Source organism: Fundulus heteroclitus, chromosome 11, assembly GCF_011125445.2.
Source record: "Fundulus heteroclitus isolate FHET01 chromosome 11, MU-UCD_Fhet_4.1, whole genome shotgun sequence".
Taxonomy (NCBI): domain Eukaryota; kingdom Metazoa; phylum Chordata; class Actinopteri; order Cyprinodontiformes; family Fundulidae; genus Fundulus; species Fundulus heteroclitus.
The window spans coordinates 36,417,067-36,489,155 of NC_046371.1; the positions used below are offsets into that span (position 1 = coordinate 36,417,067).

Genomic DNA, 72,089 nt, shown 5'->3' on the forward strand with positions numbered 1-72,089 from the left:
GGATCAGAACAAAGCAGAGTTCCCTTCTGCCTGAAGTAACCCAGGTTTCTTCAGTTCTGCAGTTTTCCTGCTTAGTTCTGCTCCTTGTGCTGCTAGCTGTCGTAGCTAACCCTCCTAGCGTGAATGTTTACTTCAGTGTTGACTTCAGTGCTGACGTTTCAAACAGAAACTAATAGCGCTGCTTCCAGCTCGCTCCAGTTTGCTTCGTTGTTACTTGTTAGGTAATCAGACCGAATATCCATCCTGCACTACCGACAGTGACCACAGCCGAGCCACGGCGTCTCTGAAGGCTGAATGTATGACTCAGCGACCCGCCCCTCTCCATCTGTGATTGGCTAGCAGGTTGCCTTCAGTCGTTGATTTGATTGGTTGAATTGTATGATTGCAAATCAAAGAAAATACTAATATAACGATGGCCACTCCGAGGTAAAAAAAAAAAAGACAGCTTCCTGTCTAGGGCGGGCACGGCTGGTCAGCGGGTGGGCACGGCCCCCCAATGCCCGCCCATGCCGCCGGGTCTGAAATATGGTTAGTTTGCAAGTAAATGTTTTTCCAAAACAGCTCAACAGCATAACACATTCTTTATATTGCAAAATATTGCAGCTGATTTTAAAAGGCTGTTTCATCAAGTGTCTCTATGGGCCGACATTTTACCTTCAGCTGCGACACTTGAAGCATGCAGGGGTTGGTTCACGCTGTGTCTTTTCGCATGATCCAGCTGCTGATTTTCCCTCTTCTCAGCTTCATGCACTTCTAGACTTATGGTTAATAACCTTTGTCATCACCTTTCACGGCGACAAGTTTATCAATTCAGTCTCCACCCTGACCAGAACGCCCGCCGACAAGGGGGGACAAACAGGTCAGTTGTCCCGGGCCCAGGACAGAGGGGGGGCCCAAAACTGACACTGTGACTGACCATTACAATGGTCAGAGTTGACTGCTGCTGCACACGCTGCAGTCAACTCTGACACGCAGTGTGCAACAGCAGTGTGTCACGGCACTTTGCTGCTCTGCCTCCCCTCTCGTACATGGCTCAGTGGCGCCAGCCAATCAGCATGCAGGCTCAGCTGGCCCGCCCACTCAGCTCTCTCTCACAAACAACTGCGCTGCTGCTGATCAGACTCGAAGAGAGAGAGACTGTAGGAGCGGAAGAACATGAAGAGGGAAAGAAGCTCCATTTGGCTCTATTTTAATACCGTAAGTGAAATCAAGCTGTATGTTTTGTAAAAACACGTTCAGTGGAAACACAACAAATTTATATAAGTACATGAAAAACCATGAGCAAGAAAACGTCAAGCGACAGAAACGGAGAGAGGAGACGAAACTTCTTCCCAGACCCACAGACTGACATCACTGACTGAGGCGTTTCAGTCCTCCAGAGAACATCCAGGTAGATCAGAGTGGTCATCTTCAGCAGCAGTTCATGTTAACTTTCAAAGTAGATATTATCTATCATATGTTACTGGAGCCCACACAGAAAATGTAATTAAGACCTTGAAAGAACCCAGTACATATATCCTATTAAAAAGTGTTATTCAAGATAAGATAACATTAGCTAATCCTTAATTTATCTCACGATGGGGAAAATTATAGGATTAAAGCAACAGACAGGTGCACACAACACAGACAAAATTAGATAAGGATTAAAATATATAAGAGGTACATTGGGGAAAAAAACACTATGAACATAACATTATTATTATTATTATTATTATTTAATTGTAATAATAAAATAAAAATCACAAAACCCGAAAGGTCAACAGTTACATGATACATAAAGCTTAGGGACTGGCTAATATACAGCAGGTCAAAAAAGGCCTAATTTTGGCTGCAGTGCTTGCTGTTCTCTTATGAAGATTTAGTGCAATAGATGAGTTGAAAATATCCAGTATAAAATACAAAGATTTTCAGGGCATGAAGTGTACAGTTAAGTTGACTTTTTTTTTTGGTGTGTGTGTGTGTGTGTGTGTGTGTGTGTGTGTGTGTGTGTGTGTGTGTGTGTGTGTGTGTGTGTGTGTGTGTGTGGTGGCGGCAGGTGTAGAGGGGGGCCCAAAAAGACTGTGTTGTCCCAGGTCCTAGCAAAGCTCTCAGCTGGCCTGCTGACCAGACATTACATCTCCTCTATTGCACAGGGTGCTCTAGTGCGTAAGTATGCAGGCTGAAAGTTGAGTTTTGAAATTGTTTTCGAAGCACATGTTTTGTTTGTGGTCCAACTCCAAGCGGTCAGACTGATTACATTTTACTTCGCTTTTATCCCACTAATATTCTTAAAACCCGAAGCTTATAGGAAATAGCACCTTAATTTATGCATTGTAACTCCCTAGATCTTATAAATATATAAATATAGGCACAGGGTTTCAGGTTCTGTGCCTCTCTGTTTCCTAAGTTAATGTAAAAAAAATCATTAATTAGGAACGGATTGACTGGTACTACATAGCATAATTTATTCTCAATAAAACCTGGTTGAGCCGGTGGGGTGGGTGGATTTTTTTCCCTTTCTTATTGCGCTCTGCACAAGGGATGAACAGTGGAAAAAATGCATAAATAAAGATTGTAAATGTTACAGGTTCCTTAAAAGGCCCCTTAAAAGTAAAACCTAAATTACGTGTGACTAAATTATGCGCACCTGATTTCAAGTGCAAGGCGACGCAGCAACCCACTACAGCATTGCTCATTCTATATCGTTAAGCTTGAACAAAATAACAAAACACAACTACTAACAATCCTATTGATTTGAAATGGAACATTTGCTTCAGGCTGAAGGGCTTTAAATGTAGTTGTACAGGTTTTGAAGGCTGGACACTGATAAGAGCCCCTGGCTCCGAGAGAAGGGAGGGGTGATGTGAAGTAGGTAAGAGCATTAAGGCACCGAAAAACAGTACACACACACTCATCAGCTACCTTATAAGGTACACCTGGCCAACTGCTCTATAACAAAATTTTCTAATCAGCCAATCACACGGCGGCAACTCAATGCATTTAGACATGTAGACATTGTCAAGACAATCTGCTGTAGTTCGAACTAAGCATCAGAATGGGGAAGAAAGGTGGTCCAACCCGGTACAAGCAAGGTGTACTTGGAACGAACAGAACCAGAGGACCCAGAATTCAACCAGACAAACAGGTAGCGTTTTAAGACAGTTTATTAGAAGGCAGGCAATGGGTCAGAACCTGGAAGACACTCACACTTGATACACATGAAAATGGCTGCAAAAAGATGCACAATGGTACATCCGTACAGCTTTGACCCTTGGTCAGACCCAGAAGCAGAAGAAGTGAAGCCTCCTGAATGACCAACAAGGATGTAGCAGGTGGTTTCTAAATGGTAAGTTTTTAAATGGACACAGGGCTATCAGTAACCTATTTTTAGCATTACCTTCTGCTAAATGACAAATCATGTTTATGATGAACAGCTATTGTACAGTGCATACAGCAGTACAACCAGCTGATGAAGAGGGCGCAGCTCCGCTTGGGTTGCTAGGTGAGTGGCTGAGTGCGGCTGGGGTTGCTAGGCAAGGAACAGAGCCCACATTTGTAACGTAATAGTTGGGAGGTTTTTGAAATGGCTCCTTTTCCAGACACCAAGGAAACTTTAGGTTAAGGAATCAATCCCGGTTCTCTCAAACATGAATGAGGTATCTCACTTTAAGACACGCCCCTGGTGCCTGTCCCCCAAAAGCTCTACTACATTACGCCAGTCCTTACTTGCATACAGAAGTGACATTGGCACCGGGAGGAGGGACTTCCTCTTAGTATAAAATCCAACGTTGCGGTGGTGATCCTCAATCTTGTAAGCACAGCTCTTCCTTGCTCTAGGCAAGGAGGGTGGTCTGGTTAGATGCCTCACTCATGTTTCAGAGAACTTGGGTTAATTTCTTAACGTAATGTTCTCTTTCAACATTCGTTTCAGTATCTCACTATGGGATATAGAGACTCCCGTATTGCCAGATAAAGATCCACCTGCTCCTCTGACTATATAACCAGCTCTCAGACCAGTCACTAGTGTCAGATTTTTATGAGCCATCTTTGAGTTAAATCCAGCATCCTGAATGTTGCATTAGGGGAACCTTCAATAATGAAAAATTTGAGCTTACTGACCAAGTAAAACATGGAATTTTGGAAGAAACCTTGGAAACAAACTACAGTAAGATATGCCATCTATGTATCTGGTGACTGTACCCTGGTCAAATATAAGACTAGCCAACTAAAACTGGCTGTCTGAACTCCTGCAGAAAGAATCTGATCATAGATTCCTCAAGAAGAGGATAATTAAGATAAAACGATTTAAATATTATTTATTTATTTGTTTTTTCACTTATTGGGTGCTAACTAGGGTGTCCAGATCTAACAAACAAACACAAAAGTGGGACTGCCAGGATGCTTGTGAGGAACAGTGTGAGACATATTACCAACAGTCCTACATTTTAATTTAACACAGATCACACATTTCTGTCAAGGCTGTGGTAAAAGGAGAACCTAAATGCAGACAGATAATAGTTAATAGTAATAGATAATAGTAATAGTACTATAAATAAAACGCTTTAATCAAAATAGTCCCAAAAGAAACACTTAAGGCTCCCATGTATTTGGGCGTACTGTGTGCATACTGTGAGCCACATGGACTGTCCTCGTACGTTTTAGCATTCATAGTTGAGTGTACCAATTGCCTTCACTTCTTGTGATAAATTTCTTAATTTCCCACAATTTCTGCCTGTGGGACTGTTGTGTGGGAGAATGAAAAGTAGTATGTTTGATGAGGTAGTTGAGCTCCTAGAGCCATTTCTTCTCCAGTATGCACCAACCATACCTGCTGTAGTGTGGGTTTTTTTAGAGCATTTTTCTTTGGGTTTAGCAAAACTCAGATAAAAGTTAGACATACCTTAATCCAAAACTAATAATTCTTTAATTGTGTTCAATGTAAACCCCCCACCCTATTCAAGGCCCTGTAGTACATTTTATCTGATTTTATTGTTTGTTGAAGGCAAAATGTTTATTAAGGGCTGTACAGCAAAAATGTCATTCGTTCCATACCCAGACTGGGGTCTTTCTGTGTGTTCCCCGGGGCATGTGTGGGTTGTCCCCTAGTGCTCCAGATTCCTTCCACAGTCCAAAAATATGTTAGGTTAATTGTTTTCTAAATTGCCCTTAGGTGTACAGGTGGCTATTACTATAGGCAGAATTGTGAGCATGATATAGAGGTAGCTTTTACTATAAAATGAATAATTAGAGTTTGGACAGCAGCTACTTAAATTAAAGTGCAGTGGAAGGTAATTGCATATTACAGTTAAAGTACGGTATTGCAAATGTATATATAAATAATTGTGAATAAACAGTCGGCAGTGCAAATCAATATACAGTCATGATGTCATGAACCAGAGACAGATGGACCCAGTATTCAGCCAGACAAGAGAGGTTAAGCAAAAATGGGATTTAATAATAAAACAGGGACAGGCAGACTCAATGATCAAAAGGGCAGTCCAAATCCGGTACACTAAAGGCTGTCCAAAATAGGCAGAAGTACAGACAAGGATAAGGCAAACTCAGAATATCCCAAGGCAGGTCCAGGTTCAGGGATCAGGCTGGCTCAGAATCAAAAAGGCAATCGGGTCGGTATCAACAGGGCTATCAGAAATACACCGCTGGATAAGACTCACCAAGTGGCTGGAAATAAACTGGCTAATTGCAGGAGGAATAGGCAGGTATAAGTAGGGGAGTGAGCAGGTGAATGGAGTGAAAACTAATTACTGGCATGGGTGGAGCTTATCAGGAACAGGGAAGTGACTGGAAGTAACTGAAACTGATTGGATGGTGACTGGAGAAGAGGAATGACAGGGTGTTGACTAAGAGGTGAGCTGGCAGGTGAACTGAGTGACTGATTAAAGGCTGGATACAAAGAAGTAAACTGAGCAGGCCAAGTGACTTAACTACTCCATAAACCAAAACAGAACCTAAACCTAAGACTAAACAAAACACAAGCTATAATAGAAACCAAACAAGAAAGAACCCAAAACCAAAACTGATTTTAAAGGCCGGAGAGTTAACTAATAAATCAAAATTAACAAACAGCCAAAACAAAACCCAAATCCTGACACATGATGAGTAGTGCAAGATGCATGTAAACAGTTGTTACAATAGTAACAGTCAGGGGTGCAGGTGAACATTGCAGTCTTGTAAATAACAGAATAACAAAATGGAGGTAGGTGTGAGGAGGGAGAGGAGAGTCTATCAGTGAGGGTTAGAGTTCAATAAAGAGACAGCTCTGGGGGAAAAGCTGTTCTTTAGTCTGCTGGTTCTGGTCCGGAGGCACCTGATATATATTATATATTACAACAATAAATAAGAAACTAAACCTAAAAGGATAAACTAATAACCCACCTGAAAAAAACAAATAATGATCAGAAGTGGACCCAAAAGAAAAGCAAAACCCAAACATCTTCAGATTATGACAATTACACGTATGATATGAATGATGAATCAATCCAATCTTTTTCTTTTTTGCCTATTAAATTCATTGAAATTCTGAAACTCAGAAGCTCTGTTTTGGTCTGTAAACATAACAACAAAAAGATCATTGTTGGGTTTTTTAGAGCATTTTTCTTTGGGTCTAGCAAAACTCAGATAAAGGTTAGAAATACCTTAATCAAAAACTAATAATTCAATTAAATTAAATTTTAGGTATATAGCGCCAATTCATGAAACATGTCATCTCAAGGCAATTTACAAAGTCAGATTCAATCAGATTATACAGATTGGGTCAGATTATACAGACTGGTCAAAAAAAATTCTTCTCTAAGGAAACCCAGTTGATTGCATCAAGTCTACCAGCAGCATTTACTCCTCATGAAGGAGCGTAGAGCTACAGGGAGAGTCGTCTGCATTGTCGATGGCTTTGCAGCAATCCCTCATACTGAGCAAGCATGAAGCGACAGTGGGAAGAAAAACTCCCCATTAACGGGAAGGAAAAACCTCCAGCAGAACCGGGCTCAGTATGAACGATCATCTGCCTCGACCGGCTGGGGGTTACAGAAGACAGAGCAGAGACACAACAAGAGAGACAAAAAGAACAGAAGCACACATTGATCCAGGAATCTGTTCTATATTAGATGGTAATGTCTTCCCTGGATGATGTCACAGCTAACAGAACGCCAGACCAGGTGCACCTACTACGAAGAAAAGAATTACAGAGAACAAAAAGTTAAAAGCTGGGGGGAAAAAAACTGAAATGACAACAAGCAATGAAAATTGGAGAACAGTGGGATAATTCAGCAGAGTGAGAGAAATAGGCCCTGATGTCCTCCAGCAGCCTAAGCCTATAGCAGCATAACTATAGAGGTAGCTCAGGGTAACATGAGCCACTCTAACTATAAGCTTTGTCAAAAAGGAAAGTTTTAAGATTAGTCTTAAAAGTAGACGGGGTGTCTGCCTCATGGACCAAAACTGGGAGTTGGTTCCACAGGAGAGGAGCCTGATAGCTAAAGGATCTGCCTCCCATTCTACTTTTAGAGACTCTAGGAACCACCAGCAGACCTGCAGTCTGAGAGCGAAGTGCTCTGTTAGGAACATACGGGGTAATCAGAGCTCTGATATATGATGGAGCTTGATTATTAAGTGCTTTATACGTGAGAAGGAGAATTTTAAATTCTATTCTTGATTTAACAGGAAGCCAATGAAGGGAAGCTAAAATTAAAGAAATATGATCCCTCTTGTTGATTTTCATCAGAACTCTTGCTGCAGCATTTTGCATCAGTTGAAGACTTTGAACTGCATTTTGTGGACTTCCTGATAGTAAAGAATTACAATAGTCCAGGCCTGAAGTAACTAATGCATGGACTAGTTTTTCAGCATCACTCCTGGACAGAATATTTGTGCATGGAGAAGCAGGTATAAATAATGGATGGATTGTTATTCAATGTTCTTTAAAAATACAAATTAGTTTGTGTTTATCTTTCTGACAAATAAAATTGGAATTGGCTGTTCAGACTTAAAAAAAAATGGTTCTGGCCCGTTACTACCAGTTCATCTGTACTTACTGTCACTACATCCATGCAAAATTAAGTAAAATATTTCTATTAGTGAAGTCAAATAACTTATTAGGTGTTTTATGATCTCATGGTCTAATTGGTTGATGTGTCACACTGTGTTGAATCTGTGTTGAATTATAGAAATTCATCTATAAAATAAACCTAAAAGAGAACACAAATGAAGCCAGTAGGAGCAACAAAACAGGGTGCTTCAGGATGGTGCTCCACTTTAACCTCATAAAACTTTAATCCCTCCTTTGCTATAGTGATTTGTCTTTGTTCTATCATTGGTATTTAAAAATATATATATATCAAAATATTTCTATTGTTGCACCACTAATGGAGGTTTAAACTAAAGTCCATTTTTTTATTCTTATGTTGATAACATGTTACTATCCTATTGCTTGAAAATCATTTCACAGGGAGCTGTACTAGCCTGAGAACAGAGTAAACGTGCCCCCCTTCTGTTCCAAGCGACAAGCGACATGCTGACAGCAGGAGAAATGCATGCAGGTTTTCTTAAAGAAGGCCAGTGATTAGTGATCCGTATCAGCCAGCTATATCTTGGACCGTGTATGCATTTTTCCTCCCATCCTTTCATTCAGCTGTTTCAGAAACGACCCCCTCCCTCCCTTTCTTTCCCAATTCTCTTCTAGCTCTGAGTGCAGTCATTTCTAGTGCAGAGAAATGTCCCCAGTGACACTAAAGGATGACGCAGCCTCTCTCTTCCTCTCTCTGTCTCACTAACCGTAACCATCCCTCCCTCCATCTCCTTGGAGCTCCAACACCATGTTTTCCCTCTTTTCACTTTTCTCCCCTTCTTTTTTCCGGCTTTGGTACTACCCTTTTCTCCATTTCCTCGCCCAGTCTTCCTGTCCCCCGCTCCTTTCGCTGCCTCCCCCTCTCTCCCCTCCTCACTCTGCTCCGGCACTGCAGTGCTGATTGTGATTGAACACACACACACACACACACACACACACACACACACAAGCATGCACAAACACAAGCACATAGGAGCGTAGCTGAGAAGCAAGTACTGCAGCAGCATGCAGCATCTGCAGCTCAGCCATTCAGGGAATGAAGGAAGGAGATCGCAGGAGGGGGAATAGATTGCTGCCTTAGACCAGCCTGTGTGTGCACCTTAGCAGAGGTGAGAAGGATGCATTTCAAGAGCGGATGGCTTTTGCTATCCAGCCGCTTCTGCACTGCCTCTGCATCCTGTTCACCCTGCTCCTCCCACTCCAACTCTTCCTCCTCCTCTCCACGGCATCATTAGACAGGACTACAGATTGACCGGGACTGGCGAGCGGTGGCTGGTCAGGTTTTACCCCAGCTGAAGGATTCTTCTCTGGCTATGCTACATCTGCACCCTAACTGCTGGCTGGATTGTAACTGACTCCGGGAGCTAGAGAATAGCATCTAAACTTACAAGGAATCTTGGATGTGTGTGTCGTTTTATACCAGTGTTGTCGCTGGTGCATTTCCTCTTTTTTCTACTGGTGTTTTTTGCCTTCTCAAAGACTGGCTAGCAGGCACTGCAGCATCAGGACCGCAAGATCCATGAAGTGGTAGGGCATGAGGACCCAGGGGCAACCCTAAGGAAGGGCTTGAGTACTTCCATTGGTACCACTGCTGAGGTGCTTATCTTGATTTTTTTTTCCAGAAAAGGGTGTCTGGTGGGGGGTTGGTGTGGGTGGTGACAGCACAGGTAACTAGGCCCCTACAGAGCAGAGCGGGTGGCTCTTGCATAGAGGAGCCAGGCAGGACGTCCTGTGGGAAGGGGGAAGAAGGGCTGACTGGAACGTTGGACTCCTGATGGTGGCTATTTTTGTCTCCCCTAGCTGAGCGTTTGGGACAGCAGGTGGAAGAGAAGATGCTTATGGCCCGAGACACGGCCCGGGATGAGGCTCAAAAGCTACACAGGAAGTGGCTGAAGCACCAGGCCTTTATGGCAGAACTGGCCCGGAATAAGGAATGGCTGGCCAAGATAGAACAGGTGAGTGGAGGGGACCAGGAGGGGAGTACAGAATGGCAGCAAATGCTAAAGGGAACTCGTGCCTGAGAAGCAGAGTTTATAGTGAGTGCGGTGAAAGTTGATGTGAAAAGGTGAAACTGAGTGAGGTGTCATCACTCGGTTGTTCTGGCTTCACCGTGCTCAGGAACGTCCTGTTACACTCTCAAGGTTACATAGAAATAACAGTGGTGTCATTTTCACTTTCAAATTTGGCCTGAGTTTTGTGTCTCTTTGGGTCTTTTTTGTACTAATCAGAGTTTGACTTGAAGGCTGAAAAGAATCAGACAGAAAATGCGAGCTCTGCAGCAGTGAAGAGTAGAAACAGCATATGCTACATGGTCCGCTATAGCTGACATTTAGTCAGTTTGAGATGTTTATTATTTTCTCTTGTTTGCATTTTGCTCCTGCATTGCTACCATGCTTTACTAGAGCTCATCCAGGCAGGATACCCTCCTTGCTACCCAGCCCACTGAAATGAAACTCACATGGGCCTCTAATAACATCTGTTGACATGATTATAGTTTGCTCAGATTATAAATTTTGCTTGTTATATAGGACTAGAGAGTAGAGTGTATAAACAATATGTGTGACGAGGAGGTTTGGCCTGGCTGTGAAATCTTTTCCACATTACAAGTCTGCTTTTATTTAAAACAGACCAAGATATTAACCTTGCAACTGCAGCTGAAAAAATTGCACATACTAATATATTATACTGATGCATTCTACAACATTTTTTAATGTTATTTGGATTTTCATACATAAACTAGGTCAAAAAATACCGACCAAACTTCTGAATATTTCTCTTAGTTTTTCATAGAGAAACTCTAAGCCTAAGCAGTTGACATGTAGTTACCCAGTTTTCTCCTTTAACGTCCACGCCATGACTGTTTGTGTTTTTCACAACCATAAATATCTTAAAACAGATGTACTTGTCCATCTTGAGAGGAAAAGGAGTGGGAACCGTCTATCAGCCAGCTAAGCTTCAGTGTGCAATCTTTGGAAAAGACCTGAATACCTGGATAAATCACTAAGTGTTGTTCTGCTTTCAGACTCCCAACTATATGGGAGCATCTGCACAATGTTACACAGAAACCTTTTTCTTAAAAAACTATCAGACTTTGACCACCGTGAAATGTGTTTACATCGCCTATAATATCAAAGGACTGTTTGTTGACATTTACCTGTTTCTTAATTATTTATTTTCATTGAATACATTAAAAAATTGATTAGACTTTATAGATTTTTACACGCCATTGTGGTAGTCAGCTGCGTCATAAAATATTCATTAGATACCAGGGAAACTAATTATAACACCAGCCTTGAAGTCAACACTACTAAAGTGCATTGTCTAATGAGGAAAAGCTTTGTTTGTCCATCTATGAAAGGTTTTCTAAGGTTCATCATGTACTAGTTTTGAGATAAAACAAATTGCTCAAAAAGCTGGAAGATGGCCTCTGAATGTGTAGAATAGTGCTGCTTTGCAGGGTGTTTGTGTGTTTCTTGCAGTAAACGTGTGAATCAAAGCAGCCCCGTTCATTGGAAATTTTTGCCATGCAAGCTAATGTTCTGAGCAGGGGATCAAATCTCTCTTTAAATGTTACCCACGCAGAGGTGTGTGAAATGTTCACATGAGAACGCGGGAACATGTCGCCATTTGGTTTTCTATTTTTACATGTTTGCTTGGTTTATCGGTTTACCAAACAAGTTCTGCATCTCATAGGGTAAAAAAAAAAACACAGCTAGTGAGGTCTGCATAGTTTAGTGTGAATTTTTTTAGAAATCCCAACATTATTGCATAGATTAAGCGTGATCATTATTACTTTTTGCACCAGAATCCACAGCATCAAGATAAGAGTTATTCCACACACAATTTGTCTGAAAAAAGATTAATGCTTCCCAGAAAATATATACTACATTTTATCTGCTACTCTTTTTATCTGAGCATTGCTTTAGCCATGTTCAGGAAGTCTGCAGTGCTAGATTCTTTACACGTTGACCCTTAGCACCCTTACAGATTCCACAATGTTCTTATTTATCAGACAAAGATAAAGCAAAAAGGTACAATTCATGTGTAAGAGCCAGAACACCCCATGATACAACAGCTTGTAGGACATTCTTTGGGAGGTGAGGTTTATACTTTGACTAGGCCATCACAAAACCATAATTCTTCTGTTTTTCAGCCATGGTGTGGACTTGCTGCTGCATTTAGGATCGCTGATGACCCAGTTTGAGCCCACAATTGACCCTTGAACACCTTAGTATAGAGAAGCTGTAAAAGAAGCCCAGATTATTACACTGCCACCACAATTCTTGATAGTTGGTTGGCATATTTTTTATTGATTTACAAACTTGGTTGTGTGACATCTCTACTTTAGGCCAATCTCTCCAAAGGATATTGTTCTAAAAGTCTTGTGATTCAATTAGATGCAACTTTAACATATTATTTTCCAGATAGGAGTGATTTTTCTCTAGCATCTCTTTGAACATGTTCTTACTATACTGTCATGAACTTTAACATTTAGCATGTTAACTGAGTCTGGTATAGTCTGAGAAAAAGCTTTTGGGTTGAAAAGCAGACTCTGTGATTTTTCTGGAAGTTTCCCCAAGCCCCTTTTTAACTGTGCATGGCTAAGACCGTCTTACCTGCTCTTGCACTCCTCAGGGGGATCGCATGAAAAAAAATCTCCCAAATCCAATCTTATTTCTTTCTACAGAGGCATTCCTCCTCTTCTCATAAACCGGTGTGCAGTTTGCTTCTTGCGACTCTCAGCCATGTTCAAAGTATACAGTGAGAGCACTGGAGCTACAATGAACGGCTAACACTGAAGCTAACTGCTAACCTAGCTTCTAAGCTAACCGGATACATTAACATTAGAAGTGCGCATGCTCAGCCAGCAAGTGGAAACTAACAAGGAACAAACATGCGTACTGGTGTTACGTGAGCACATCAGAATGACTGGCATGTGGGACAGCCAGTAGATAAGGTGATACCACTGTAACTTGAGGGACAGAGGGGAGTGAGGGAAGAACCAAAACTCTAACCAATCCCTGCCATACGGACCGAACGTCAGGGATTGGTTAGAGTTTTTATAGGACTGCAACTCCCACATAGATCATTTTTTAACCTCCTTTTCCTGAATATGTCATGTATCGACTACTGTCAGGATGGGAGGATGATTTTACTCAAATCAACAAAAAGTGTTTCTGAACAGGATTGCCAACTATAGCTTTAATGCTGTTGCTCTGAGCATTGTACAGTACAACTTCTTCTGGGATGTCAACCACTGGGAAGACTGAGAGGTGTATATTATTTATTTTCCACTTGTGAATCATTTTCATAGAAGAATGATGTAAGTCAAGCAAAGAGCCAAAACTCCTGCTTTTACAGTGAGGTTACACTCACTGATGATGAAACAGTCAACGGCATTTGATTAACAGCATCTGGTTGCTACTTTCAAAATCTTTATGGTGAATACAAAGCTTTTCCACACATAGTGTTTTCCTTTTTGGTGTTATTGTAATTGTGTATTTTTGAAAACTTGAGATAGTATTTAAATAATTTTCTGTAATGAGCAAATAATTAAATTCCCAGGGTGCCTATATCCTGGGAAGGCTGCAAATTCATCGGTTCCAATCCCACAGCCTGCCACTCTGGGTCCCTGAACAAGACCCTCAGCCCCAGAATGCTCCCCAGTCGCCTCGTAAGGGCACTCCACCACTCCTTATATGGATGTGTTAAATGCTGAGGACACATTTCACTGGAATGTACAAAATTGGAATGACAACTAAAGATGTTGATGATTATTGTTATTACCACTATTAGCAACTTAAAGGAATTAAAGTTTTAAATGTCTTATTCATACCCAACACATTTCACCACTATGAAATAAGTTCCAGTTAAAAGCCAATGGTTTTTCCAGCATTTTATCTGTGTCTAAGACCTTTAATGTCTTTAATGGTGTTGTGGAGTTAGGAGCTTGTTTAGAGTAGAGATGGTGACAGTGGAACGGCACCAGCACCAGTTACAGGATCTGGACTGAAATCATCCATAGAATTACATCACCATCAAACATTACACCTCTGTTACTATCAAACCTTCCCGTCATGAAGCTTGTTTTTTTTTTTAAAGAATCTGAGTTTTTAAATTTGTGAGTGTTCCCCTGGTGTAAGAAAATAGCAAAGGTCTCTGTCTGTAATGGCACTTCAGCTTAAAATGTAAAAAGAGTGAGACACGATATAATTATTTTTGCCAAGGAATCGGCACATTCAAATAACCTTTCATGCCAGAAATCCAGAAATCTAAAGTGGAAGGCCTGACACTGAGTGCAGAAGATGGCTGCCTCATAGACTGCCTCTCTCTGGCTGTCATGAGTTTCATTGTGTTGTGTCCAAACAGATAGTTAAAGAGCCCATCGTGTCACTTAGGCCCTGCTAACCTTACCTAATCCAACCATCCATCTCTGTCGTTACCTGAGAGACGAAAAGAGGAGGGCGCTGCTTCCTGTTGTTTTCACAGAACTCGCCGTCCTCTCGGAGAGTTGCGGCCTGTGCCTCTGTTCTCTCGCAGCACTTACTCAGCACATGAAGCCAGCCACACAGCTCCAGGCCGACTCGTGCATGTGGGGGATCTGTGGGTGCTTCTCTGTTACAGTGAGAAGACTCACAGTTGACCTTGTGCCAAGCCATGACACAGGCTCAAAGCTCAGCACTTTAAGACATAAACAAGGATTGAGCTTGACCAAATGCTGTTTATTAAATGTAGATGAACAAAAACAATATAATGTAAATGAAATATAATTATCATATGGAAGTTCCATTTCTCTTTAACACACCAATATTATTCATGTTCTTCTCTCAAAATCAAACTCGTATGTCCTTTATGTACCGTAATCATGAAATCTCACAGTAATACATGAAACTGCGATATTCTTCTTACTGCTTTGTCTGAAGCAATGTTTGCATTGCTGCAATGCTGCAAGTCCTTCTTCAGCTTATTTCTTACAGTTCTTACCGGATTACAGTTCACTTTTTTCCCACAATTTTGTGGCCCTAATGGCCTTTATGTTTGTTTCAGACATGAGCAGAAAGAGAAAGGGGGAAGGGGGAAGACATGCAGCAAAAGTCCTGAGGTGGGGAATCGAATGTAGATGGGTGCATCGAGAACGAAAAGCCTGTGTGTGGGCCCCGCTCTACTGTTATGCCACAGTAGCCTCAGGACTAAATCGACCTTTAAAAAAAAGTCAACTTTAATGTCAAATTACAGTTCCTGAAACATATGTGTATCCATTACACAGATTTTAAGTGAAACTATCAAAATGTAGAGTAAATAATTGTGAAATGGAAGGAAAATGATACATGTTTTAAAAAAAAAAGAAAAACATTTTAACCTATGTAACAAAAATGTGGCACACATTTATGTTTAACCCTCTGAGATAATACTTTTTTTGTGAATATTTTAGCCAGCTTAAACATGTGACTCATAATTATTTTTTATGTATACAACCCAAAAAAAGGAATTGGACAAAATAGTAGGACAACAGATAAAAGGGTGGATGGACAGATTTAGATGATGGGACCAAAAATAAATTCTGGAGATCCAAATATTTTTCCACGCACTGTTTTCTTTGTCCATACTTTATCCAGACCTGAAAATCTTTCAGTAAAATCCCAGAGTTGGTTTTAGCTTTCTGGACATCGTAAGAACCCAAAAGAGGGCAGAAGTGGAATGCTTTGGTCTCATCTGGCCTGAGCACTCTCATTCACATGCTTGCTGTATCATCTACATGGCAAGGCCAACAATGAGCAGGTCTTATAATGGCCTTCTTTCTACAATGTCTTTCTTTCCACTGTTTTTCCCACATTTTCTCAATTTTCAGATGATGGATGGAACAGAGCTATGTATAATGTTCAACACTAGGGATATTGTTTTCTAACCTAACCCTGCTTTAAACCTCTCCACTGTGTTCTCCCTGATCTGTCTGCTGTGGCCCTTGGTCTTCATGTTGCTGCTCGTTCTTTAATGTTATCTAACAATCCTCTGAGGCCAGAAACAGAAAAGCTGCATTTATTCTGAGATTAGATCTCACGCAGGTGGACTACTTGCCGTTTATTATTATGGCATATTCTGAAAGGAATTGGTTCCAGTGGATATTAATTAGAGTTCTCAGAGCAAAAGCAAAAGGGTCTTAATACATACATGGCATTCAGATTTGTAATCATGAAAAGCTAATTTGTGTTGGTCCATCATGTAAAATCTAAATAAAATATTAGAAGGTTTGTGGTTGTAACATGACAAAATGGAAAAAGGTTTAAAGTATATGAAGACTTTTGCGCTGACTTTTCTAGACGTTTTCCGACATTCTTGAAACTTGTCCTAGGTCACGTTTTATCCTAAAAGTTCTGATGTGAACTGGCTGTTAGTGGGCCTGCCACACTGAAACACCAAAGACGTCTGATTGATGCATACAACCAAAAATGTTCTCACCATTCTTTCTTAGCAAAATATTTTTTTTTCATTGACATCCTAAAAAGTGTGAGCCCAACGTGAGGTCTAATATTGTGTTATGTTTATTTACACCAACTGTTGAAGGGTGTCTAATAACTTATTAAGCATGCTAAGTCATATTTATGCACCTGGAAAGTCAAAGAAGTACTTGTGCAGAATACCGTGCTCATATTTGAATAGAAGTAAATATTGTGAATGTTTGTTATTCAAGGCTCAAATATTATAGTCTTTTTAAGTGTACACGTCACATATTTTGCTAAATTATGATCTGGTTAGTATGACATTTTATTGAAACCTGGCTTTGAGTGTTTCTGTGACAACATGTGTAAAGAACAGGAAATAGAATTACCCTGATTGCAGAAAATAGGATTTCTGAATTTTAGCATTTTTTGCTTAAGTATAGTTTTTTTTTTTTTTACATAACCATTACAAATGATTGACAGAGCAAACAGATCCATCCATTCATCCATTTTCTTACTCGCTTCATCCCTCATGGGGTTGCGAGGGGTGCTGGTGCCTATCTTCATCTGTCAATGGGCGAGAGGCGGGGTACACCCTGGACAGGTCGCCAGTCTGTTACAGGGCAGAACAAACAGATTTAGATCTAAATTATTTTCTTTCAACTACAACGTTGTTTTTCTGATGGGAAATGAGACAGGCATCTCAGAAGAAATGAAAACAATGAAAAAGGATGGCATGTTGTAAATTAATTACACTCTTCTCAATAATCAGTGGTAAAATCTTTATTGGCATTACAGTGATCAAACCCTCTTAGAAATAAATGTTCCCACTCGTTTTTCGAAGATCTTTGATGATGAGATCCAAGTCTTTGAGGTTGGAATACTTCCTTGCCATCACCCTAATCTTTAGCTTCCTCCACCGATTCTCTGTCATAATCAAGAGGGGACTGGCTTTTCTACTTGAGTCAGAAGAAACATGCTGATCAAAATAGAAAAATGAAAAAAAGGAGTATAGAGACTTTTGGCCTCAACTCTACTTGTACTTTCTTTTAAACATGCATGTTGTTTTTTTTAATATGTCACTGTCCCTTATGCCTAGATTTAGAACTTAAGATGTGTTTTGGTTAAACACAAACAGAATCTCTTGTGATGTTCCTCAGAAGATTCTCCTTTTATGCCCACTTCAACAAAAAAGACAAACAGTTCCTTCGAATCATAATCCTGCTGTCTTCTATTAGGCATCCATGTGTCATTTTATCATAATACTCAAATCAGTTCAAACCTTTTGTATCCTGCTTCAGCTGTAAAACAACACTGCTTACTGTAATTGTTAGGCTTTAAATGGAGCAGAGCAACTTCCTCAGGTGACTACTTAGGACCTGTTATTTACGCTATGACTCCAACAAGGCTTTACTATTATTACTACATTAGATAGATTCATGAAATGTATTCATGTTCATTAAACAGCAGTTGTTTTTTCCTCATCTTCTTAGCAGTACAGATTTTTTTTAACAAACTGATGCCCAACAACAACACTCCCTGAGGAGTGTGCATATAGCCCTTAGAGTCCGCTAATGGACTCATTTCCTATTCAAAAAGTCAGATAGCCGACTACAATGCTGTGCAATAAATTTAGTCATAGAATTGTGCAATTTGCATGGATGTCTAAACAGACACTCACTGAGAGAGTCAAGTGTTCAAATACACATTTGTAAGTGAGAGGCAGAATAAATAATTTTTATCAGATCAGAAGCCTGTGTAATCAGTAGTCTGTTTGTAACAGAAGATATGAACTGGGCTGATGGTTTGTTGATTTTCAGCAGGGGGCAATAGCCCTCACAGCTTTGGGAAAGAAGCTGTTTTTAGTTTTTTAATTTAATGTTCCTGAATGGTTTACCTGTTGGAAGTGGGACAAACAGTGCATTGCCCAGGTAGGTGTGATCCGTGGCAATACGTCTGGCCCTTTTCTGGACTCATACAGGATAGAGTGTGTCTGGGTCCTGTAGATGGCATCCCACAATCCCCTGTGCTATCCTCGCCACCTGTGACACATTTGTGAATCAACTCTGAAATGTGAATCCTTCGTCTGAAAGTGGTCAGCTAATGAAAATTAGCAATGAGGCAGACTGGATACTTCCAAAAAAAAACTATGAACGAATGAGGGTGTCTCAAGACTTTTCCACAGAACTGTACATATAGGTTTCTACACAAAAGTCATTTTTTTATTTAGTTCTTATTCTATTTTTGATAGTAAATATCCATATGATTTGTTTATGTGTTTTATTTGTTAAAAGGTTTCCATTGAAATTCGAAGTGAAGGTATAAGAAATAAATCTTACATCATTCTCCTGAAAGGTTTCTGAGCAATTTTCCAAGCTTTCCAAAAAAAACCTCAACCTTATAAATGTGTTTATTATATATAAATTTAAAGTGGATTTTAAGAACCTAGCTGTTTCTAGTTAAATAGTTAAATAGTTAAATTAAACTATTTGGATACATTTTTAAACAAAGACTTTGTTTGGACTATGTTAATGTAATGAACAAGGATTCAAGGATTTTTTTTATTGTCATACCAGTTCCCATTTCATGTTTGTGGTACAAAATTATAACTCAGATCCTGATATAAAATAGATAATAAATAAACAAATAGAGATATATAAAATATTTATTTAAAAGTGAGAACTGTATTTAGTCCATTGAGTGCAACTTGAGTTCAGCAGTCTGTCAGCTGCAGGGTAGAAACTGTTTCTGAGCCTGGTGTTCTTGCTCTGAATGCTTCTCAGGCGTCTGCCTGAGGGGAGGGGCTGTGTGCAGGATGGGTGGAGTCCTTCATGTTGCACAGCGCCCTCTTCCTGCATCGTGGATGTGTAGAGGTCCGAGGTGGAGGGAAGGCTGCTCCTCACACTCCTCTGTGCAGCCTTAACTACCCTCTGCAAAGCCATCCGTTCAGCAGCAGTGCAGATGCCATTCCACACGGTGATGCAGATGCAGAGAACGCTCTTTACCACACAGTGATAGAAGCTCCTCGGGATGGAGTTCCCAAGTCCAGCCTTCTGCAGCCTTCTCCAGCCTTCTGCAGCCTTCTGAGGAAGAAGAGATGCTGGATATATGCACATCCAGGTAGCTGTAGCTGGAAACCACCTTCACAGCTGCTCCTCCGATGTTCAGGGGAGGAACGGAGCTCTTATCCCTTCAGAAATCCATCACCATCCTTGGTTTTCTTCACATTAATGCAGAGGTTATTTTCTCTGCACCACTGCACCAGGTGTTCCACCTCTTCTCTGTATTTGGACACACCATTATTTGTGATGCATCCCATCACTGCTGTGTCATCCGCAAACTTCCGGGATGCATTATATAGCAGTCAAAAAGCAATTATTGTGAGGTTTAAAGTCTGATGTTTTTGGTCAGTGGACTCATTTCTTAATGCTCTAGTTTTCTTTTTTCCCCAAGCAACTAAAATGTCTTACAAGAATGAGACCAGCATCTCTAAAAACATAATAAAACAATGTAAAAGGCGAATTAGTTTTTAAAAAATATATTTTTTTAATAATTTAATAAACACAACATGTTGAATGTTAGTTATACCCCTCTCAATATTAAATAGAAAAAGGTTCATTAGAATTACAGCAATCAAACCCTTCTTCTAAGTGCTGAACAGCTTCTTGTAAATTCCTACAGGAATGTTGACAATTCTACTTTTGTGGTTGTCTCTTTATCATCACCCTAATCTTTTGCTCCCTCCCCAGGATCACTATCAGATTCAAGTCCCAACTCTGGACGCTTCAACATGGTAAAGATAATTCCTGAAAGAAGCAACATGTAAAACAATATTTTAAAACTGCCAAGTCATGCTTTGAGGCTTAGGAGGACCAAAATGTGAGCAGTACAGAGACAGATATTAAATCAGGAACTCACATACCACAAGGAACAACAACAAAGGGAAGAGGGTTAAATAACAATGAAATGACACAAAGCAACAAGTTTAAAGGTCTTCTCCCAGATAGTTTCTTCACTGTAAATCACTGTAATGCGCTGCATGTGTCTTTATGGCAATACTGGTCAATGCTAATGCAACAAAATATAACGTTGAACCAAAAGCAGATTTTACTTTCTGAACCTTATAGTTTTTGTTATTGGTTAACATAAATTATTGTTATGTTTTGTGAGGTGGGTGCTGGACCAAAATGCAGACAGGGATTCGGGATGAGATCAAAAATAAACTTACAGAATACGACGGGAGAAAAAGGCATGGAGAAGGAAGGGACAACAGGAGGCAGCATAAGGGAGGATGTGACAACACAGGAGATGAACACTTGGTTTAAACAGAGTAGAATGGACTGGACTGGAGTCTGCAGGATGAAACCAAGACCTTGGAGGCTGAAATCCTGCAAGCTAGAACAAGGAGCTTGGAGACTGGAACCAAGAGCTTAACTCCACAGACTGGAACCAGGACCAGGACCAGGTCCCTGGAGACTGGACAGCAGGAACACACAGAGGAGCCCTGCAGGATGGTGGCCTGACTGCTGGGGACCACCGTGGATCTCTGGAGACTCAGAATCACTGTGGTGCTCTGGAGAATCAGCACCATGAGGCATGTCCAACTGGACACCCTCATTGGAGAAACTCAGGAACAGTGACATGAGGCGGGTCTACATGGACAACCTCATCAAGACACTCAGGAACATGAGGAGGTACATCTTCAACTCCCTCGGCAGACCAGAGAGCAGGAGCTCTGAACTCTGTATCAGGAACAGGAGCCTGGAATGAGGTTGAAGTTTTTTAGTTTTCGCTAATGGTAGTGATGACTCTTTACATGATAAAGAAAATGAAGATGTTGAGGACTGAAACAGGAATGGATGTTAACATGATAATTAAGATGATGGAGCCAGGAATGGAGAAAAAGAAGCTGATGACTGGACCAAAGATATAGATAGTAAGGATGATGAAGACTGAGCCAGGAGTGTAGATGATGAAGGCGATGCCAACTGAGCTAAAGATAATGAGGTTGAAATTGACCAGACAAGGGATGCACACAGGGATATAGAGCTTGCTCTGGGGCTCGGAGGGGGCACAACAAAGGTTCATGCCTTCTCGTGTAGCACAGGGCATGTTCTAGTACTCTCTGCCGGCTCGGTGGTGTGGGACAGGAACTGATGGCAGCGGCTTAAGGATTTGAGGGGATCTGCTATAGCTGAGATTGTGGAAGATTCTACTGTGGCAGCTGGCACAGGAAACTCTGCTAACGCTGCTAATGTGTTGGTCCCGATCCAATGATGCCGTCTGCGACACGGGGGAGAAGCAGTTGCAGGCAGGCACAAAAAGGAAACAAGGGACAATGAAAAGGAAATGGAAACCAACCTAGAGCATGACTAAATCCATAAATGATCCTAGAAGGATAAATAACTAAATAAAGCATGATACAAACATCCAAGGATCATGACAATTCTATAGCAAATAATTATATATGTACAATGTTCTCGCCAGCACATTTCAGCGTAATAGACGCTGAATGTTGTCAAAGTTACACTGAAAATAGACCTTTACGCTCATGAGCATAACTGACAGTACGACACAAAACAGCAGGACATAATAGAATATTCAGCAAAGCTCTTGAATTTGCGTCAGCACAGCTATAAACCTACCGAACAACACAAGCTAGCTGTTATTAGCTTGACATCAGCCCCCTTTGAGCTGCACTACTGAACTGTGGGAATACATCTAGAGAAGTAGCAGAACGACACACCAGCATGTGCACCAGCCTCCTGACACAAACACAGCCAGTGTCTGTCTCATCAAAAATTTCATTATAGTAACTCATAATGACAATAAAGATTCTTGATTCTTGACACTTTACAGCTTTTAAATATTTCTTTTGGCTTCCTGCCATTAGTGGTCATTAACTATTTATAACAGCAACAGGCAACATCACAATGTATGTGTTAGAGATAGGTTTAACAATTTTACAACAAAGGTAAAATGATTAAGGACTTGAATCTTTAATGTATCTTTAGCATCTTATCTTAGCAGTAAGCAAGCTACGCCACCTTCTGCATTACCTACCATAAACATTGATATGTGTCTGTATTCCATTATGGTACATATAGTTTTATCCAACTTCGCAGATCGAAGATGGCCAGTATTTCCAAATCCAGCGCATCTATGTCAGAGGTTGAAACCTGAAACAGTTCAAATTGAGCATCTTTGCTGTAATATATTCAACCTTCCTGGTACCTGCTGAGGTCAACTCTTGGTCAGTTTGCCCTTTTGTGAATTTCAATAATATGTATGAAAGTCGGATATGAATCCTGAAATGCTGTGGCTCATTTTTGTTCTCCAAGAAAATGAATGAACAGCTGACGTGCCTCCATATGTTCTCTGGAAGTATGTCAGGTTTTCTCTTAAGAGCTTTTCTGCTTTAAAGCTGTAATTGGTAATCCTGTTCAGAAACACTTTTTGTTATACTGGGAGAAATGGTCCTTCCATCCTGACTGTTGTCAATACATTATGTATTCAGATAATAAATAAGTATAATTAGGCATGCCTAATGCTGAGTTTGAAGTTTGAAGTTGTTCTCTGAGCAGATGTTTCATGTTTGTACTCCAAGCGGAGCCAGTGAGGCATGGACTCCTGCTTTGCCTTTAACCCATTAGCAATAGTCTTAAGCCTACAGGAAATAGCAATATAGGAAACAGCACTTTTATACCGTATCCCCAAATTCTATGAGTGTAGGCGCAGCCCTTAAGGCTCTGCGCTTCACTGCGTCTCACTTTTTCTACACAGCCTACATGGCTATAGAAAAAAAAAAACAATAGGCTATTTGGGAACTGATTGTCCGGTCCCAGCATAATTTATGTTCAATGATACTTAGTTGAGGCGGTGAGGGGGCTGGAAACAATTCTTCTTTTCATTTCTGCACTGTGCACGAGGGATAAACATTGTGGGGAAAATGCATAAATATAGACTGTAAAGCGCTCTTTTTAAAGAGGGAGGAAATGGAATGAGGGGTCTGGGCTGAAGCTCCCAATGTTACAACACCCTAAAAATGCCTCTTAGAAGTATGCACCGATATTACCGTGTGACTAAGAGCACCTGAAATCAAGTGCAAGGCGTCGCAGAAGCCCCACAGCGTGCCAACCCCAAAAAACAATCTTCTGCTCTTCATTTTCATTCCCTTCAAGAGGAAAGTCCTGTTTGGCACACATCATGACAATACCTGACACAACCTTCACATGCTAACAGTTTCTCAACAAATGTGATGTTTCCAACATCTCCTTGCATTTGGCTTATTACAGTCCAGAGGCGCTTAGGCAAATTTCTCTTTGTGCCGCCGGTTTACTGAGAGCAAGAACATGAAACTTGCTGTTTTCATGTTTGTGACAAGCATAAATTCTATTTTATTCCGCTTAATTTTATTTTATTTTAGGTGACTTTTAATATGACTTTAAGTGACACTCTAAAAAAAGCTAAAAAAAAAATTATTAAAGGAAAGGAAAGCCACTTAATTGGGTGGGCCTAGCCCCAGCCAGGCTGAGCGTCACAAGAAGCAAACTGCATACAAGTTTATGAGAGGCCTAAGTAGCCAGAAAGAAGACCAGAGTGGGTTTGGGTGATTTTTTTTTACGCAATCCTCCTGAGGAGCGCAAGAGCAGGTAAGACGGTCTTGTGTGTTGTGCCATTATGCAGGTTAAAAGTTATTTAATGTTTATTAAATAACTCTCGGTCTGTTAGGTATTGTCCACTGAATATCAGCCTAAACAGCTGATATCAGGACAATAGCTGAAAGAGCGATTCAAGCACTGGCGTTCTTCTAACAGCAAACTCTGCAAACATATGGAATAAATGAGTGACAACTTATCTTCAAGTATAAAAATGTATTATCAGAAATAAATGAACATCCAGAGAACACCACTATACAGTAGACATCTGTTTATCTGAATTCACACTATACTTCAATCAACAAATCCTCTCTACTAGGCTAGTGAAACATAACTAAACTACTAAGCAAAATTAAGTTTAAAGAAACTAAGGAACTATGTACACAAAACAGCACAAATAAAGAAACAATCATCATCAGCATGATTCAGCGAATCTTGGGTTCCCTGCAGATCTACGAGAGAACCAAAGTTCATCTTAAAGAATATGGAAAGAGATCAATTTACCTTAACTTTCTGGTATGTGTTCAACCCATTCACAATGTAAAAGTTAGATAAAACATTATTTGAGAAAATAATGATTTGCTAGATAAAAAATCAATAACCTTTAGGACGAATGATTTTTATTAATGTCATTATTTCTCCTGGAAATAATTCACACTCAAATTGGTAACTTAGGGAGCTAGAGGGTGCTGTAGCGGGCGATCAACCAAAAATGACATGTGTCGGAGTGCGGCCTGGACGTGTTGACATTAGCTTGATGAGTTAATCTTAAATTACACAAAACACCATTAAATCAAGATTGATGTTCCATATTAACACTGTACTAAAGCCCGCAGCGCCATCAGACAATGGCGGCGTGACCAAGAGCAAACATCACGTTTATACCAGCTGTAGTCATGTTCACTAGAGTTAGTAGTAAGGTATTAAGAGAGGCTAATAGTGGCTAATGCTAGCGTCAATTCGGCACTCACTTAAAAGACTTTTAAGCCATATTTTGTTGTAATGAGCAGACCGGAAAACCTAAACATTAATGTCCTATCGGACATAAAATTAAAACACACCCAAAACATATGAGCTGCTTTAATTTCAAATAGCTTATCAAGCCTTCTTTCTGTGTTCCTAGTGACATCTGTGCTCCTTATTCATAAACACCTCAGTGACCTGATAATAGCAAACTTTGAGCATTCTTCCCTGAGTAGTAACTTCTACACTAAAGAATATATTTTTAGGTGACCCTGTAGCACTTAAATATGAGTTAAAAAACTGTTGGATCATGTGGAAGTTCATGCTAAAATCAGCATTATTTTCGGTTCAGTTGTGATAATGATAGTTTGATCTCTTCAGAGCTCTCAGAGTCCAGAGCATTGAGCTCTCATCCCTAGATGGTCGGGACATTATTTGGTTTGGAAATGAAAAAAGAGATGTTCAAAGCTCTGCCAAAGTAACATACTCTATCCTGGTGTGGTGGCAGGTTGTAAATGTCACATCCTTCATCCAAATGTCCCCACAATACATTACAGAGGTGCATCATAAACAACATACATACTTTAAATATGTTTCAATGGGTACACTCTATAAGTGTAGACCCATGTAATCCAGGTATTTAGTTACACCAGTAGCAACAAGTGTGACACCAAATGACCCATTTGGAACAATTCATTTCCCACCTAACTGCAACTTGGCTATAGAGCTGTAACACTGGTATTAACTATAACCCCCCATTATGCAGAAGACTTATAGACGTTGGCTGGAAAGTGTCTTCCAAGAGGTGCTTTTGAGCAACACCTTACAACCATTTCGTGTCCTTTTCTTTTTTTAAACAAATGGCAATTCATAACCGACTAGTGTCCTGGTATCCGGAATTGATTTTAACAACACATTTTGACGCATGTATTGATTTGTTAAACTCTAGCCTCTAATATAAAAAAAAAAAAAACACATTTTGTACTTTGCACCAACATGGTGGTGCTATTCGACGGCCCACCTACAGTTAAGCCAATTCATCACCACTCTTTCTGGTTGGAATGGGTTGTAGTAACTGAGCCAAAAGGTTTTTGTCAAAAGCATTCCAAAGCAAGGCAAAGGTAATATTTTGGGAAAGCTGAAGTCACAGTCTGCTAAAAACCTTCAGCATCTCAAAGTTTGAGCAGGACGACTGAGTGTGAATTCTTCCAAGGATGTTTGCTGCACAGTTCCACGGTTACTGTGACGGGTTCATTGCGTATTTTCCTCCCTGACATGGTCAAAACATGCTGTGAAAACAAACGCTGATTCAAAAAGTGTATGGTGAAATGTCTAGTAGAATACAGTATTTTGGTCCCTTTGGGGGTGATGATTTGGAAGACATGTTTAAACACAGAGAAGAGAAAATTACACACAAAAAGTAATGTAAATGTGCTGAAGAGTGTATTTGGTGGGCAGTCGTAGTTGTTTGTATAAAATAAGCCCTTTCATCCTACCTACTGTTCAGCCATGCTGCGTCAGCATTGCAAGAAAGCCAACAGAATTTGGCTGCACACTGCTGCCATGAGACCCTGATTTATCTGTGCTGGCCTTTAAAATATGCGCCTTGAAGATTTGTTTCACAAATACCCATTGGATCCAACTATTTTCTGGGAGTGCAGCACTACAGCAGCCTCATTCCTGTTTCAATAAACCTTTGATTCTTTTGCTTTTTGCTTGCCTTCTTCCTATAGTCTGCTTTATTTCCCTCTCTCCTCTCCTCCTCCCCTCTCTGATTCTTCTCCTTCTGCCTCACCTCGCATGTCCGTATAGTCGGAAGGAGGAGAAGGAGAGAGCGAAGGAGAGGCAGCCACTTGCTTTCTGCTGGCTCTGCATTATGGGAGGGAAAGCAAGGCTGAGGAAAGATAGGAGCAAGAGAGGGATGTTGAGAATGTGAGTGCTAGCAGCAGTTAAGCAGAGAGCCTGTGCCAAGAGAGGGAATGCAGCACTGCATTATGAAAGCCATAGGATATACCTCAGGTCCAACTGTGTGAAGATTACAGAGCCAAGTAGTAGTTAGAGCATGGCATTGTATTGCATGTAAGTCCCACCATATTTTAACATTGATATAATACATGTTCTATTAGGCTATGGATCGCGGTAGACTGCTACAAGCTTCTGTCTTCTCATCCAAAATCACAGAGTCTGCTGTTTAGGGGAGGAAAGTGGAGCAGAAAAGCATAATGAAAGGGCATAAGAGGGGTTTGTCAGAAATACCATGGATGATTTTTAGGTCAGCCCAAGGCCAAATGTTGCTCTCTACACCTGCTTCTCTGCAAGCAGGGGGCCTCCCGCGCTAGGATGGAGATCTGTTGTGCCCAGCTATTTTAGGCACTCACTCAGTTTCAGGCATCATCTGTTATTCTCTCAGGTCCTTCCTGGTATGCAGGATTGCATCTATGATACTGAAACAAGATCCACAGGTTTATGTTTAGTTATACGGTGCTTCGCAGAACTATTAATATGTCTTCAAATTTCTGTGTAGTTTATTAAAAGGACTTTATGTGACAGACTAACATAAAGTCTCACTTATGCAGTGGAAGGAAATTATACTCTGTAAAACATGGCATGTATTTAAATTCAACGTCATTCACTCTGACACCCCTAAATAGAAGCCAGTGCAACCAACTCTTTCAGAGGTCACCTGATTAGTAAATAGAGTTCACCTACATGGTATTTAATTTCAATGCATCTGCCCTGTGAAGGCCTCAGAGGTTTGTTAGAGAACATTACAGAGCAAACAGCATCATTTAAATAAGTAACCCAAGCTCTGAACATCTCACAGAGCTCTGTTCAATCCATCATCCTTAACGCACAGGCCTGGCACGAAGGCATTCACACCAGGAGGCCCAAGGTAACCGTGGAAGAGCTGCAGGGATCCACCACTCAGGTGGAAGAATCTGCTGACGAAACAATGAACAGTAATGTATTCTACACATATGGCCTTTATGAAAGAAGGACATTGTTGAAATCCAGAAGTCCTCCTTGCGGTTTGCAAGTATATGTCCATGTAGGAGGCACAAAAAGCATGTCGAAAAAGGTGCTTTGGTCACATGTGACAAAACATTATCTTTCTAGCTGACATGCAAAAGCTTTTTTTGTCGGAGGAAACAAACTAAATTAACAGCAAAATGCAGCTCCACAAAGTATCGACTCAGAGAGGCAGAATACAGATGTATACCACGAATATCAGCTTTTTGTTTGAAAGAAAGAGACAAAGCATTTATTTCTTCTCTCCCCTCAACTATACACTACTTTTTGTTGGTCTATAACAGTCCCAGTAAAATAAATTGAAGTTTCTGGTTGTAACCTCAAAGAATGTGATAAAGTTCAAGCAGCGTGCTCTCAGTGAGCATTGTTGCATCATGTACAGGAAACTGTAGGCACAGACGTGACAGTGAGCTGTTCTCCCTTGGAAACGGATAAAAGATCAATTCCAGTATCTTAAAGATCACATTCATGGAGAGAAAATTTTACATTAATGAACATGGTCGTAAACTGGAGTTTACTGCTTCTTTGAAATCTGAAATGGCTGAACAAGTTGTGCTGTTCATAGATTTCTAGAATGGTAAAAAATGGAGCAATGATCACATCACAACATAAGAACCTTCCCTTGAAGCAAAGCCTGACATTAAAGACAGTCAGCCAAAAGACGCATTTCCCTGAGATAAGGTTGTTTTTTTATTTTTATAAAGTGAGATAATGTTTAGTGAATGTGAATATTTTTGATCAGTCTGGAATGTATTTTATTAACTGCTTGTTATGATTTACTGTCTCCATCCAGGAGGGTCAGGAGCTGATCCTGGAGAAGCCGGAGCTGCGTCCAGTCGTGCAGCAGAAACTGGAGGAGATCAGAGAGTGCTGGTCCGACCTGGAGACAACCACAAAGGCCAAGGCCCGTCAGCTCTTTGAAAACAACAAGCCTGAGCCACCGGTGAAGAGCTACTCCGACCTCGACAGCCAGCTCTCCCACCTGGAGCAGCAGCCCCCCCAGCTGGAACAGGCACACCACCTGCCCACCTTCAATGAGCAGCTCCAGAAATTCCAGGCAAGCATCAAAGCCTTACTGGGTCACTGTGAGAAGATATTTACAGCATCAGCAAGTTGCTTAAAGAGCTGCAATAAAAAAAAAAAGATCTCAGATGATCCAAATCTTCTCCTCAGCAGCAGTTTATCAAAGTTACAACCGTCTACCATCACCATGCCTGTACAGCATATTGAACCTTAGTGTTATCAAATGTATCTCACTCAGACTGCTGTACATGCACAGACAAAAAGATTCACTAAATGCCTACTTTTACACATTTCATCAACTTACCACTTGTAAACACAAACTTTCATATATCTTGATGGGATTTTATGTAATAGACCAACACAAAGTAGTGCTTATCGTGCAATGGAAGAAAAAGCATGCATGAAAATTTTACCCCCCAAAAAAATGAGAGAAAATAGAGTCCACACAGTAATGTCATTAACCAAAGGATGGTTAGAGAACAATACAGAATAAACAGCATCACAAAGACGGAGGACCACAGCAGAAAGGTCAGCGAGAAAGTTGTGGAGATGTTTGAAACAGGATTACTTTAGAAAATAATACTCCAAGCTTTGAACATCTCCTAGAACTCTGTTCAGTCCATCATCTGAACATGGAGAGAGGATGGACCAGCTGCAGTCCGATCAAGACATGGACGTCCACCTAAACTTACAGGAGACCATAAATCACAGAAGCACATATCAATTTGGAGAATCTGTGTATATGACAACTACACTCCATAAATCAGGTCTTCATGGAGAAGTAGTAAGAACAGTCATTATTGAAAGAAAGCCTTAAGAAGTCGGGTTTGCAGTTTGCCTCAAGCCATGTAGGGGGCACTGCAGAAATGCAAATGGTTCTATGGTAAGATCTGACCAAAATTGTACGTTCTACAAATTATTGACTCAGGGGGTTCCAATACAAATGCAGCTCAAACGTTTCAGATTTCTGTGCTACTTCACAATAATGTGCCACTTTGTGCTTGTTGAATAGGCATAAATTATTCTGCAAGGCTATGTGCATTTTTGTTTGAAAAGTCTGCAATGGTCTGTGTGTTGGCATGTTGTCATACAAAATATTCAGTGGCATTAAAAAATTGCCCCAGCTGCTTTTTATTCTTTAAGTGAGGCAAACCATTACATAACCCTGATATGCCCCGACAGGAAAACAGCTGATGTGGTCTGTCCATTTTTTCACGTGGCTGCAACATGACCTTCCACTTCCCTTCTCTGCAGGCTATGGAGTCTCAGATAGGGGACTTCTATAAGGACATGGGAGAGTTGGGAAGCTTGCAGGGCCTCAGTCTACCCCAGCGAGGCCTGATGGCAGGTGACAAGGAGAGTGGAGAGCAGTCGGGTGAGGTGGAGACCCGGATCGTTCGGCTTATCGAACCCTTGAAGGAGAGGCGCCGCATCCTGCTGGCTTCCAAGGAAATGCACCAGGTTGCCCAGGATCTAGAGGATGAAATAGTGAGTTAGTTTTTTATCCTCTGTTTTTACAGGTGATCTTCCATCATTCAGTTGCTGGTAAGAAGACACATTTTATACGGTTTTAGTTAGAAGTTTCATCCACCCATTCTGGTCATGAATGGCATCTAAATTTGGGCTTTTAGTGATGCATTTCAAACCTTATTTTTTGGGATGCAGTTATGCAATCATACAATTATTATCTAAATATTAGTTGGAGATCATGTTTATATTTGGAGAAATTCCACAATACTTAAACTTCTGCAACCAGTTCCTGTTTTGAAGTGTAACTTGGTGAGTTTATGCAAACCTCTGGCTGAATAAGCGTCTCTTCAAAAAGGGGGGGAAAACAGACCCATACATGCTTTTGGTAGAGTTCATAATTCATGTTGTGAGTAGATTTCCTAAATGTGCTTTCTAAATAAGTAAATTATGTGCTTGTCTTTTGTTTAAGATGTGGATCCAAGAAAGGCTTCCTTTAGCATCATCTAAGGATTATGGGAATAACCTCCAAAGTGTGCAGCAGCATGTGAAAAAGCACCAGGTACACGTCATGGATAACCTTTGGTTACGTCTAGCTGACAGACACTTACCCTTTGAACTCCTTTCTGATTGGTCCTTCAGACACTTCAGAGAGAACTGACAGGGCGGCGGGCTCGGATTGAGGAGGTGTTGGACCGGGCCGCAATCATCGCCTCACTAAGAACTCCTGAGGTGGACTTTGTGCGCGAGGGAGCAGGGCACGTGCGCCAGCTGTGGGAGGTGTTGCAGCTGGAGACAGAAAGGCGCTCTGTGATGCTGGATGCTGCCCTACAGTCTCAGCAGTACTACAATGAGGCTGCTAAAGTGGAGTCCTGGCTGTCAGGGCAGAAGCTCCACGTTGCCAACGAAGAGAAAGGCACGGTGCGTATGATTTTGACATTGAAACGAGCGTTTACCCACACAAATCAGCATCACAGTGAACATGTTACATCTGCTATAGCTTGATATTATCATGACCTTTTGCAGGATGAGACAAGCACCCTGCAGCTACTGAAGGCCCACCTGGCTCTGGAGCAAACTGTGGAAACCTATGCAGAGACAGTAGGCATGCTCTCCCAGCAATGCCAGCATTTACTGGAACTGGGACATCCAGAGAGGTGTGTTTTGAACAATAGTCATTCTTTAGGGCCATGGAAAAGTATTTGCCGACTTACAGATTTCCTGTATGTTTTCTTGTTTGTCACACTTAAACGTTTCAGTTATTAAACACATTTTAACCTGGGTGAAGACAGAAAGACGTTTTCAAAATATGATTGCACTTGTTAATGGAACAAGATATAACCACTTGGCCCTGCAAGAAAAACGTTCTGCCCCCTTTGTGAAATAAAGAATAAGCAGTTGTTAATTTTTTTCAGGTTTGCTCATCACACACGGGCCTGATTACTGAATGATCCATAATAGAATAGATCCAAAATAGCCGTCAGGACCTGCCTGACGACGTGGAGTAGATGAAATCTCAAAAACGCAACACATCATGCCCCGAGCTAAACAAATTCAAGAACAGCTGAGAAACAAAGTCAGTGACATCTATCGGCCCAGAAACGATTTACAAAGCCTTAGGGACTTCATAGAACCACAGTGGATCCATTATCCACATGTGGAGAATCATATGCTGTCCAGCTTGATTTCTAAAACACCATACAGGAAACAAGTACTACAAATATTAAAAGACGCAAAACAAATTAAATAAGAAACATAAAACAGGGGTAAGAGCAATCCCACAAAACAGGAATAAGCCATATGCCCTGCCATAAACCTCAATACTGCAACGTGATTGGCCCGAACCGTATTTGGTTCGGACACAAGCGGTTCAAAGCCTGAGTGGTACAAGCAAAAACTTAAATCCAATTAAGATGCTGCAAAATTACCTTTAACAGGCTGTTTGTCTTTGAAATAAATTAGTGCTGGTGGCAAAACGGATTATTAGGTTTAGGGAGAAATCAGTTTTCCACATAGGGCCGGTTTGATTTGCATTGCTTTTCTCCTTTAATTAATGAAATCACTACTTGAGAACAAAATGTTGTATTAACTGAAAATCTGTTTGATGTGAAGTGTTACAAAAAAAAGGAAAAACAGAAGAAATGTGTGAGGGAGCAAATTCTTCTATATGACACCCTCATGGACTGGTCAATTATTCTGTTTCTGTGTCATTGTCTTTTTCCTTCCTTTCAACAGTGAGCAGATAACTAAGCAGCAGTCCCACATAGACCGGCTGTATGTTTCACTCAAAGACATGGTGGAGCACAGAAAAACCAAGCTGGAGCAACAGTACTGGCTCTACCAGCTCAACAAGGAAGTCGAGGAGTTGGAAAAATGGATCACTGAGCGTGAGGCTGTAGCAAGTTCTACTGAGCTCGGCCATGACCTCGAGGAAGTGACGGTTAGTTCATCAGCAGTCAGCTTTATCTCATAAAACATAGGTTTAGAATTTTACTTTTACTTAAAGCTCCAGTGTGTAAGATTTACACACTGGTGCACCATCTAGTGGTGTGCTAAAAGAATTACAAATGACCTCGCTGTCATGATAACTACTACAGAAGTGTCATAAATGTGACAATTTAAACATACTGGTAATAACTAAAAGCTACAGTCATTGTGTGAAATAGTTTTTGGCCCTATTGTCAAGTCTGCTTATCATAAGTTACTTTTAAATTCAACGAGTCATGGGTTGTGGGTTTTTTGGCTTGTTTCTGAATGTGAAGTTGCTTATTTGGGCTCTAAAATAAGCAACTATAATCACGGGTTATAAAGAGATCCACTCACACTGCTGCGCTACAGACACCGTGAACCTGCTGATACCCCTCCGCCTCTCTGCGTACACACATACTCCCTGAGAGGGAGAGGGAGACAAAAACAGATAAACTAGCCGTCTCTGCCAGGAGGACAGAGTAGTTGCAGGACAACACTGCCCTGTTTCTAACATAACGGCAAAATAAATTTCAGTTATATTCAATTAATTTACCTGTCCAGCAGAAGGCCTGCAACCTCTGAATCTGTTTTAAATCCCTACTCCCTCATGAATTATCACCACCTGTTAATAATAGCCAATACAGACTCTTGTTCTCTCCTGGTTATTACTTCTTTTTCTTTTCTTGGTTACTTTCTCTTCCTTCTTGGTGGGAAAAAGAGTATGGATGATTCTCCATTTCAACAAAAAACAAAATGAAATGAATGATTTACTGGTGTCTTTACACCTCCTCCACCGACAGCACGTCTTCATATAGAAGACATATAGGGGAACCCATATGGCTGATAAATTTGACCCCTTCCGGCTACTGAAATTAGAAATGGTGACGCAATATGGCGCCTTCCATTGGGTCCACTGCATATATGTATCTATAAACTACTAATTCTAACTTATGAGAACACTTTCATTTTGGTGATGTTATTAGACTTTGACTGAATATGTATTCATAAATGCAATACTTGATCTGTGCTAATTAGTTACACACTGTCCCTTTAACTGCAGAGAATAAGAAGAGAAAATATTTATTGTTTTTTGCTTCATTCTAATTTCACTCACTCCTGAATATTCAAAAGTTGGGTCAGTTAAAAAATGTAACATATTTACTTTTTCATATTTTTAGTTTAGAAAAATGCCTCACTGGTCAGGACTGCAGGCTGGTCATTCCAATACGAGCACCCTTATCCTCCTCAGCCATGTCTGTGGAATGTGCACAAAATTCCATTTAGCCTTTGTCCCATTCAAATATTTATAGAACAGATCTGGTCTTCAAAGCAACATATATTGCTCTGTTCGTTTTCCATCATGCTGCACGCTTAAATATTTCCAATTTTTTTTAAGAAGACTGTACACTCAATTCAGACTTCTTTTGACATGATCTAAGAACAATTTATTTTCAATATTAATACTCTTTTTTTACAGGCATAGATGTTTACAGTTTTCTCATTTCCGATCGGATAAAAAACTTCTGGGTGGAGTTAAATTTCTATTCAATTCAATTGTATTTATATAGCGCCAATTGACAACACATGTCATCTCAAGGCACTTTACAAAGTCAAATTCAATCAAATCATCCAGACAGATTGGTCAAAAAATTTCCTATCTAAGGAAATCCAGCAGATTACATTTTGAGTTTTGACAAGCAGCATTCACTCCTCATGAAAGAGCAAAGATCCACAGGGACAGTCGTCTGCATTGTCCATGGCTTTGCAGCAATCCCTCATACTGAGCATGCATAAAGCGACAGTGAAGAGGAAAACTCCTCTTTAACAGGGAGGAAAACCCTCAGCAGAACTAGGCTCAGTGTAAACGGCCATCTGCCTAGACCGACTGGGGGTTAAAGAAGACAGAGCAGAGACACAGAAAGCACAGAAGCACACATTGATCCAGGAGTACTTTCTATGTTATATGGTAATAGCAGATGATCTGTCTCCCCTGATGATGTCACAGCTAACAGAACACCAGACCAGTTGTACCTACTATGAAGAAAAAAATAACAGAGAACAAAAACTTAAAGGTTGAAATAACAGCAAACAATGCAAATTGAAGAACAGTACGAGAACTCAGCAGAGTGAGAAAAATAGACCCTGATAGCAGCATAACGACAGAGATAGCTCAGGGTAACCTAAGCCACTCTAACTATAAACTTTGTAAAAAAGGAAAGTTTTAAGGCTAGTCTTAAAATTAGACAGGTCTCTGCGTCACATACCAAATCTGGGAGTTGATTGCATCCAGATTAGGTGATTGATTAAGAAGTTTATTTTTAAGAATTCCAGACCAAAGATGTCAACTTCTGTCATGTCAGAATTCAAAAGCAGAAAATTTAAGGTCATCCAGCTTTTGATGTCATCAAGACAAGCCTATAGTCAAAGTAATTGATTAGATTAGCAGGATTTATGTAGCTGCAGCATAACAGTTTAAATTAATCCCATGCTGACTGATAATAGTACTAATCGGATTTATATATATATATATATATATATATATATATATATATATATATATATATATATATATATATATATATATCTGCGACAGACTGGTGACCTGTCCAGGGTGTACCCCGCCTCTCGCCCAGTGAACGCTGGAGATAGGCACCAGCAACCCCCGCAACCCCATGAGGGATAAAGCGGTTCGGAAAATGGATGGATGGATGGATATATATATATATATATGTATATATAGCAAAGGGAATTGGCCCAAGGGCTGAACCCTGTGGTACTCCATAAGTGACCCCGGAGTTCAAAGAAGAATTATTATTAACATGAACAAACTGGAATCCGTCCGACAGATAAGATTTAAACCAGCCTAATGCTTTTCCCTTAATCCCCACAGTATGTTCACAGTAAGTTTCTAGGAGAATATTGTGATCAACTATCGAATGCAGCACTGAGATCTAACAGGACAAGTACAGACACAAGTCATGAGAATATCATTAGTGACCTTCACCAGAAGCCTGACTAAAACTCTTCAAATAGGTATCACATACTTGATTAGCAACTAGTTTTTCAAGAATGTCAGCATTTTGGAGAACTAATAAATCCGGTTAGATTCTTAGAAAGAAGAGCTGCACCATCCAAAGTGGGATGGATGCCGTCTCTCCGGATCAGACCAGGTTTTCCCCAGAAAGTGTGTCTAGTGGCACGTTTCTGATTATGGAGTTGCCAGTTACCAGAGTCGGCTTCTCGGCTGGTGTGTCACTGAGTGGGGAAAATGTGTTAGAAACTCAGACGGGTTGGTGGTGATCTTGGAGCTGTAAACTAGAGTTATGCTTCCTGCGTATTGTCACCCAGCAGGCCTGGTTACCCGGCTAAGTGACAGTACATATAAGTTTTAATCTAAATTTGCCAGAGTTATGACTTGGGGTTCAACTGTAAATCAATGAACCATCCATCCATCCATCCATTTTCTAACATGTCTATCCCTTGTGAGGTCGCAAGGGGTGCTGGTGCCTATCTCCAGCTGTCAATGGGCGAGAGGCGGGGTACACGCTGGACAGGTCACCAGTCTATCGCAGGGCACCAATGAAACTTGAATAGTTCTAAAACTTAGTCTTAGAACCATATTTAGTACAGATTTCTAAATAGTACCAACCCTTGAATAATTTAATATGTCAACTACTCCATCCACTATAATATTGATGAGCAAATGGGTTAAATGAGGAAAACATATCATTAAATATTACAATAATGATATAAGTTGTGAGTAATTCACAGTTTGTTAACTCATCTCTTTCTTTTCTATCATCGTGATGTTCCAGCCAGTCTTCATTAGTTTAGCATTTTGGTCATCACGATCTATATCAAAGGTGGAGTCCTGGGCAGCAAAAGTCAGTCCAACTGTTGGCTTGCAGAGTGTGTATGTTTGAAACATGATATCCGGCCAAACATTGCATCCAATCAGTTCTTTTTCATTGTGATATTTGCACATGTTGATGCTGCATTAATGATGATTATGAATCAGCATTTTGTGTAACTCCAGTTTATGACAACTCACTGAAAGGAAGAAAAGATTACAGTTGTGTTCTATCAGAACCAACATGTTCCTAGTCCTTATGGGGGTGGGTGTTATGTGTGTTTCAGGTTCTTCAGGAGAGGTTTACTAAATTTGCCTCAGAAACCAACAGCATTGGCGAGCGCCGCATGGAGCAGGTGAACAAGATGGTGAACGAGATGATCGACTGTGGCCACTCAGATGCAGCCACCATCGCTGAGTGGAAGGACGGTCTGAATGAGTCATGGGCTGACCTCCTGGAGCTCATGGAGACCCGCAGGCAGATGCTGGCAGCATCCCAACAGCTGCACAAGTTCTTCACTGACTGCAAAGAGGTAGAGTCAAAACAAATGACGTACCGTGACTCTGGTCTACCACGTTCTTCTCCTGGATTTCAGGCAGACAGTCTGACCGTGGTATGAGGCTTCTATTTTTAAAGCACCCCTGATGACAACGCTTTCCTGTGCTGTAGGTCTTGGCTCAGATCACAGGCAAGATGAAGCAGCTGCCAGAGGTGAGGGCGTGCCAGGCCAACATCACCAATCCAGCTACCCTGCAGAGACTCATGCACTCCTTTGAGCATGCCCTTCAACTGCTAGTTGCACAGGCAAGTTATAAAACTTCTCTCTGTAAATCAGTTATGCAGGATCAAAGCTGGCTTTTAGGTTAATATATAGAGAGAGACTTTTCTTTGATTGATTGAAAATATTTATTTGAACATAAGGCGATTTAAAAAAAAGAAAATGTATATTTCTTTAAAAAACATTATGAAAAACTTTCTCTAGGCCTCCATTAACTTGGTTATGCAGATTATTGTCTGAAAACAAAGCAAAAAAGAAATGTGTGTTGTTCTCCTGTCTCCTGTGATGGGTGTTTTGATTAGAATATGACACTACTATTCACCTCTGTCCTGTCTTTTTGCAGGTGAGGCAACTCCAGGAGAATGCTGCCCAGCTCAGAACCATCTATGCTGGTGAAAAGGCAGAGGCCATCATGGTTAAAGAACAGGAGATAATGGAAGCTTGGAAGGAGCTGCTGAGCTCTTGTGAGGCCAGTCGCATCCAGGTGACTTCGGTAACTGACAAGGTGCAGTTCTTCTCAGTGGTGCGGGAAAACCTAATGTGGATGGAAGGCATCATGGGCCAAATACGATGGGATGAGCCAAGGTAAGACATCCTGTCTTTCTTCAGCTAATTTGTGTTGACGCTGTTGAAAGCATGTGAGCATTTAGTTACACTAAACAACTCTGGGCTGTCATGCGAAACGTTTGGACCAGAAAGTCAATATGTTCAGTGTGAAATTAACCAGCTGTACTTCACCATTCCAAATTTGCCACACATGAACACTTGATTTAGGATCTGGAAATATGCAGCTCTATCAAAATTCACTTTCCCTCCAGCTGCCATGCTAGCTTTTTATAACACAACAGAAAATTAGACTTGAAGAGTCTTTGTTCAATCATTTCTTAACTTTTTTCCCAAACATACTGTGACATACTTTGTATCCTGTATAGTGTTATTGCCAAACAAACAAATTTACTGAAGACAAAAAAGATAATAAACTTTTTGCATGAGACTTGTGTAGTTTGTTGGGAACGTCATAAATGTGGCTCTCGTACCTTTAGCATGAGAAAAAAAATCAATCTTTTTGACAACAGATTACAGACACATCCTACAGCTTGGCTCATCTGTATCGTTAGCAGGGTTATTTTCTTGCTACAGGTAGCTGATCCGCTAGTCCGCTGTCACTGTACTTAACTGAAGAACTGCAAGAGATGGTTTAGGATTTTTGAAGCAAAGATTCTATCAAAATTATATAAGCAGTTGAAATATTTGTACCTTGGTGGAACCTGGATGCTGAAGCTGACAATTAGTCCAACAGGGGCCCACAATCAGTGGACTCTTTCTTTCTTAACCCAAATGTCAAAGACATCATCACAGTTTTTGATATTTTTAAAACGTTCAACCTGTTGCCAGACTTGGCATAAGAGGGTATAAACATAGAAGGTAAATATTATTGACACAGAAAAAAAGGTTGGAGGTGGTGTGCCACAAGATACCTTACTGTTTGAAAGATGCATTGGAAATGATTAGTCAGAACATGTAAAGATTTTCTGACAGTGACTGACATGAAAGTAAAGCAGGATAAAAAGCAAAAACCTCTTTATAATGGTTTGAATGTTTATTTCTGTATCATTTTGTGCATCTTCATCAGATATTAACTCTGATCAGAAATGCTTCACATGTTCTGTTCTTAGTACGTTTTACACAGCTGTACGCAGCTGTACAAGTCACGGCTAAAGAAAATGTGACGACAGTTTAAAAGTTCATAAAATATTGTTTGTATTAACAGTAATAAGCTGGATCTGTTTTGGGAAGTGTGACTCCCCTCTTAGACAAGCTGTTAGCTTCAGCCTCGACCAATAACATTTATTTATTCTAGATTTATTCTGAATCAAGATGTCAAGAGAGTAAAAAAAAAAAAAAGATCAAACAAAATATCTTATTTGTCTGTGCCTTTCATGCTGTTTTGTTTAGGTGTCTTTTCCTTTGCTGACTTTTAAAGTTATGTGGCAGTACGACGACTACTGCATTTAGCTCTCTACATAAACCTTCACCAGGTGGATAAAATAATCCTGTCTTCATCTGATGCGCAAACATGCTGGTAAAGGAACATCTAAATGTCAGCCAGGGGTGCCGCAAGAAACTTTGGGCCCCATGAAGAAAAAAGCTCATATATTTATAGAATTTTTCATTTTTGGGGCCCTTTGGAATTATGCTAACCGCACCCCTACCACCCCCACCACACCCTATATGGTGCCCTGATGCCAGAAATCTGGTTTTGAATGAGTGAAATCCAAATAAGTCTTCTATAGTAAATAAAGGGGTTTTCAGCAATTTCTCTCTGGGATTATTGAAGTATTTCTGATTCTGATTATATGAATTTTCGCCTTTACGTAATCTGAATGGAATCCTAATCTTCACCTTTATCGCATTGCTGTACCTTCACATTTTGTGTCGCAAATCAGCATAGATTTGAGAAAGGAATAAATTCCAAATGCTTGTTTCTTTTTCACAAAATGAATAATAATAATAATAATAATAATAATAATAATAATAATAATAATAATAATAATAATAATAATAATAATAATCATGTTTAACAAATTAACCTCTTAACTGTCATAGGGACACCGGTGTCCCCATAGACTGTGTTTCTGACTTTTAGGCATCGTGGTTTGTGCCGTAGCCTTCTATTTTAAAGACTCTGGTTTCAAAATGGTTGTCTAGGCTCTCCTCCTCTGTTTGACACCTCTATGACCACCTACATTGATCTATGGTTTCCCCAGAGCGAATGCTATTCCCCAAAGATCCTTTCTTAAACTCCCTCCTCCTGTTTTCACACACGTTGCTTGGGTCAGTCATTCCAGACGCTCATTCTGATCCATGCAGCTTGTAGCCAATGAAATTAACGTCACCTGGATGTGTCCATTCTGGGAGTGGAAATTTAAATCCCCACATTAGCGGCATGCGTAAAGCATATCAGTTTGTGTGCCTCCCTGCGTGTAAAAGCCATATTTCTTCCACTACTGTATTTCAGTCATATTGACAGTGAATCTGTGCATAGGACCAGATTCCTCTGAAAATGAGCTTTCATTTGAGCCCTCACTGATGTCTCTATGTAGAAGTAAACAGCAGTTACAGTCTTTTGACGTGTTCATCTCCATTTTGGCACAGTTTGGATACGTTCGGATAACTCTTGCAGATCACCTGGAGATACCCAGAGAAAAGCAGGTCCAGAATAGCAATTTCTTGTGCAAAATTGAACCTGTCATAGAAAAGACTCTTTTGGATCCTTTATTTTTTCAGCCGGTATCTTCTTGCATCAGTCTGCAGCTGCATGACAAAAACATTTCCAAACAAGAACACGAAATGAATAGTAACTACCAGTTCAACATAGTTGGCTAATCTAAAAAGCTTAAAGTGTTAGCTTTACAAAGACACCAAGCATTTGCATCTACTACAAAGGATTCAAGAACAGCATCTAATTGAATTTGGCTTTTGTTAGCCATTTCTGACTGACACAGCTAGATTTAATTTATATTTTTATCTATCATAATAAGAATAAAATTACACCCCAGTTTGCCAATCCAGGCAGTTCCCCTGGATTGGCAGACTGGGGTGATGGTCCCCCTATTTAAAAAGGAGGACCGGAGGGTGTGTTCCAACTACAGAGGAATCACACTCTTAAGCCTCCCTGGTAAGGTCTATTCAGGGGTTCTGGAAAGGAGGGTCCGTCGGATAGTCGAATCTCGGACTCAGGAAGAGCAGTGTGGTTTTCGTCCTGGCCGTGGAACACTGGATCAGCTCTACACCCTCAGCAGGATTCTGGAGGGGGCATGGGAGTTTGCCCAACCAGTCTACACGTGCTTTGTGGATCTGGAGAAGGCATTCGACCGTGTCCCCCGGGGGATCCTGTGGGGGGTACTCCAGGAGTATGGAGTACCGGACCCTTTAATAAGGGCTGTCAGGTCTCTGTATGACCGGTGTCAGAGTCTGGTCCGCATTGCCGGCAGTAAGTCGGACTCGTTTCCGGTGAGAATTGGACTCCGCCAAGGTTGCCCTTTGTCACCGATTCTGTTCATAACTTTTATGGACAGAATTTCTAGGCGCAGCCAAGGTGTTGAGGAGATCCGTTTTGGTGGCCTTAGGATTGCGTCTCTGCTATTCGCGGATGACATGGTCCTATTGGCTTCATCAGGGCGTGATCTACAGCTCTCACTGGAGCCGGGATGATAATCAGTGCCTCCAAATCCGAGACCATGGTCTTGAACCGGAAAAGGGTAGAGTGCCTTCTCCGGGTTGGGGAGGATGTCCTGCCCCTAGTGGAGGAGTTCAAGTATCTTGGGGTCTTGTTCACGAATGAGGGGAGGATGGAGCGGGAGATCGACAGGCGGATTGGTGCAGCGTCTGCTGTGAAGCGGGCGCTGTACCGATCCGTTGTGGTGAAGAGAGAGCTGAGCCAAAAGGCGAAGCTCTCGATTTACCGGTCGATCTACGTTCCTACCCTCATCTATGGTCACGAGCTTTGGGTCGTGACCGAAAGAACGAGATCCCGGATACAAGCGGCTGAAATGAGTTTTCTCCGTAGTGTGTCTGGGCTCTCCCTTAGAGATAGGGTGAGGAGCTCAGTCATCCGGGGAGGACTCAGAGTAGAGCCGCTGCTCCTCCACGTCGAGAGGAGCCAGTTGAGGTGGCTCGGGCATCTGGTCAGGATGCCTCCTGGACGCGCACGTCCCACCAGGAGGAGGCCCAGACGAAGACCCAGGACACGCTGGAGGGACTATGTCTCTCTGCTGGGAACGCCTTGGGATTCCTCCTGAGGAGCTGGCCCAAGTGGCCGGGGAGAGGGACGTCTGGGCCTCCCTACTGAAGCTGCTACCCCTGTGACCTGACCCCGGATAAGCGGAAGACGATGGATGGATGGATGGATGGATGGATGGATGGATGGATGGATGGATGGATGGATGGATGGATGGATGGATGGATGGATGGATGGATGGATGGATGGATGGATGGATGGATGGATGGATGGATCTATCATAATCTAACATAACCCTAAGAACAGGATAAAAAATATATTACCCAACACTTTTATTATTTTTAAAAGTTATAATTTATATAAAAAAGTCTAAAGATAAAAATAAAAACTTGCTAAATAGATGAAGAAACTAAAATAATATGGCTGAAGTAAAATGTAGGTAAAATAACACAAAATTAGTCAAGGTCAAGTAAAAGCCATCTTAAAAAAGATGCCTTTCATTTCCTTGAAAAAAAGGAAAATAATGATAGGGAATTACTGTAATTTTCCGTTCAAAGAAAATAAAACTGCTGGCTCAGTGTTCAGAATCAGAGTGCTGTTTTTGACAAGACGGTATCAGGGCTAATTGAATTCAGTGTGTTATTCACCAAGAGGTTGTTTCACAGGAACCCACCAAAGCAGGTTTTATCATTTAAGTGGACTTTTTTTACTGTTTTTTAAAAACTTAGAACTGCAATAAAATAAAAAATAACTAGTTATGACGATTTCTCACCAGACATTTAGAACCGATTTAATCCTTTGTCTTCTGTGGGTTCTACAATTAACTCACAGTTACCTCACCTGTCTGTCCTCAGGGATTTGACGGCTCTGGAAGCGATGATGAAACAACACCAAGATCTAAAAGCCAAAATAGATGGCCGCAGCAAGACCATACAGCAGTGTGCAGACCTCGGCAAGATTTTGATAGCTGCAGGAAACCCTGCATCCGAAGAGGTTGGGAAAGCAAACCACACACACCTTGAATGGCACACATAACACAGCACACAATCTAAACAGCATTGTAAAAAATCCTGATCCAGTCTAAAGTATCTAAACCTGTCACAACAGATAAAAGAGAAGTTGGACAGTCTTCTAACAAAGCAGAAGGATCTTGTTGAAAAATGGGATAAACACCAGGAGAAGTTACAACGCAGTAAGTACAGAGACCCAGACCCTTAGATGAAAAATAAAAATGGACCCAGACTATAAACAAGTTGACACTCCCCTAATGTGTTCTGAATATGTTAAAATTGTTAACACATTAGGTAAAAATTCCACACTAAACGTTGCTTTAACACTGCACAGGACTATTATCCCAGCTGTAATTCTAATATGAATAGCATGGCTCATAATGCAGTCAAACATGTAAATACCAGATTTACAGTTGAGTGGGCATTAATTATAAAATATAGGATGGTAGTAAGTGTGCTGTTTGTGTGCTGTCACTCCCAGAGCAGGAACACTTCCAGTTTGCCCAGGAGACAGTAAAGGCAGAAGCCTGGCTGAAAGCCAAGGAGCCACTGATGAGCTCTAAGCAACAAGAGGGAGAAGAGGCCCAGGCCCAAACAGATGAGGTTGAGCAGCTCATACTCCGCCACGAGGCCTTCCGCAAGGCAGCTGTAACCTGGAAAGAACGCTTCAGCTCCCTCCGCCAGCTTTCCGCAGTAAGCTTTACTGTAGATGAAAGTTTAATCATGTTTAGTGTAGCCACAGTTTAAAACTGCTACAGAAAAACTAGGACCATGGGATGCTGTATTTGCTTAGCTGACATCTGCACATGCCATCAGTTGCATCATAAAACACATCTTATGATGAATGCATGTCATGTAAACTCATTAAGTCTGCCTTCCATCCTGTGTTTAGAAAAACTATTCAGCAACAAACACATACAGATGCATCTCAATCAATTATGACATCACTGAACAGTGGATTTGTTTTGGTGATCCACTTAAAAAAAATTATCTGATGTCCTGTATGATACAGATTTGTAACATAGAGAGCAGTATATTCTCCAGCGTTCATTTTTGTGAATTCAGATGATTATGGTTTGCAGCTGATGAAAACCCGAAACCTTGTTTCTTTGAATATCTCAATACTACATCAGATCAATAAATATTATAAGGAGTTGCCTTCCTATGGCCTATGCAATCATTGGTGGGGTGGGGGGGGGCTGCTGACATGACTGTGGTTCAGGCGATAGCCGCTGACACCCATCACAAGGATGTTAACGGTCTAAGCATACCTCACAGGGTCCATGAAAGTGAACTGCTTGGACCATGCTAAGTTAAACGTCAAGATATTAACTATTTGCTCGGTTAAGTCACAGAGTTTCACTCAGACATCTACAGCTTTCCCTAACGCCTCCATAGTACATTATCGCCCAACACTTAACCTCTTGAAAACATATACATTTTTGACATGACCCAAATCTAATCCTTTTGCCATATGCTCAGGGGTCAAACCCCATCTTTTTAGTGGACTTGGAACCTGTCTTCACCAGGATAATGAGTGATGCCAGATCCAATAATATAGATAGGCTGAATTATAATTGAATTATAATTGAAGCAATCTTGGCTAGTTTAACACCTCAGCTGAGCCACAGGCTGATAACCTCCATGCCATGCTGCACTGATGCAGGAGTCCCAACCAAAAATTGAGTTCATACACTGTACAGTTTATAAAAACAATAATCTGAAGAGTTACATTTTGATTTAAAATTCTTGCCAATATTGTAATATTGGAATTTCCTGAGAGACTGAATTTTGGGTTTTCCATTAGCTGTTAGCTCTAATTAATTATTAGTTTATGAGTTATAAATAAACTCATAAACTAATACATTTGTTTTACAACAGTTTTAGAATCTATTGCTATGCATCTGTATGTCAAGATTATTAATATACAGGCACTTTATTGGAGTTCACAACATGTATTTTTTTTCTATAGGCTGAGAAAAAAAGAGAGGAAGAAAAAAAGACAACTCCACTTTCCAGTCGAAGAATGTTTCCGTTATCATGCCTGACTCCCAGTGTTCCTTCAACCAGTGCTACCTCCTCTTACTTGAGGCAGACAATACAGGCACAAATAGAACCCAAACCCTTCCAAAGCAGTTTTGACCTGGGTACTAGCTCTGCAACCCAGAGATTGTCTACAACACTTGCCAGCTATAACCCAGTTATTAATGGTTCAGGCTACCATGGACTGGAGCAACAGTGTGTTGGAAAAGTGGGAAACACCTCATACCTTGGGATGAACCAACAGGCAGCTGGAGTTGGAAGTGACTCTGGCTTTTCAGCATCCCAGAGTGGAGGGGTAGACACCTCCACTTACCATGGGACAAACCACCAAACTGCTGGTAGTGCAGAGAGTTCTGGATACTTTGGAGTGGCCACAGGGTGTTTGGGTGGTTTGCAAAACCATCTAGGGGGTGGTAAATTAGGCAGTTCGGGGAATATAGCTCAACAGCCTAGCAGTGGAGGTATGGTAAGCCCTGGCTTTTTGCCTCAACAAAATATGGGTAGTTCTGGATATTTGGCCCAACCACAGAATTTGGGAAGTTCAGGATATCTAGGACAGCAGTCTAATATGGGAAGCTCTGGATATTTGGCACAGCAGCCTAATCTGGGGAGCACTGGGTATTTGGCACAACAGCCTAATCTGGGGAGCTCTGGGTATTTGGCACAGCAGCCTAATCTGGGGAGCTCTGGGTATTTGGCACAACAGCCTAATCTGGGAAGTTCTGGGTATTTGGCACAACAACCTAATATGGGGAGTTCAGGATACCTAGCACAGAATTACCAGAGCAGTGGTGGATTGGGAAGCTCTGGCTTTTTGGCACAAAATCATTACAGCAGTGGAAGTCTGGGCAGCTCTGGTTTCCTAGCCCAGAGTGGAGGCATCATGGACCCTAAAATGGCATATGCATGGCAGCATCTGAAAGCTGACTTCATGCAGCCCAGAATCAACCACATCCACAAAGCTATAAATCCTCTCTTAGAGGCCAGCAGACTGCAACGAGAACAGTTTGGAGATATCCCAATGGCAGACATGGTGGGACCAGAATCAGGACTGGAGCTTCTCCATGGCCGTCTCCAAAGGGATCCCAGAGGTAGTCGCTCTGATCCTCAGATGGACCATCTGAGACGGGAAAGGGAGTACAAGCTGGGAAGACAAACCTCTAGTGAACAGGAAATTCAGGCCAGGCTGAATGAACTGCCACTGATAGTGCGGCAGGAACGTTACAGGAGGCGCGTGGAGCGGCAGTCATCAAGTGAACAAGAGGGAAACAACAAGCAGAGGCTACAGAGACAAGACTCTAGTGACTTGGAGGGCTCTGTGAAGGACGGCTCAGACAAACGTTCAGGGTATGCAAATTTCAGCTGCTGCTGACAATAGAATACAGCACTGTTTAACAGGATCCAAAGGAGTTTAATATTCAACAAAAATTGTTCGCTGTTTGAGTGACACTTCTGTTGTCCCTGCAGGGAGAAGAGATCTACCATGGCAGAGATTGTGGAGCAAGTCCAGGAAAGAGAGGCGGCAAGTGTATGTTAGCTAGCAAAAGTGTTGTCGCAGTTATGTGTTGGTTAATTTCTCATCATGTAACACTTGTTTCTTTCCTTTAATTGGTTCTTTCAGGCACGCGGAGAGCCTTATCGTCCTCCTAGCAGCCTTTCAGCACCTGTGACTCGTTTTGATGGACGCCCCCGCGCCCGAGACCGTCCCAAACCAAGGAGGCGGCCCCGTCCAAAAGAGCCTGAGACAACTCGACGCTCGCGTTCAGCCCCAGCAACTGGTGCTCCAACCACACCTCAGCCTCCATCACACACTGCCCAAAATGAAGGCTTCCTCTACTGTAAAAAGGCCACCACATCTGACCTTGAAGCTCAGCAGAGGAGCCCTAACAGGTATGACCATTCAAACTAAAAAATTATCTTAATGACAAATTCTCATCAAATCATGTTAATCTTTGGACATTTAAACACATTAAAACAGAGCAGCATGGCTTCTGCTAATTAAAAGGTTTTAAGGTTTAGAAAAAAAAAAAAAAAAAAAAAAAAAAAGGTTTTAAGCGCATTGTCAAGCTGGCATTCCTCCTCTCATTTAAATTTTTGTTTTCTAGGCGTTAAAGTAATTCTTCCAATTTGAGTCACACATCTTTTGTAGGGACAAATTAAAAAAATAACATTTTTAACAGGTCCCTTTACTCCCACATATGGCTTTTTGAGATGCTTTCTGAAAATGGATCAATCACTGATCTTTCACGGTGAATAACTCTTTATGTGGCTGTGTTTTTGGGATCTTTGCTTATGTGAGATCATAAGTGCTGTTTGTAAACCAATCTGGTTGGTTTTTCAGCGCTAGACTTGCTGTTTGTTTCTGAAGCGCTGTTTCTCCGCTGGTGTTATCAGCTGCAGTTGGATCCTTTGCAGTGGACGCCTTCTGCTGGTTTCTGACCAGCCTTCTTGTTCTACCTCAGTTTTTGAAAAATAACTGTTTATACGTTTCTATATGAGCACATGGCTGAGGACTTCAGTGTCCGTATTCACAAGGATTCCTAGGAGTATCTCCTTGCTTTGATTGCTGCACGGAGCGCTCATTTTCAGGCTGGTGCGTAAAAGCACCAAGACGTGCAGAGAAAGGACGCATTAATCTGCAACAATATGCTTTAAACTCTGGTTGTGCCGTGATCCGGGGACCAATTTAACTTTCAACTCTCCTTCCCCTCCAAGATAACTGGACAGGTGCACCACTGTTTCCATTTAATTTCCTCCATTTCATGTCGGTCATTTTGCCAAATCTGACCGCTTTATACGAGCAGGCAATCCCAGTAAAATGCTGATGGGTGAGTGCGCACTAATATCAAGCAGATAACGTAGTAAAATGACTGGCGAGTTAAAATAAATAAATCAAAATGATGAGGATCTAAATTAGGTGCATTAAAACATTTTGATGATGTGTGACTAACAACAGGTTTTGCTAGTTTTCATGGTGTACTATCAGCGTATGGCTAACAGCGGGTCAACCACGCCTCCTCACTAACATAAAACATTCTGTCATTTCCTTTCTCAGAGTCGCTCTCAGCAGCGATCTGAATCACCTTTAAACTAAGACTCCTAGCTAGGAACTTTTAGGCTAAGGTAGCAGCTCTCTGAGAGGACTCTGGGGATCATTGTGAATACGGGCACAGATGGCTCCTACTTGTACAGCGTTATATCAAGTCTGATTTACGCTACAGTCAGTCATTCACACATTCTCAGCCTGATGGTGGTGAGCTACATTGTAGCCACAGCTGCCCTGGAGCAGACTGACAGAAGCCTGGCTGCACACAGCACCACATGCTTATGCTAAATCTCACTGCAGAAATGTAGATGATTTAATGGCAATAAAACTTGAACTCTGAAAGATGTGCATGTCTCTCAGTTCTTTAGCAGGACCCCTACTCTGAAATAAAGCATACTGTACAGCTCTTAATGATTCTTTTCAGTACTCTTACATTTTTGAGCACAAACACAAAAAAGAAAAAACTACCCACAGCTGAAGTCCAATGATCTGTGTTCCTTTGGCACAGTTCTTTGTTTTGTTTTTTGTTTTTTGTTGATGGGCTACATTTTGACCAACCCTGCCTTGTCTAAGGTGTGTATGGTGCTCTGCATCATTCTGTGTTCACCTTAAACATGCTTAAATATTTTTTCTAAAGGCATGGTTAGTTTTTGACAGAGCACCAAACAGATACCACTTATTTCTTGTCATTAAATCAGGCTATACCTTAGTGTAACATTTCAGGTTAGACTTTTTATGTAGCAGAGAGCAGAGGTTATCATATACCTGATGCTATTTCATCAACAATGGACCTAATTTCACCCACAATAATTGAAAATGACTTGTACTGAATTGCAATCTGACTTTAGTCTTACTCACACTCCAAGAAAGTGGCCTGCCAATTCTTGGCAATATAAACTGGCTGTGGATACATGAAATAGCCCTTTAATGGAGGGAATGTCACCTCAATGGACACCTTACCTATAGCATCTGGTTTTAAAAATGACTTTAAAAATAATTTTGGTGATACATGTGGTGCTGGTGTCACTATATAGAGATTTGTGTTGTGGAAGTGCAATATAACAGTGTTTATCTAACTTATATTTGGTAGAACTTTAAGTAGAAGTACCGGTAATTACATTACATCCTCCAAACCAATCATAAACGTAGACTGAGGAATGGTTCGACGTTCAATATGATTTTTATTTTAGCAATATGCTTTTTTGCTATATCGTCCAGCCCTAATCCATACATAACTCCTTTTCTATCAGCTAACCACAACTTCCTGGGATCACTGATACAGCATGCCATTTTCTCAGGAAGTCACAGTTTGCTATATACTCACACAACGACACATTTTGATTTTGAAATGGTTTTATCTTGTTTGAATTTCTAGCTCTACAAGTTTACCACTTACCTTGCCTATAATAATAACCTACAGGGCTGTAGAGCTGCAGCTGCCGGAAGCAATGACAGAGACCAATATAATTTAAATGCTGGAATTTTAAAAACAATTTCCTCCAAAGAAAGATCAAAATATAACTGTGATGTAAATCATGATTGCCAGCTGTCAAGATGCAGTTTTCCAAATCACATTTTTATACTGTGAAATTTGAAACAGTAATTGAAAGTGTTTGAGGTGACTTTTACTTGATTCAACAAGCTATAGTGGTTATACTTAATTTCAGGTTCGATTTGTACCAGACAGATTTTGTATAGAGAACAAAATGGACACTGCCAAAATAACAGGGCAGCTACTTGATAATGTGTTGATAATGCATACTGCTGGCAAATAGTAAATGTCTGAATTTTCATTCCGATTTGAACTCAAAAGTACCAGACATAAAAATTGGTGCTAAATTCTAACCTTGGCTGTAATTCTGTTAGCATCATTAAATTAGTAAGATTTTAGTTTATGTGTATTACAGTTTTGAAAAGGAGTTTGACAGACATCAGTTTTCAGTATTGCTGTATGGGTTAGATTTAAACATTTCCAAATAGTTAACATTTTAAAACTTATTGAAACAGTTTTATCTAGATTAGGTGAAATGTAATTAGTTACATCACTGTGATAACTTATTTAAGTGAGTGGATCAGCAGGATCTCGAAAAACAAATCCATTAATTTATCTTTAGTCGAATTGATTACTGCCAAAAAAGTGGATCAGACAGCTGCAGCTGATCCAGAACGCTGCTGCCTGCGTCCTCACTAAGACTAAGAAAGTAGAGCACATCACCCCGGTTCTAAAGCCCTTACACTGGCTCCCTGTATCTCAGAGAATAGACTTTAAAATACTTCTGTTAGTCTATAAATCACTGAATGGCTTAGCACCTAAATACATCACAGACTTGTTATCAGGGCATCAACCATCCAGACCACTCAGGTCTTCTGGCTCCAGCCTGCTCTGCAGAACCAGAACCAGAACCAGAACCAAACATGGAGAGTTCTTATGCTCCACTTATCTGGAACAAAGTCCCATAAGACTGTAAAACTGGTGAAACCATGAGTTTCTTTAGATCAAGATTAAAAACCTATTTGTTTGGAGTTGCCTTTAAATGTTGATGTTCAGTTCAAACTGTTAGTTAACTGAAACTTCATTAGATTAAGTTTTGAGTCCAACTTATTTTTATTACTGCTACTATTCCCTTGCAATGTGCTTTCCTCTGAAATGTTTTATCATGTTCTGTTCATGTGCAGCATTTTGAATTGTCTTATTACGGAAATGTGCTGTACAGATAAACTTGCCTTGCCTTGCCTTAAATGGAGTGACTTGAAATTGTCAACTTACATTTCCAAATTAACCTTCCCAATGCTGATCATACTTGTATTGTATTAAAACATTCACTTACAAAAACAATTCGTAGTAAATTGAGAACTGTATTTTCCGCTAGCTCACATTCTTCAGTGACATTTAATTTGAACTTTTAAGTATATTTCTAATGTATTTTGTATGATTTTGCAGCAAATCCTGGGTGAACGTGTACTGTGTGCTGAAAGAGGGGAAGTTGACTTTCTATAAGGATGCTAGGAACCATGCTACAACATACAACGGAGAGCCCCCTGTTGACCTGAATGACTGCACATTTGATCCTTCTATGGGTTACAAGAAGAAGAAAAATGTCTTCATACTTCAGTAAGACCTATTCTATAGTGGCAACAATTGTGATGCATCTTTTTGGTTTTTATTGCACAATTATAGTGTACTGTGTCTTTGTCAATGCTACAACATAGAAAGCTAGCTTTAAAAATAAAAAGTTTCTAAATGTATTTAAAGTAAAATATTATCATTGATCTGAAATTCTGTTTATCAGTAATGCATAGAGTACACTACATAAAAATCTGACATTAACACATTTTTTTCTTTTTTGTCAAAGAGTAAAAGATGGAACCAACTTTGTATTCCATGCTAAAGATGAGGTAAGAACCTTTAATACATCCATATTATATATTTGACATATGTTAAAAACAGCATCAGGGTTAAAGTACAACCTGGTTATTTAAATGTAAAGACATATTGCCATATTTGCTTAGATTGTCACCAATAGCTGATCTGGTGCTGGTCCTCTGGTGTAACATGGGACAGACAGTATTCAACAAAATATACCTGTAGAGTAGCTGATGATTGTCTTTTTTATTAGAAATCTCTTCTGGAAGTTTTTTTCTCTGGGATATTCCCATAGTGTCCATGGCAAGCTAGCGTCAGGGGGAGAGATTAGACTAAAAGCAATTCTAAGATGACAAACGATCATAGAGACAGGTCACCTGCCTGGTGCTCATGCATGGTCTCAGCCAGTGAAAGCTACAGGCTACCACCTCCACAGGGCCTCACCACCTGTCGACAAATCCAGCAATACAACCAGAGTGGCAGACACAGAAAGTGGCCTGCCAGTTCTTGGTGATATAAACTGGCTACATGAAAGGTCTCCTTAGTGACACCTCTATGGACAGCAAAAGTATCAGTTGGTGTAGGATGTAGGAGGCTGGGGGATTTCAAGTAGTAACAACACAGAAGGTTCAGTCTCTGGAATCTAACCCCTGAAGGGTTACAGAATGTCTTCATTTTTGGACTTGAAAGGTGTTGGAAAGCTTTTTTACAATTCCCTGACTGAGCATCTCTTTATAGCAGTTCTTTCTGTTAACAAAACAGCCACTGCAGCGTGGTCTCAAACTGGAGGAGGAAAGTATCTTATACTATGTACTAATCTGCAGCACAGATTGTCCAATCCTCCTGGAGTCTTTGGATTGCCTCATAGAACATTTGCATAGGGGAAGCTGTAATTTTCCTCAGGTACTCCAAAACCAATAGGGTAATGAGGAGAGTTAAAATTTTAGGTTGTGATTGATAGTGGTGCTTTGTTGTTTGACATCTGTGCTTGTCATCAGGAACAGGGTGGTTGTTCAACTTGTACTTTTAGGGTGATTGTGCAGGCAGGCTGAGGGACATTGGACATTAGACCTCTATTATAGAGGAAGTTTCTAAAGACCTATAACCTGAATATGTTGGGTGCCACTAGTGGTGCCAACTGGGGGACCTGATGGTGGAGAGCATAGGTGCTTAAAACTGATGTTGATGTGGTTGTCTCAAAAGTAGCCTGGAGCAGCTAGTATGGTCAGAAGGACTGCAGGCCCAGAGCTTCATTGGAAGGTATACATCAGTTTCTCTGTTTCTTCAGTCAGTTCTGTGTTAGGATTATTGTCCCATTGCGTGTCTCGGCTTGGTCCAAACGTCAACCACCAGCCAGATGTTCTCACCTATAGCTCTAAAACACTCAGTAATAGACCAGTTCATTGTTATTGTTTTGATCCGGGTTTTTCGCGCATGCGCGCCGGACTGGTAGGCAAAAGGCGAACACAATGGCAGACGCAAACAAAGGAAACGACGAGTTCTCGACGTATTTTTGTTCTTTAGATAACGTATCACAAGATTGTTTTAAGAGTAAGTTGATGGTTGATGGTATCAGATTGCCAGATCCACACAGCAAAAGCCTGAAGGGATGGAGCAAGTCTGTGAAATGCTGGCCAAGTGTCCCGTACGGCGACATATACAGCTGCCTTATAAACACGCAGGCCAGTACAGACGAGAGAGCATGAAAGCCATGAAATCACTGGACGGCTTCAATTATTTTATATCAGGTTAGGGTTAACATTGTTCACAAAGGATTATTTTGGTGTTTTTGTCTTATTAATCCTTTTCACAGACTCATGCCAGAGGGTTTGCATACATTGTACATGTACTACGAAACAAACGTTCACGTCTTGACTTAAGTATATATCCTAATTTTTTATTTATATAATTATTTAAGTAGAACAATGACTAGTGCAAAATTCAATTCAATTCATTTTTATTTATATAGCGCCAATTCATGAAACATGTCATCTCGAGGCACTTTACAAAGTCAGAATCAGTCAGATTATACAGATTGGCCAAAAGTTTCCTATATAAGGGAACCAGTTGATTGCTTCAATGTCCCGACAAGCAGCATTCACTCCTGGAGAAGCGTAGAGCTACAGGGAGAGTCGTCTGCATTGTCCATGGCTTTGCAGCAATCCATCATACTGAGCAAGCATGAAGCGAAGTGGAAAGAAAAACTCCCCAACTCCCCTGAAGGAAAACCTCCAGCAGAACCGGGCTCAGTATGAACGGTCATCTGCCTCAACCGACTGGGGTTACAGAAGACAGAGAAGAGACACAACAAGAGAGACAAAAAAGCACAGAAGCACACATCAGTGTTTCCCGCAGGAATTTGCTTAGGTGAGGCGGTGAGTTCGTGGGGGGGGGGGGTTGGGGAGACAACAAGTTTTGCGTGGACCGACTTGCGGAGCGGAAGGAGACGAAAAGTTTTGCGCGGAGCGGGGGGGGGGGGGGGGGGCGTATTGATGTGTTTTTCCCTGCAATTCACTATATGCATAACCGCGTGTTAACGTCAAATAGTTGAGTTTGTTTTTTTTTTTTTTTGTTTGTTTTTTGAATGTTGCTGAGGTGGTAGCGTGAGTTTGATAGCGCTGCGGGAAACCCTGCACATTGATCCAGTAATCTGTTCTACATTAGATGGTAATAGCAGGTGATCTGTCTTCCTTGGATGATGTCACAGCTAACAGAACGCCAGACCAGGTGTACCTACTGTGAAGAAAAAAGAGAGAGAACAATAAGTTAAAAGCTGAAATGACAACAGTCATTTCAATGTAATGCAATGCAAAACTGGAGAACAGTAGACTGGAGAACGGTAGAAATCAGTAGCGTGAGAAAAATAGGCCCTGATGTCCTCCAGTAGCCTAAGCCTATAACAGTAAAACTATAAAGGTAGCTCAGAGTAAGATGAGCCACTCTGGTTATAAGTTTTGTCAAAAAGGAAAGTTTTAAGATTAGTCTTAAAAGTAGACGGGGTGTCTGCTTCATGGACCAAAACTGGGAGTTGGTTCCACAGGAGAGGAGCCTGGTAGCTAAAGGATCTGCCTCCCATTCTACTTTTAGAGACTCTAGGAACCACTAGCAGACCTGCAGTCTGAGAGCGAAGTGCTCTGTTAGAAACATACGGGGTATTCAGAGCTCTGATATATGATGGAGCTTGATTATTAAGGGCTTTATACGTTAGAAGAAGAATTTTAATTCTATTCTTGATTTAACAGGAAGCCAATGAAGGGAAGGTAAAATTGGAGAAATATGATCCCTCTTGTTGATTTTCATCAGAACTCCTTCTGCAGCATTTTGGATCAGCTGAAGACTTCAAACTGCATTTTGTGGATTTCCTGATAGTAAAGAATTACAATAGTCCAGCCTTGAAGTAATAAATGCATGGACTAGTTTTTCAGCATCACCCCTGGACAGAATATTTCTAATTTTGGCGATATTCCTGAGGTAAAAAAAGGAAACTCTGGAAACCTGTTTAATATGGGATTTAAATGACATGTCTTGGTCGAAAACAACACCAAGATTTTTAACTTTATTACCAGAGGCCAATTTAATGCCATCCAGATTAAGTGATTGATTAAGAACTTTATTTTTTGAGGACTCTGGTCCAAAGATTACAACTTCTGTCTTGTCAGAATTTAAATGCAGGAAATTTAAAATCATCCAGCTTTTGTTGTGATCAAGACATGACGGCAGTCGAAGTAATTGATTGGATTCATCAGGATTTATGGATAAATATAGCTGAGTGTCATCAGCATAACAGTGGAAATTAATCCCATGCTGTCTGATAATTTTGCCTATCGGAAGCATATATATAGTAAAGACAATTGGTCCAAGGACTGCACCCTGTGGTACTCCACAGGTGACCCTAGAGTTTGAGGAAGATTTATTATTAACATGAACAAACTGGAATCTGTCCGACAGATAAGATTTAAACCAGCCTAATGCTTTCCCCTTAATCCCTACAGTATGCTTAAGTCTTTGTAGGGGAATATTGTAATCAACTGTGTCAAATGCAGCACTGAGATCTAACAGGACAAGTATAGACACAAGTCCATTATCTGAGGCCATGAGAATATTGTTAGTGACCTTCACCAGAGCTGTTTCAGTGCTATGATGAGCTCTGAAGCCTGACTGAAGCTCCTCAAGTAGGTCATTACTTTGTAAATGTTCACAAAGTTGATTAGCAACTACTTTCTCAAGAATTTTGATAAGAAAAGAAGATTAGATATAGGTCTGTAGTTTACTAACTCATCTTGATCAAGAGAAGGTTTCTTAAGTAAAGGTTTAATAACAGCTACTTTAAAAGCCTGTGGTACATATCCATTTACCAAGGATAGATTAATCATGTCTAAAATAGGACCACTGATCAGAGGAAATACCTCCTTACACAACTTGGTTGGGATTGGGTCTAACATACAGGTAGAAGGTTTAGATGCAGCTAAAATTTTAGATGGCTCAGAAAGCTCTACTGCTTCTAAACAGTTCAGACACTGCGCAGGTTCTAAAGATTCTTCCAACGCTGCCTCACTTACTGAGGACAAAGTAATCATGTTTGGGAGAATGCCAATTATTTTATTTTTAATGGAATCAATTTTATTTAGGAAGAATGCCATAAAATCATTACTGCTAAGAGCTAAAGGAATGGATGGATCAACAGAGCCGTGACTCTGAGTAAATTTGGCAACTGTACTGAAGAGAAATCTAGGATTATTTTTATTCTCCTCAATTAATGATGAAAAATATGCTGCTCTAACTCTGCAAAGGGTCTTGTTATACAACAATAGACTGTCCCTCCAGGTAAAGTAGGATTCCTCTTGGTGTGTAGAGCACCATTTTCTCGTGTGATTGTTCACAAGGAGCCAGCTTCTTGTGAACAATCACCTTCTTTTTCAAGGGAGCTACATTGTCTAATGCAGAACGCAATGACAAAGTCATACCGTTAACAAAGACATTTGTGAATGGGAAGAAACAACGTTGCTGCTATCTGCAGGGCATTTCTGCAATACTGACAATATTAAGAGGGGGACAGACTCTTTAAAGTTTGATGCAGCATTGTCCGATAAAGATCTACTATAATAGAACCCTCTTTTGGGGGTGGAGAACACAGTTAGATTAAACTCAAATGTTATTAAAAATGATCAGATAGGACAGGGTTGTGAGGAAATACTGTTAATTCTTCACAATCAATGCCATATGTCAGCACAAGGTCTAAAGTATGGAGCCAAGATTGCGTTGGTTTATGCACATTTTGAGCAAAACCAATTGAATCTAGGATAGTTTTAAAGACTACGCTAAGGTTATCACATTCTGTGTCAACATGAATGTTAAAATCACCCACTATAATAACCTTGTCATTGTTTATCATCAAATCAGATAAGAAGTCTGACAACTGATCCAAAAACTGAGAGTAAGGGCCTGGTGGACGATACAAAACAACAAACAGAAGAGGTTTTATTGCTTTGCAGTTTGGATGAGGGAAACTGAGGGTTAAATGTTCAAAAGAACTGTAGTTATTAATTGGCCTTGGACTAATTAATAAATCAGACTGAAAGATGGTTGCCGCTCCTCCTCCTCTTCCCACAGATCTGGGAATGTGGAAATTTGAATAATTGGAGGGAGTTGACTCATTTATACTAACGTAGTCCTCTTGATGCTGGTGAAGATTCTCAGTCATCCAGGTCATGGTCATTCCAAAAAAAAGGTAAAAAAACAAAACAGGACCCTCAGACAGAGGCTGGTGCATCCTAAGGACAAAACCCCCAAACCTAAGATGAGCAGAGTGGTGTATGCAGTTCAGTGCAGTGAGAAATGTTCTGATCTTTATATTGGAGAAACCAAACAACCTCTCCACAGACGCATGGCTCAACACAGGAGAGCTACCTCCTCAGGTCAAGACTCTGCTGTCCACCTACACCTAAAGGACAAAGGACACTCTTTTGAGGACCAAAATGTTCACATTTTGGACAAAGAAGACAGATGGTTTGAAAGGGGTGTGAAGGAAGCCATCTACGTCAAGAGAGAAAGACCAACCTTAAACAGAGGAGGAGGCCTTAGGTTCCAACTCTCAAAAACTTACAACACTAAGGGGTGGACCTGTTTCGATTGAATTTGCATGTTATCTAAGCCATTACAGGCCTTTGTTTGGTAATGGTATAAAGCTTGTTACTCATCATTACTCCAGACTTTTTGAATTGAGAAAGCTTCCGGGAGAGGAAGCGAAACGTCTTCAACTACGGAAAACCAGTCCAGTTGCCTTGTTTTTTTACCTTTTTTTTTTGGTAGTCCTCTTGAAGCCAGGTTTCTGTTTATCAGAAATCAATTCATTAACTAACAAAGTCTTTGGAGGCAGAGACCTTATATTTAATAAACCACATTTAATTGTTTTATTTTTAGGTTCAAGGTGAACCATATTGATTTTTATTAGATTTGTATGATACAATTTAGTTGTATTTACCGGAGATGAAGTGTAGACTGCATATTCTGTTGTGGTATGATGGGTCCCACAGTCGATTGGGATTGTCTGCCTCCATCCTTTTCATTAAAATTATCAATTTCTTTCGTCTTTCTTCGTCCTTCCGTAAACGAAAGAAACGTACATCCAACGATTTGGAATGCCTCTGTGTGCAACCGGGAGCACAACAAGTTGTGGGCATTGTTTAGACAAAAATAAACAGTACACTCGAATTCACCCATTTTGTCATGGTAGTGACGAGAACAGTACTGTTTTTGCCTAGCAGCGGGACCCGGATGTAGCGCGTGACGTCACACGTGAACTGGTCTATAGAGAATATTTCAAAGTAGCCCCCCAAATCCTTTCAAGTTCATACGAACTCATCAGTCTGTTGTGATGCCTTACTTGTCTTTCACATTGAACAGACTTAAACAGAGTGCCAGTTAGCTCCTCAAGCACCTTCTTGCAGAAGGAGGTGCAGCCGCCAAATATTTCCCAGTACAACAGTTTATGAAACATTTGAGTTCCCCTATCGTAATATTACAAAGCAAAAATAACTACCAAATAATGACATTGGAATCATGTAATTTTATGTCTTCATTACCTGGAGAGAATTTCAAGGTGTTATAGTTTGTTTTTATTGTATTTCATACATCTTCCTAATAAGCCACATGAATATTTCATACAGATCTCAGAAATATGTCTAATCGTGTGTGCTTATTTCTGTAGGAGGACCTGAAGGCGTGGACCTCAAATATCACCACAAGTATTGCTGAGCATGAGACCATGGTCAAGTGGGACAAGCCTGGCACCTCGTCCATGGACCCTGACCGCTCGGAGAGGAAGGAAAAGTCAGAGGGGGATGCAGATGCCAGGTCAGAGAGGTCCGAGCTGGTGGAAGGGGAAGAGAGGTCCGAGAGGGAGAGGTCCGAGAAAGGCGAGGGTTCTGAAAAGTTAGACACATCTGAAATTGCTGACAAGTTGGAGGGTGGTGCAGGGGGCTCCAGTACATCTGGGAGGAGCAAATGAGGAATCCCTTTGTGTTTTAATGTAATTGTTAAATGTCACTGACAAAAGGCAAAGGAACAGAGGGTGGGAGGGAGGGATAGATGGAGAGCATGTTTGCAGGTCCTCCGTCACAGAGGCTAAACACACTGAGGCCACGGTACCCGGACTGACTGCTGTAACTGTGACAGACTAATCTCTCAGCCCCTCCCCTTCACCCGGGCAATACATCTGTGCTTGCATAATGCCACCTGCTGGTTGATTCGGAGATCAGTCCAGACAGACAGACAGTCTCCAACTAATGGTCCCAGGAATTAGTCACTGTCACTTTCCATTGCTGATTGTTTGATCTAATGAATTCACAGCATCTTTCTGTATGTATCTTTGAAAATGTAATGCTCTGTCTAACAAGACAAATCCAAGGAGTGGTGAATGAAATGTTTCACATTAATATGGAGGGGGAAAAACATTTTTTGAAGCAAAATACTTTGTTTTTATTTTTCCTCTTTGTCAGAAAAACAAAGAGAGGGTGAAACAAAAAGTAATTTAAGAAATCTATGCTATGATTTGTCAATTAAACTTTCTCCAGCCAGTTGTGCACCTTACCACTTGACACATCTGTATAGTAAACATGACATTTATTCCTGTGACATGGCTAGCTTTGGATCATGTTAATATATTGGAATGCTGGTGTCACCACCTAACTTCAGTGGAGTCAATGAAAACACATTTCTACAGTTTAATTTTGGTTCTTATTATGACTATTATTAAACGTATTTGTCCATACTGTTTTGTGTCAAAAAAAAAAGAGATTCCGACAAATATCAACCCATTAACCCAAGGTGTGTAACACTAAGCCTATGAGACACAATGCCTTTGTATACATGACTAAACTTGGAACATTGCATGAAATGGTCTGTTACTGCACCTGTTAAACTTGCCTTTATTTTTCTTATCTTGACACAGAATGGGCAATGTGGGAGTTGCAATAATTTAATGTGAGCTTGGATTAAGACAAGGGATGGAGTCAAGATGAAGTTTCAAAAGCAGGGTTCGTCTTTTGCATACTGAGCAAAAAAAAAAAAAAAAAAAAAAATGGGGGCAGCTTTCCAAAGCCAAACAGCCCATTCGCTGTCTGTAGTGTGTTAGTGCAAATTTAGTTTCCACAGAATGTACTGATATCAGCTGTGAAATGTTCAATCACCACCAGACAAGTCTGTGGTGTCCTAAATTGTAACACCCTGAAGCCGTGCTCTTTCCCCCATGTCCTTTCATTTAGAGTTTAAACCGACTGGAGCCTCTCCACAGCAGGCAAGTTCATTGAAAAACTGTCACGAATTGTATATACCTAACTTTGTATGTATACCAGTAAACCCTGTGCTCTAAATAAAACAACTCTGAGCTCATAACAGAAGTGGGTAAAACTTAAGCATTTATTTTAAGCCACAAAGTGAAACATGTATTGATGTTTATCACATTTAAATAAAAGATATGCAAATTAGGACTCACTATTAATTACCATAGAGTGTATATATAAATACACCAGTACAGTATCTAGTCCTATTAAAAACCATCTACCAAGGAGGAGCAGCAGCAGGACATCCTGTCGGTGGGCCTTGTATTTTTTTATGCCTATATTTATTCATGTGAGATTCAGGAGTTTTGTCCCCAAGAAGATCTGGTTGATTTAGCTGATTGAGTGCTCAGTGTGTCTGTGACAGAAGAGCTAAATGTATGTATTACAAACCTAACCAGCCTGCTCCAGGTGGCATAAGGTATGGTATACTGTGAATGCTGAGATGAACAGGCATTGGTCCACTTCTTGTTTGTCATGTGAGATTTTTTTCTTTTTACACATCTGAGTATAAATAAACTTTGTGCAGTGTCAATAAAATGCAGTTTGAATTCCATTTTAAAGGAGGAGCTCCACATCCACTGTGCAGGAACAGGCAGCAGCTCAGAGCTTTTTCAGATTCTCTTGTTACGCTGTTGTTTTCCATGTTCCATCCTGTTGTACTGCACCTCTCCTCTGTAAAAATGGCTTCTAAAATGTCTTCCTTTCAAAGACAAAACACCAAAAGTCTATCTGAGATGCAGCACTGTTTTCATCCACTGACATGAGGATCTTGGTGTATCTCTCTACACTGCTGTCATTTTGACATAAGAATCCAGTGCTTTCATTTGTAAGCTATTGTTTAGTTTTTACATAAGTGCCATGTCATGCAATCTGCTCTAACAGTGATTCACAAGAGGACATTCTAATCCACTGGAAACATGTCATACGGTCATTGCAAAACATATTTTGTAAGAGAATTAGGAGCAGCAGTATTTTCCTGTGGCTGTACTTGTCCTGGTTTGTGGCAGATATGAAGCCCTCATCAACATGTGCATTCAAAGTGTTTGCTTCCCACCACTTTTATGAAACACACAAGGGATATTTACCACTAAGTTAGACCAGAGAGTCAGAATTAGATAGGCAGCATAAACCATGACTGAAGACAGAAATGTTGTGCAAACTTTGTTGACTTCATTGATGGTCTTACAAGTGTGTATGTCTTTGTTACTTTACAATACAACTTGCTGCTATGACATTAAATAAACCTCCAAACTTGCTGAGACAAACCTGATGTGGAATTGATGTGGACACACCTGCAGGTCACACGCACGCACACACACACACACACACACACACACACACACACACACACACACACACACACACACACACATATCCTTGTTTAATGCAAATAGTGAGAACTGTCCCTTGACTTCCATAGACTTCCATTCATCTTCAAGCCTTTCTGTGAGCTAACCCTGACCCAAACCTTTACCGGTTTGGGCCTAACCCGAACCTAAACTTAATTGACACCATAGTGCTAAACCTAACCCCTAGCCCAGAAAAAACGTGAGGATAAAAGGTCCTCACTTTACTTGTAAAATGAACAAAAACTGTTCTCGCTCAGCTTCAAGTACAGGAACACACAGAAACACATACACGCACACAGTGCAAACATTTGCATTTGTTTCAAGTTGTAGATCCATTGTTCACTGCTGACCAGCTCATTCATGAAAATTCTGCATCTGCACTAGTCAATTAAATATCCGGTTGGTGTGTGGAATTTCTAATCACAGTAGAAAAGAAGTAGAAAAATAAACAACGAACAAGTACTTTATGTTGTGTTTACTTTGTCTCAGAAGTTAAAGTTCAATCTGGGAATTATATCATATCCAAGTAAAGCATGTTGCTAATTGTTGTTAAGTGCTAGTGGTAGTCCACTAATATAGATACATTGTGTACAGCACAATGTGTGTCCCTGGTTTAATAAAATGCTCATGTCAGAGTTGTTAATACATTGTGTATTAAAATTTCTTTGAGCTACATGTGTGGCAGGCACATGGCATACTGGATTCTAGGCTGGATAATGTTCTTTTTCTACCTGTAAGGCAGATTTTTCACAGATCCAACTATTTTTTCAGTTAAAATACAACAATAACACCCCCAGCTGGCATTGGGCTGAATGGTGAAGTTACATGGTGCAGAACATGTTTGAGTTCAGTATTCAAAATGGCTGCCATGCTTTTAAAACTAAATACAATCAGCAGGCTTGTATTTAGTTTTAAATACAAACCTCTCATCACTTCCAACAGTCTGCACTCATGGTTGAATAGGGTGAAATGCAGGGGGCTCAATACACATCCCTGGGGCACACCAGTGTTCAAGGTGATGGTGGAAGATGTGTAGTTCCCAATCATGGTAATGGTAAATATGGGGGTAATTTCAGTAATTTGAATATGTTGACTGTTCCAGGTAGCAGTTTTTAACATGTTATTATGTACATCTATACGTATATCTGTATGTCGGATAGGATGTTTTTCAGAATATATTTGAACTAATCTGTATTTATGTAATGTGCATTTGTTATGTTTTATGTAATGGACATTGTTTTTTTTTTATTTGCAATATTAATGGCTAATGATCATTATTAATGTGTCAATGTTAGGCAGAAATCAATTAAGTGGTTGAACGATAATCTGCCTCGACCGACTGGGGGTTACAGAAGACAGAGCAGAGACACAGCAAGAGAGACAAAAAAGCACAGAAGCACACATTGATCCAGGAATCTGTTCTACATTAGATGGTAATAGCGGGTGATCTGTCTTCTCTGGATGATGTTACAGTTAACAGAACGCCAGAAGTAGAAGCAGAAATGACAACAGTCATTTCAATGTAATGCAATGCAAAACTGGAGAGCAGTAGACTGAAGAACAGTAGAATTCAGCAGAGTGAGAAAGATAGACCCTGATGTCCTCCAGCAGCCTAAGCCTATAGCAGCATAACTATAAAGGTAGCTCAGGGTAACATGAGCCACTCTAACTAGAAGCTTTGTCACAAAGGAAAGTTTTAAGATTAGTCTTAAAAGTAGACAGGGTGTCTGCCTCACGGACCAAAACTGGGAGTTGGTTCCACAGGAGAGGAGCCTGATAGCTAAAGGATCTGCCTCCCATTCTACTTTTAGAGACTCTAGGGACCACCAGTAGATCTGCTGGTGGTCCCTAGAGTGCTGAAGAAGCGTAGAGACACAGGGAGAGTCGTCTAAAGTATGAAGCCAATTAGTACTGTTTATATAGTTTATAATTTCCTTTGTAGTTTGTGTGGAATAAATTTATTTAAAGTTACCTGTAAAAACCCCAGCGAGCTGCTCCGCACATGCCCTGAGTACACGTCCAGGGATGTTATCTGGTCCGGCTGCCTTGTGCGTGCTGATCCTGCTCAGTGCATTGCAGACATCTTTGGAGGAGAGTGTGATTGGCGGGTGGTCGGCTGAGGATTTGAGCTTGGTGGCAGTTTCACTGTTGTCTCTTTCAAAGCGAGCATAAAAGTCATTCAGCTCATTCAGGAAGTTGACATCAGTGGCTGCAGAGGTGGAGTGAGTGGGTTTATAGTCACTGATGGTCTGAATGCCCTGCCACATGCGTCGGGGGTCAGCATTGGAAAAGTGTCCCTCTATCTTAAGCTTGTAGCAGTACTTGGCCTCTTTGATGCCCCTTTTCAGATTTGCTCTGGCTGAGCTATAGGCTTGTGCATCTCCTGATCTGAAGGCAGTGTTGCGTGTCTTCAATAGGAGTCGCACATTCCCGTTCATCCATGGCTTCTGATTTGGGTACGTGGTGATCTGCTTCTGGGTTGTTACATTGTCGATAGTGGTATTAATATAACCCAGTACAGAGGAGGCATAACAGTCAATGTCTGTGTGAGAGCCACTGGTGGCTTGAGAAGCAAACATCCTCCAGTCTGTGTGTAGAAACCTTTCCTGAAGTGATGAATCTGCTCCTACAGGCCACACCTTGATGGTCTTCACTGATGGCTTCACACGATTGATGAGAGGTGCATGTTTGGGGGTGAGGAACAAACAAAGGTGATCTGACTGACCCAGGTGGGGGAGGGGTGTCGCAAGAGGAAGAGGGGTTTTCCTCTGGTGTGACAGGAAACATGCTGGTGAAATTTCGGTACCACTGACTTTAAATTTGAATGATTAAAATCACCTGCGACAATAAACGCAATTATCTATAGGTTCGCACCACTTCAATGCCACCATCCCCACAACCCTAAGCCCCACAATGATGAGGTGGAAAATCTCATAACCCCTGCAGCACTGAATGATGTATATGATTATTGGAGCCAAACCAATTTAAATTTCTACTGTTTGCGTTCACACAAGCAGAAATTATCTCCAAAGAAAAGAATCTGTTAAAAAAAATGTAAAATAAATTATATTCAAAGTTTAACAAAATCCTGGAAATGTTTTGTTTCATTTATTATATAAGTAATTCTCCATTTGTTTCCTTGACTTGGCTAAGAAAGTCAAGGAATTGGAACAAGATTATGAGGCAGCAGTAGCTGCATTCTACTGCAGCCCATCATCTCCTTCGCCCCAGAGTTCTGCTGCTGGTCCTGCTGCACCACACCTTCTGGGAAACTCAGAGCCTGCCACCAAGGGTCAGCTGTATGCCTCAGAACCTGTCATAGAGGGACATCTACATGTCTCAGATTTTGTCACAGAAAGTCCAAGCACCTGCATCATCTCCAGGGCCAGCCATTATCTTCTACACCATCTGCACCTCAAGTCCAGTTCAGAGAGGAGGGAGTCCACATGGACCAGCCTTATTTCCAGGTTCCTGTGTCTTCTGATGGGGATGGGGGTAGGTGGCAGGGGTGGGGGGTGGGGGTTAAAAGTGGACCCACCTCTCATCCACATTACTCATTCTTCTATGGGGGGTGTAGGTGGACCCACCTCTCATCCACGTTCCTCAGTTTACAGAGGACAGCATCCAGGTGGGAGCACCTGCTGTCTTGGCAGTCTGCTGTGAGCTCCCAGCACCCTGTCAAGTTTCAGGGGCTTCTGAGTGGGTTCCCCAATCCAAAGCTTCTGCATGGGTCAAGTATAAGTCTGTCAAGAACCTGGTCACTTCTGACACCAAGTTCCAGGTCATGTCTGACACCAAACTCTGCTCAGAGACCAAGCTTTGGGATCAAGCTTTCCCAGCTCAAGCAAGGGATCAAGCCTGACAAGCAGTTCTCCAGATGTCTCTGACTCCCCTTGAGATGTCATTGACCTTGAATAATCCTGGACCGGCATTGTAGATGTCCTAGAGCAACACTTTGGCATCGCCGGCCTCCCCGAGCCCTTCTCCGGCAACACTAGCCTTCAAGAGCCCTGTCACCGGCAGCCTCCAAGGTTCCTCCTGCGCTGTCAGGAACCTCCATTGAGCTGTCAGCATTTTGGAGAACTAATAAATACAATCAAATTCTACACAGAGGAGCTGCTCTGTCCGAAGTGGGATGGACGACGTCTGTTTGGATCAGACCAGGTTAATCTCAAAATGTTTGCCAATTATCGGTAAAGCCCACATTTTTTTCTGTACACCACCTAGACAAAGCATATCCACACCTCTGATTCAATGCTATGGAGGTGGAACACAATGCAAACCGTGCATTTTGTGTTTTTATTAAAAAATTATTCTGAAGCTTTTTAAAGCATTCTAAAAACTGGACTGTTTTTCATCACATTCTGACGCGTGCTGTTCTTTGCGTCTGTAAAGCATTTTATGATTCTGCAGAAATGTTTTTGGATGCTGTATTTGAGGTTTTTCTTGCAGCTGCCAGTGACAGATCACAAATTCGGAATTCATGCAGTGCTGTGCTGCAGAAACAAAATGCGAAGTCCCATGTAAATAATTCATATGAATGAAAATGGTTCATGCTCTAAATTGGAGCTCCATTTAGTTTCTGTGAGAAGCAGCAGCAGTGACTCAGGGTATTTTCCACTCAACAGAAATACATGGAGTCCAAATACTGAAACACCTACACTAAGTTCAGGGAATGTGTATTTTAATCTTTGATAAGATCTTCAGAATTAGATATTATCTCCAAACCTATGTCTATGGTAAAATAAATTAGAAACATTTCCATACCATAAACTACTATATTAGGTTTATTTATAGAGCCCTTTAAACACCCGCAGGATCAAAGTGATGTACAGAGAATAAAGGAAACAGCAGTCACGTGATACAATAATGAAATTGATTACCAAAAAATAATTAAATAAGAAACCAATCAGTCAAAAACAAGTAAAATGGAAATAGATAAAAGTAACATTTAAAATTGAATCATTAAAAAAAAAAAATTAAACACCTCAGATGGTGTCACAGGTCAGAGAGATGAGATTGGTTTAAAAAAACTAAAAACAGACAGGCCTGTTGTCCGAGGGAAGATGATTCCATAATTCAGGGGCTGCTACAGCAAACACATGGTCTCCTCTAAGCTTACGCTTCGTCCTCTGCACACTCAGGAGCAGCTGATCAGATGACCTGAGGGGATGGAAGGATGTTTAGGGATGTAGCAGCTCGGACAGTTAGGGTTGGGCAAGGTCATCAAGAGCTTTGAGAAAAAAAAAATTAAATGAGTCCTAAAAGGTACAGGCAAGCAGTGCAGGGAAATGTGGTCAAACCTTTCTATGTTTGTTAAAGGAAAAGCAGCAGTACACACAGAAGCTGAAAGTCACAGGAATCACTGATTCTGTTGTAAAGTGTGTTACAGTGATTCAGCATAGTTGTACCAAAGGTATTTGGTGTTTTCCAAACTAAGCAGTTTGGAAAACACCATTTTCCAAACTGCTTAGTCCCTCATGGGAACATGGGGGGTGCTGGTGTCTATCTCCAGCATTCACTGGGCGAGAGGCGGGGTACACCCTGGACAGGTCGCCAGTCTGTCGCAGGGCAACACAGAGACAAACAACCATTCACACAATCACAGCTAAGGACAATTTAGAGATGCCAATTAACCTAACAGTCAGGTTTATGGACTGTGGAAGGAAGCTGGAGTACCCAGAGAGAACCCACACATGCACAGGGAGAACATGCAGACTCCATGCAGAAAGACCCAGGATTGGACTTGAACCCAGAACCTTCTTGCTGCAAGGCACCAGCGCTACCCACTGCACCACTGGGCCTAACTAGTTAGGCCTGTTAAACCTTAACTATTCAAGTAAAATCTGGGAGTTACGTTTATAAGAATATTCTGATGAGGACCTGATCAGTTGGTCTGAAGAGTCTGTATAGTACAGATTAAAACTATTTGAGAAGGCCAAGTTAATAACAAACTTTTCAGACCTTTATGAATTTAGGCATCTGTAAAGTCCATTTTGCACTGAAATGCCTTTACAGTGATAATTCTGTTGCTGTGTTTGGTGAGACCCCTTACTTAAAGCCAGTGTGACCAACTCTGTAGAGTCCACCTATATGTTATTATATTGAATATGTCTGCTCTGTAAGGCCTCTAAGGTTAGTTAGAGAACATTAGGGAACAAAGAGCATCATGAGGACCAAGGAATACAGCATACAGGTCAGGGAGAAAGATAAGATAAGATAAGATAAGATAAGATAAGATAAGATAAGATAAGATAAGATAAGATAAGATAAGATAAGATAAGATAAGATAAGATAAGATAAGAATTCCCTTAATGTTCCTCAATGGGGAAATTCAGATGTGACAGTGGCAAACACACACAATTATTAGCGATGAGAAAAGAAAATAGAATAAAAGGAAAGAAAAGTAAACTGTGGGGAACTAATTGTGCAGGATTAAGTTCTAAAACATCCATCCATCCATCCATCCATTTTCTTACCCGCTTTATCCCTCATGGGGTCGCGGGGGGTGCTGGTGCCTATCTCCAGCGTTCACTGGGCGAGAGGCGGGGTACACCCTGGACATGTCACCAGTCTGTCGCAGAGCAGTTCTAAAACAATTTAAGGTTTATTCAATCACCTAAAAGCCTGAAGAGTATGGCAGAACATCAAAACCAACCAAGACATGGCCGTCCTCCTAAACTGGCAGGGATGGCAGGATAAACGTTAATCAGAGAAGCAGCTTAGAGGTATCTAGTACCTAATTCTGTTAACAGGAAAACTATTGGTTGATGAAACAAGCATTAAACTTGTTAGGCTACATGTAAATCTCTGGATGTCGCAGATACCTAACATGCCGCATTACCCATGAACACATCACTACCATCTTAAAATATGGAGTGGCGGCATCATGCTGTGGGAATGCTTTTCTTCTAAAGGGACAGGAAAACTGGAGAGATGTGATAGGAAGAAGGATGGAGCTAAATACAGAGCAAGCTTGGAAGAAAACCTGTTGCAGGTTGAAAGACTTGAGACTAGGATGGGGTTCACCTTCCAACATCATGACCTTAAACAAACAGTCAGAGCTGATCATATCATTTTCATTCAAATAGCCCAGTCAAAGTCTAGACCTGTATTTAATGGAGTATCTGTGGCTAGTTTTACAAAATTGTGTCTGCAGATGATCTCAAGCTTGAGCTATTTTGCAAAGAAGAATTGTCAGAAAGTTTATTTTTTCTATGTGCAAAGCTGAAAGAGACTTTCATCTGTAACAGCAGGCAAAGGGTAATTCTAGAAAGTATTGATTAAGCGGTGTAAAATACAAATGTGCACCCCAACATTCAGATATTTGTTTGTAAAGTATGTTTAAGAAATTATGTAGGATTGTATTTTCCCTTTACAATTATGCTCTACTTTGTTTTAAAATAAAATACAATTATGACTGTGCTTGAAAAACGACAAAATGTGAAAGTGTTTTGGTGGGTGTGAATTATTTTGCAAAGCAAATTCAGTGTCCTTTGGTCTCCTGAATTATGACATGGCTGCCCTCTTTGAGAATAACCAACGGAATTTGAAGTCTGTTATTTGCTGCTCTTTTTCTCCAAATGTATATGTCTCCCAGTCTGCAGCTGATGCTGCAGGAGCAGAGTTCCCAGAGATCAGTCCTTGTACACCATGTACTGAGCAGGAGCCTGCTGTGATATATGAGACAGGGAGATGACACAGAACAGATTGATAGAGCAGGACAAGGTTTCTATGTGTGTAGCAGCTCTGTCCCCTTCTCCATCTTTATTTTTTAATAAAATGTGCATGCTTCTACTGAGTTACTTGGAAATCTAATCATTTCATGGTTTTCATGTGAGAAAAAATGGATTGCTTTTATCAACTACGCCTCATAAAATACATAAAATTAATTGAAATGTATTTTTTTATAAATTAAATGAAAGTATTATTACGGAATCCTTGAATTAGAAGATATGCCACTGCATTGCAATTTGCATTAATCAAAACATACATATAAAAACCTGAGCCCATGCAATAGCAAGCAGTTACAGTAACATCCTTGGATTCCATTGTCTCACTCACATTCACTGAAGGGAAACATGAAGTAGTTTATATGTAGTATAAATAATGCTGTGTTTCACTTGTAGGGGAATTTCCAAGCTCGGAGTCATCTGGAACGGGCCCTAATGTCGGAATTACGAGTTGGAAAGTCGGTGCAACAGGACCATACTAAACTTCGGCATTCATGATGACTGCTACTTGCAGCAACATTGAATAAAACTTCATTCTGTTTTTAGCAGTTCCCTATTATTTATGTAAAATTTAGTTACTCATACATGTGCTACTTTTCAGTGTTTCAGCACTGTTTATATGCACAAAATACTGCAGAGAACAATGTTATTGTCATTGTTTTAACAACAGTGCCAAAGTGGCTAAATGAGCAACAAAAGATCGCCACCTATTATTGTTTAACGGTTCGTGTTCAGTTGTTCAGCTGAGTTCAGCATGGCTTAAAAAAAATAGTTTCAAATTCCGAGGCACCATAAACACATGTTGGATGTGTCCAAATTCAGGGGCTGCATCCTTGGAAGGCTGCATTTGTACAAGTATATCCAACTGCAGTCATGTGGTTTTCAATTCCGATCCTCGGGACAGTCAAATACACTCGCGTGTATTGCTGCGCAGTGGCACCGCTGGAAAACCTTGGAAATGGGAGAATTAGAAGGGAACATGGTTTCAGCTAGGGTGACCAAACGTCCGTATTTCCCGGGACATGTCCGTATTATAGACTCCGAGTGTTGCATTCTGCACGTGAAAGATGCTTTGCTATTTTTCGTCTACAACAGTAAAAAAAAAGAATATTTTTTGCAAGGTTTTTTTCAGCATTCCCATTGCCAACCTTTTTTCTATTCATCAATACATGACTCCGTTAAAGTATCACCTGTAGCTTAGGAACCTTTTTTCACCATTCAATTACATATTGGGCTGATGGAGGGGGACACCACTGGAGAAACTAGAGAGATGTTCAAATATTTTCATATTGCTTATATAAAACAAAATGCTTTAAACATTTTCATTTTAAATATGCTATTATTATGATTACTATAACGATGATTTTAATCTGACTCCCCACCACCCACCCACCCAAAAAAAAGGAGAGTACCAGCACTTCTTTCCACTTAAAGCACTGGAGCTCGGGGAGAGGCTGTGATTTTCTTGGTGTACCCACACTTTTAGTATGGATTCTACGGAATGTTTTATAAATGAGACCCCTGATGCTTCCTGAATAGGACGTTTACATCGCTGATGTAATCAGAAGGATGCAAAAGTAGGAGACTGTGCTTACAAAACATAACTACTGCAGTAAAACTTGAAGACAGTATGCAGCATGACAATTTGCAATCCAATAAAAAAACGGATGCATAATATTAAACTTGCCTTTACACAGTAGTCGTTGTCTGGTTGTATCGCCTCCAGGGCAGAAACCTGGGCTGAAAGTTTAATCCGGCCACAGCGCACCGTTGACTGCCTCCAACCTGAGCTCCTCCTCATCCTCTTCCACAGCTTCCTCCAGGGCTGAGATGTCATCGACACCAAGACAGATGCTGTGGAGGATGGCGTATGTTATTATCACAAGAGATAAATTTTTAAAAGCGTATGAGTGTGCCTTCTTATATCTGTATAGATATGAGTATATAAATGTGTAACAATGCATCTGGGTCATAAATTACATGAGGTACAACGGTGTGGTGCACCTCCAGCACCTCCAGGAAGATGACCTGGAATCACATCTTCCTTATTCCAAAAGCATGTTCTATTACAGAGCGTGCCCTGGCATGATGGCTGTAGAAGTGTTGAGCTCCCACGCCTTGTCCTGTTCTCTCGTGGGGAGTGAATACTCTGGTGGAGGCATGGGTAACCTCCATCTGCAAGGATGAAATGCCTTGGAGGAGGATGGACTGATTGTACAGTGGG

General features: G+C 40.8%; 1 protein-coding gene across 3 annotated transcripts; it reads left to right on the top strand.

Annotated features, from left to right (window-relative positions):
- Positions 1 to 8,982: 8,982 nt before the first annotated feature.
- Positions 8,983 to 60,522, top strand: sptbn4a (spectrin, beta, non-erythrocytic 4a). Of its 3 annotated transcripts, XM_012868155.3 has the most exons (20): positions 8,984 to 9,658; positions 9,863 to 10,017; positions 28,945 to 29,208; positions 30,429 to 30,662; positions 31,114 to 31,203; positions 31,284 to 31,562; positions 31,668 to 31,798; positions 32,877 to 33,081; positions 37,248 to 37,493; positions 37,631 to 37,765; positions 38,083 to 38,324; positions 43,335 to 43,473; positions 43,588 to 43,672; positions 43,972 to 44,183; positions 45,463 to 46,880; positions 47,001 to 47,061; positions 47,155 to 47,423; positions 51,521 to 51,691; positions 51,933 to 51,975; positions 59,151 to 60,522. In XM_012868155.3, exons 2-20 carry the CDS (start codon positions 9,895 to 9,897, stop codon positions 59,448 to 59,450), a joined length of 4,647 nt encoding a protein of 1,548 aa, XP_012723609.2. In that variant the 5' UTR covers positions 8,984 to 9,658; positions 9,863 to 9,894; the 3' UTR covers positions 59,451 to 60,522. The 3 variants fall into 3 exon arrangements, with proteins under 3 accessions (XP_035999356.1, XP_012723609.2, XP_021174975.2); XM_036143463.1 differs by having other exon boundaries at positions 8,983 to 10,017; positions 47,001 to 47,055; XM_021319300.2 differs by having other exon boundaries at positions 8,984 to 10,017.
- Positions 60,523 to 72,089: the final 11,567 nt, after the last annotated feature.

Coding starts and splice junctions, on each gene's coding strand:
- sptbn4a (XM_021319300.2), top strand. CDS start 9,895: ATGCTTATGGCCCGAGACACGGCCCGGGATGAGGCTCAAAAGCTACAC. Junction 33,082..37,247: donor ATGACCTCGAGGAAGTGACG/GTTAGTTCATCA, acceptor TGTGTGTTTCAG/GTTCTTCAGGAGAGGTTTAC. Junction 37,494..37,630: donor TCTTCACTGACTGCAAAGAG/GTAGAGTCAAAA, acceptor CCTGTGCTGTAG/GTCTTGGCTCAGATCACAGG.